Genomic DNA, 72,089 nt, shown 5'->3' with positions numbered 1-72,089 from the left:
GTAAGAAATAACCAGGATTACACCAGCATTATATAGATTGGTAAATTTATGTATACATTTCATAATTCCTAGAAGCATATGCTTCCTCATAATACATCTTTCACTGTGACAGAGGATGTGTTTACACACCCATAGACCTAAATATCTTTAGTTTCTCTATAATAAGAGGTCAAAACTAGGTAGATTTATGTTTAGCAATTTTCAGTATTAGTTTTATTTGGAAATAATTTAGATATTCAGTGAAATTTTATTATTTAACTTAGTAATACTCTAATAGTGGATGTTAACACAAGGTTTTGGAAGCTATTTGTAAGTATACAAAGCATGAAACATAATTATTGTTAGGAAAATTATCTTAAACTTTTGTTCTTACATCTAAGTAATTCACTTGTTTGACAATTATGTTTTGATTACTCAACATAATTTCATGAAATTTTTTTTTTTTAATTTCATGAAATGTTAGATAAAGTGTGTGTTCATCCTAGGTTATTATTCTTGCTGACAACTGCTTTGTGATAGAGCTAACATGAACTTATTTGACTACAACACCCAGGTGGAATATGTTTCATGTCTACATTTTATTTAATTCTGGTAATTCTCAAGACATGTCTACTTAATTAAACCAATGAAGTTAAACTAACTTTTATGTACTGAAAATTATCCCAGATCACATGAACTTGAAAAATATTTGGGTTGGTTTCTACATTTCAGGGAATAAAAATATTTAAGTTATATAAGCACTTTTTTGTAAAGCCAATTAAATAGAACTATTTTGCTTAATGATTTTTGCAATATTATCCAGAGTTTCTTAACAGGACAGTTCTGTTTCTAATGTCCTGATCTTTTACAGTTATCTACAAGTGTTTTGAGAGAAACAGGGGAGTTTGAGAGATTGGCAAAAAAAGATAGGACAGGTTTGAACGGCTTCTAAGAGCTTCACCTCTGGTTGTGAAAGATTTGCAAGACAAAGACAATTATTTTCAGTTCCTCCCAGAATTGGATTGTAGCCTGAATGATATCAAAGGACTTAATATCCACCCATCTAACTATAGTAACTTTAATTTGTTTCTTTATGTCAAGGAGAAGATTTCCATTCCAACCAAGATAAAAGATTCTCATGTTCTAGAGCTTCAGGTGTTAATGTTATCCATGTGCCTTTGAAAACTCTGTTATTAGCATTCAAATCCCCACCCCCACACACACACACACTCTGAGTCTATAGTTCACCTTTGGACCAATTCGTCTTAGAGGGGAAAAAACTTCACTATTGTTTCTACTATGTCATTAAGGAAGATGTTGGCCTTCAGGTGATTCATTTTCTGACCATGTGTGGGAAAGCTTGGAAGAAACTCTAGTCATCTGTTTCCATTGTGAAGGGGTTTTTCCAGGGGGATGTCTAGCTTATCTAGTTACAGTATAATCATGGATGAAAAAACACCCATTAGCAGCCAATCAAGGTCCCATGAGTGATGTTGTGAATGGCCACTGAACTTTCTAACTGCTCTCTGAATTTGTTAGGATCTTCTTAAAGTGGATGCAAAACGTATCTTTATAATTTCATCTTGTTAAGGGAGTCCCTGAGGCTAGATGACATACTCCTTTGTGATCTCTTTTCAACCCAATCTTTCTATAGGTACCAATAAGACAATTGTTTAAAATGAGATCTCTCTAAAAAAATTTCAAATACAGTTTTCCTGGTTCAAATGATCCATCATCTGGTTACTGACAAGTAGAAACTTATATGTCTTTCAACAGACACTCAAGCCAGTAAGCCTTTTTATGGCTTAACCATGAATACAAGAAGTGTCCAAAAGATTGTGCCAAACATAGTCCTGACAAGATCCAGAAAGTTTACTCTCAGAGTTTGCCTAAGAAAACAAAGACCTTTGTTAATACAGACAGTAAGAATGATGTACTAAACTGGTGTTTCCTGTTTCACACAAAAAATGTGAGATGCCTTGTCACAGACCCAGTAACCTGTGACACCAGTCAGGTGCTACTAGAATATGACTTTTGCATCACTAATGAGATAATGAAGGTTGAGATGACAAAGGCCCTTTATAGACCAAGACACCTATGGCAAACTCCTCTGAGAGCTGGTACAAAGAGAGTGCTGCCTCTCAGATCCACGACCTATTCAGATGGTCACCAAATGCATATGGGTACTTGCATCTTCTTACTGGCAGAGACCAGAGAGAATATTTTGTCATGCAGCCAAACTCTGAAGATAGAACAATATGAAAGGAAATCTCATCTGGCCTGTGGTTCTCCTCCTAATGACAAATGTTACAGAGATGAAAAAAAAAATCATAGTAATGGCCACCTCTGAAAGAAAAGGGGTCGATAGGAAAGCAATCATAAGAAAAATCTTTACCAGAATTATTACCCCCAAAGAACTAGTTCATATATTTTTCTCCCCTCTTGTTAATTTAAATTTGGAAAAAAGAGACAAGATGAATTTTTTTACCTTCCTCTCTTGACTGGGCACTACAGTGAGAGATCCAGGAGGGCTGACCTTGGTAAAAATTCTTACTCTTCACCAGTTTATGTCTGTTTTCCAGGATCACATCTGCAGTCTCTGGAACAAGTATGGTGTCTCAGTAGGTCCCACCGTAGATCACCAAACTGCAGGGAAGGAACAATATTTTTTTTTTCTAACTTCGTATGTCCATAGCTGAGACATCCCAGTAATAAAAAACAAAAACAAAACAAAAATAAAAGCAGATTAACAGGAAAAAAACAGAAGTATAATAACACGCATACCTTTTGTATACATGGAAGAAACCCAGAAAAACTGATCAACTCTTTGAAATGGCCCAAGCAGTCACCTCAGATACCATCTCCAGCTAAAGACAAAAGATGTGGGGGTAAGGGAAGTTATGGGAGATTATCAGACAAAGGTAAACAAAGTATGGTAAGTTATTGTACAGATTTAAGTCAGTTGTTGTCTTTGTTGATAAGGATTTCTAAAGATTTAGTTATCGTTTTCTTCTTGTTACAGAGAGGAAGAAACCGTTACAAATGGAAATAAACGGAAATGTCTCTAACAAAAAAGTAACTTCTACTCAGTTTCCTGCTCAGTAACCTCTTCTGTGTCTGCTGTTTCTTGAAAATAATCAGTTCAAGATAATCCTTATATCAAAGAGGCATGGTGCCAGTATAGCATGTGACTCTTAATCTTTGTTTCCTGAGTTCAAGCCTCATGCTGGGTATGAAGCCTACTTGAAAGAAAGGAAGAAAGAAAGAAAGGAAGAAAGAAAGAAAGAAAGAAAGAAAGAAAGAAAGAAAGAAAGAAAGAAAGAAAGAAAGAAAGACGAAAGAAAAGAAAGAGAAAGAAAGAAAGAAGAAAGAAAGAAAGAAAGAAAAAGAAAGAAAGAAAGAAAGAAAGAAAGAAAAAGAAAGAAAGAAAGAAAGAAAGAAAGAAAAAGAAAGAAAGAAAGAAAGAAAAAGAAAGAAAGAAAGAAAGAAAGAAAGAAAGAAAGAAAGAAAGAAAGAAAGAAAAGAAAGAAAGAAAAAGAGGCATGTTTTGAGTTGGCATTTTCTGGCTCCCCTTCAATTATATTCATATCAATCTGACACAAATTCCCAAAAAATAGTGGAGGAAAGAACACTGGCCAATATTGCCTTGAGACTTATAAAAATAAATACGAATCAAGAAAATAAAGAACACACTTCAGAAAAGAAATAAGTGAAATTAAGAACTATTTTGACCTAAATAAAAATGAAAGTCATCAAAACTTGTGAGATTCAGCTAAAACAGTATTTACAGAGAAATCGATTTCACTCAACAACTACATTAGAAAAAAAAAAGAACTAAAATCAGTGACCTTAATTGTCGATTTAAGAAAATATTTTAAAAAGAACAAGTAAAACACAAAGTAAATACAGGAAATAGCTCAATGCTTTATGATGCTTCAAAAAAGACTCAAGGGATCCCTGGGTGGCGCAGCGGTTTGGCGCCTGCCTTTGGCCCAGGGCGTGATCCTGGAGACCTGGGATCGAATCCCACGTCGGGCTCCCGGTGCATGGAGCCTGCTTCTCCCTCTGCCTATGTCTCTGCCTCTCTCTCTCTCTGTGACTATCATAAATAAATAAAAATTAAAAAAAAAAAGAAAAAAAAGACTCAAATTATTTTAGACCATGTAAAATTATAATGAGATCATACTTAGACAAGAAAATTTGGAAAACTAAACAGTTTTGAAGTTACTTTTGTTTTTGATTGCAATTCATCCCATTTATTCTGTTATAGGTGACAACATTTTACTTTCCTATTTGAAAGGATAAGAAATATTTACAAGTAAAACACATAGATTTAATTACTTTAGAAATAATAAATGGACAATCTGTAGTAATCCCGTTTGAGCTCACTAGAGCAAAGAGAAAGAAGAAAAACTATAGATGGAATTGCCCACAAGGCAAGGTCAGTCTAATATTACCCTTTCCTTTTAAATTAGCCATCTTTAGACTTATTCATTTGAGGTTTTATCCTCTAGATAATGGTTTATAAATGGCAAATTTGAATCTCTTCATTGTTGGCTAGAAAATTGGTGGAAAGGCATATTTTCCTTCTAGGTGTTTTTCTTACATACCCTTGCATACGTAGGCACAATTGTATGTATATACATGTTCATTATAGTAGTGTTTGTAATAGTCAAAGACTGGAAGTAATAGTACACATAGATATTGAGGATGGTTAAAGTTCAATTATCTAATTAGATACAGATGTTAAAAATAAAGAAGTATGTATTTAAATGGGAAGTTATCCTTAGGCTATTTTTCCAAGTATAAAAAGAAAGATGCAAAGCAATGTCTATAACATGTTTTTATTTTTAAACAAGGGGCATATATTTGTATATATAGACTATTTCTGAAAGGGTATATGAGAAATTGGTAATAACACTTTGTCTATTTTTTCATTTTCCCTTTCTCTGATATTTCCACAAGAATGAGTTGTTATTACAATAAAATGTAGTTAAAAATATACATAGCTGTTTATATAGAGAGAAAAGGGAAATGTAATAAGACGCTAACATTGGGGAATCTTGTTAAAGGCACAAATTGCCTTGTATAATTCTTGCAAATTTCCAGTAATTTGAAATTATTTCAAAATAAAAAGATAACAAAAAACTCCCACTAATTCCATGAACAGTTCTTTTATTTATTTATTTTTTGAATAGTTCTTTTATTTATTTAATTTTTTTACAGATTTTATTTATTTATTAATGAGAGACACACAGAGAGAGGCAGAGACACATACAGAGGGAGAAGCAGGCTCCATGCAGGGAGCCCGACGTGGGACTCGATCCTGGGACTCCAGGATCACGCCCTGGGCCGAAGGCAGGTGCTAAACTGCTAAGCCACCCAAGGATCCCCTGAATAGTTCTTTTAAATTCCAAATTTGGCCTACACAATTCTCTACACCCAGCCTAACTCATGTACATGACTCATGTATTAGCTGGTACATGTGACATAATAGCTCTGAGCCTTGGTTTCCTCACCTCAAGAATCGGACTGATGCTAACATTAACCTTGCAAGGTTGTGTTTTGTACATACTGAGCATCAGTAAATATTATTATATCTTCTCTTCTCTATTTCTGTCAACATGCCCTGATTTAGATTAAAAAGACAGTACTAGAAGGTAAGGAAGCCAAAGCACTTGGCGATTCCACAAACAGGGTGCAAAAAAATATGGATGAGACAGAGGTTGTCACTTTTGGTATCTCTGAATTCAGTCACTTCCTCCTTTTTGTACTTCAAGGTTTTAAAAACATACCTTTTGCTGTCAAGAAGCAGTTCCACATATTCTCAAATGCTCTTGGCTCTGAAAATTTTAAAACTGGGCTTAGAAATAAGAATTCTGAGCTAACTTAATACCTTCTTCAAATGTATACAAATTTTGATGTCGTGAGTTTTTTGTTCGTTTTCGTTTTTAATAGGTGTGTCCAGCTCAAGTGAGAAATAAACCAAAGGACGAGCATTTGACCTGCAATAGATTCAACTTCAACCAAAAATGTGGACTTTAGGAGCTTAGTAGAGATTATGCTTAGATTTAAGAATTAACAAATGGGTGAAACAAGTCACCAACTATCGTTAATTGTATGTGTCCACTTGACTGGGTCATGGGGTGCCCAGATATTTAGTTAAACATTCTTTTTCTGTGTGTCTGTGAGGGTGTTTCCAGATAGGATTAGTATTAGGATCAGTGGGCTGAGTAAGGCACATTGCCTTCCACGATATGGGTGGGCATCATCTAATTCACCAAGGGCCCGAATGAAACAAAAGGTGTAGGAAGAGAGAATTCAGCCTCTGTCTAATTGCATAAGCTGGGGCATCGGTCTTCTCATGCTTTCAGACTGAAACTGAAACGATTGTCCCTCCTGGTCCTCAGGCCGTAGTGTTCACACTGGAACTAGAGCGCCAGCAATCCTAGGTCTCCAGAGGACGCGTGGCCGGCTGTGACTTCTCAGCCTGCGTGAATGCAGGAGCCAATGCTTATCATTAGTCTCCTTATATCTATCTACCTATCTCTAGGTAGCTAAGCAGTTATCTATCTGTCTATCTTGTTATTTCTTTTCTCTGGTGAACCCTGGCTAATACACCATGTTCTGTCAGATTTTACGATAAATGATTAACTTTGTCCAATTCACTTTATTCAATACAATCTTTTCCAATGTGAGCCACCATTCTTCATTTCTTACCTGAGCTATTGTAACACCCTCTTCAATGTCTCCTGACTTTGATTTCACCTTCCTCAACTCCATCCTTCACCATAGCTACCATTATAATCTTCATAAAATAAAATTATTCCTCTGATTAAAGAAAACAAAACAACAAAACAAATTACAAAAACAATTTAGTCTATGCATTGGACTTTTTCCTGGCTCCCCAGTGCCTTCAGAATCACTTTGAGGATCACTAAGAGAATGCAGGGCTTTCAAAACCTAGGCTATTTCTATTTCTTCATCCCAGGCTTTCTGCCCACCATTGTTTCCTTCACTTTTATCAGCCCTTCCCTTATTTTACACGTACTCTTCATTTACCTTCAAATCAAAGTCTCCTCTGACTTTTTCTTCCCCCTGACTGAAACGCCTGCCTTCGTTCTCCACCAAGTGAATTCCAACTCACCCTTGAGGAAGAGCTCAACTGCACCTCTTGCATGAAGCTTTCCCTAACATCCCTGCAGATGTCCCATCCATGTTCCTACAGAGTAGCTTTTATCCCTTTTTTTTGAATCTCTTATTACAGGGCTGGACAATGTATTGTTTATGGGAGTATCTTCCCCACTAAACTTCAAAAGCCTCAATGACAGGTTGAATTAATCTGTGCTCCTGGCCTACACTACATCTTTTTTTTTTTTTAATTTTATTTATTTATTTGAGAGAGAGAGGGCATGAGGTGGGGAGGGGTAGAGGGAAAAGACTCCCTATTGAGCAGGGAGCTAGATATGGAACTGGAGCCCAGGACCACAAGATCACGACCTGAGCTGAAGGAAGACAATTGACTGAACCAGCCAGGCATCTATTCGTTTGCTTTTTCCTGTTCCTTATTGTTCTTTTTTGAGTACCTGCCATATTCTGAGTTCTGGGTTCTGGGGACACATGCTTGACTATGACAGCTAAGATCTTGCCCTCATGGAATTCACCAACTGGGGATGGGTAGCAACAAATGTATGTGTGTCAGTGGGGGGAATGACAGAGGAGAAAGAATTTCAAGTAGTGCTAAGTGTAATGAACAAACTAAAACACTGTGGTGGCATACAAAACTAGTGACTGGGGCTATAATCAAGAAGAAACCTCTGAGGAGGTGACATTGAGCACAGACGTGAGTGAGGAAAAGGACCCAGCCAGGTAAAGAGACCCAGAGAAGCAGAACTTTAGGCAGAGTGAACATCAAGTAAAAAGGCACTGTTGAAGAGAATCACTTTCTTCATAAGGTAAAGGGGAGCAGATCATACAAGGATATGTCAGCTATGTTGTCGTTTTCAATTCTAATAACCCTAATCCTAATCCTAGATCAACTGCCATAAAAGTGTTCTGAGCAAAAGGCTGACATGGTTAATTTTTTTTTAAAAGATCTCTTTGCCTAAGATGATGACAGTGAATGGAAGGGAGGAACTAAGGACGCCAGGCTCCATCCTGGGCTTCTCAAACACCAAAGAGAGGCCAGCCCCGACTTCCACCTTTAATGAATCACAACCAGATTAGCACACAATTATCAAAGCATTCAGAGCAAATGCTATTGATCAATGGAGCTTCTACGTGGAGATTTGTGAGGACAAGGAGACTAGCACTGACTGGACACCGAGCTGATGAGGGAGCCTTCTGGTGGGTAGAAGTGATAGTGCGATTTTGCTGGGAGGCAGCAGAGTGGGGCAGGAGGACTGGGTGGTAGTTGTTAGATGATGTTCTTGGGCTCCCATTTTCTCATCTTTATCATAAGGAATGTATGCTGAATCAGTGTGATTCCCAAATATGTGTCCACGGACCGGGGCTGAGCCAGGATATGGAACCACCTGGGGAGTTATTGGCAAATACAGACTTGCTTACCCTACTCTGGAAGATGAGGACGTAGTATAGATGCACTGGCCCAGGAATGTGCATGCACATGAGCATGCCTTGAGATCCTCCATAAGGTTAGATTCGGGGAGCAGTGCACTAGGAGACCCTAAGGTCCCTTCATGCTCTAACAACCTGACCTTCAGTTGTCTTCAGAGATGATGTGGGGTGATTTCTGAGTGTGCTTCATGCAAAAGGGCAGCTCAACACTGACTTTAAGATGAAGGATTTGATTCTTGGTGGTGTTCTAGTTTTCAGATGAAGCAAACAGGCCCAGAGAAGAAACATCACTTGCCCAATATTACACACCAGGAAGTAACAATTCTAGAAATAGTACCAATTTCCTGATCTCTTGGTATTTAAGACATTGCAGATAGAATATCCGTTCCTGTTCCTGACATCTAGCAAATTCCCACTTCTTGGTCATCTTCCCCCCAAATCCTACTCTGGCCTAGTCTTTCTTTCACAGGGAAACCCATTAGGTTTAGGATACTGTACTTTTAAGTTTTAAAAAGACTCAGCTTTGCCTCCATTAATATGAAGTTGAGTCATCCCTCCCAGTACATACAGAGAGGAGGGTAAGATTGTGGGGGGCTGTAGGAAGGACCTCGGAGCTTCTTGAGAGTTGAAGATAAAATAAATAGCAGGACGTGAAGAATGTGGCTGACTGGCTCACAGCACACTCACGTCCATGCCCCAAGGAGAAGCAGAGCCCAGAATTCCTGATTCCACACTGTCCCTCCCGCCCCCTCTCCAAAGGTTCAACTTTCTTCCAGGGATGACATATTACCAGAGAAGACCAGGACCTGAAGTCATTTTGATGGGGGGGTGGAGGAAGGAAGGAGTAGAGGCATTATTTCAATTAAAAGCCTCAAGGGAGTCTCTGCCTCAGGTCCTCCCTCCTCACCCACCATCCATTGACTGACCTTCTCCCTTCACCATCCATACTTCTTTGCTCTTCAGAGGCCTGGGAGATCATCTAGCACATGTTTTCTTCAGAGCAGACCTCACTGACAAGGTCTAGGCCTTGGTCACTTGATCTTTGCTGGCCTCAGCCTCTTAGGGCCGCTTGCTCCACTCTAGGCCTGCGATGGAGTTTAGAGCCTGCCTTGAGACCTACTCAAAATGCCCCCAGCCGTAGCCCAGGCCAGTGGCCTCTGGTTCTGGCTGAGGGTAGTAGAAATCAGCAAGATCCCCTGCCTGGTCACTGCCTTGATGAATATTTAGTTCAGGGCCTGCCCTGGGACCCCAGTCCAGCCTCATGGTACCTCCTGCACTCCAGTCCTGGAATTTCCCAGGTTCTCCCACTTCCAACCACCAGAAGCCCTTAGGCTAAAAGGCTACCTACCCATTTTTCTCAACTTTACCACCACTTCAGATCTTCCCTGCATAGCTCAGAGGAAAAATTGCTTCATAAACTCTTAAAAAACATTTTGGGAACCAGCAGCTTAATCATTATAATATATTATTCAATCAGTTAGAAGTGATTTGGGAGAGAAAAAATGAAGTATATCTTCATTTTAAGTACATCTGTTGTTTTTCAGATGCTATTATTTGTCAGTGAATCATCAATTTTATTTTTTTGTGTGGCTAAGACTATTTGTTCTAATTAAGGATCATGCATGCAGCTAAACTAATGTGCCTTATGTGTAAAATGGAAATTTCAGTCCTGCTAAGCGTAATGATCCTAAATGTGGTGGGTGAGTAATCTCCCCAGATGTTACAAGATACATCTGAGGGGAGTAGGATTGTGAGACCGTGGGATCAGAGCTGTTCTGGCAGGAACCCTGCAGCCCACCAGGACAACCAAGGCATCATATGCATAAGTCCAGCCACGCCATGTGTAAGCCCTCCCCTTCTGCCCAGTGCCACATTGATTCATCACCCTAGCAGACTAACTGCAGACCGAGAACCCCAGGCAGCTCATGGTCTCACTGCTGCTGGCTCAGGCTGGCCCAAAGAAAATGTAGGACCACCATGACAGGATCCTCACTTACTGGCCCAGGTGGGAAGCCAGAGCTTTGGAAATAAGGGCCAGGAAAGAGACAGTTCCTAAAACTGGGATTCCTCCCTGAGGCTTGTTTCCCTGAGAGATTTGTCCTCAATCCATGGGCTCATCTCCCAGGTTCCAAGGCACAGACAGAGGGGATGCGTGGTGGAGACAGTAGGGGTGGGGTGGGCTTAAGGGGGCAGGAAGGGAAGGGGAGTTGCCAGCATTTATTAAAAGCCACTGCATTAGGAGGTCTGTAATGAGACAGGAGCCCTTCAGATGAATTGAGAAAGAGGACTTGCCAACTGAGGGTTTATGGTTTTGTGGCTGCATCAAGCGCAAATGGTGGGAAATAAAAACTGAAATGGATTTGTCCTTAACACACGGTGACTACGGAACTTAATTTTTCATATAAGTGTCTTGACCCTGGTCTGTCTCCTCTCAAACTCAAGGCTCCTTTATGACTTTTATGGTTTCTTGTCCCTAAGTGACTGCCTACTTCTCAGGGCTGTGAGCTGACACCCCCACCCCATCCCCTTCACACCCCCAGGCCATTTCCTCCTCTTTGGAATTCATCCCAGGGCCTTTACTCCTTTAATTCCAGTGTAAGCAGCCGTGTTAATCAGATATTCTTTTACTCACTAATTACTCACCCTTTTCAGACAGTCCTGGACATTCGATGGCACAAGAGTTCAGGAAATTAAGGAACCTATTAAAGCAAAAGGCAGGTTCTAAAATTTGCAATGATTTAGCAATGGTTTATATTTTAGTTCAAAAGAATTGCCAGCTCTTGCAAGGGTGTGTGTGTGTGTGTGTGTGTGTGTGTGTGTGTGTGTGAGAGAGAGAGAGAGAGAAGGACAGAGACAGAGATTCTATCCTTGGGTAATAAAAACCCAGTGGCATGACCTTGGGCATATAGCTCATTCATAAAATGGAAATATTGAGAGTAATACCACTCTCATAAGGTTGTTACGAAGATGGCAGTAAATACTGTGTGCACAATTTCTAACCGAGTGCCTTGCACTTAATTTTGCATATTTTCTTTCTTTCTTTCTTTCTTTCTTTCTTTCTTTCTTTCTTTCTTTCTTTCTTTCTTTCTTCCTTCCTTCCTTCCTTCCTTCCTTCCTTCCTTCCTTCCTTCCTTCTTTCTTTCTTTCTTTCTTTCTTTCTTTCTTTCTTTCTTTCTTTCTTCTTTCTTTTTCTTTCTTTTTTTTGGTACTGGGAGTCGGAGGAACTTGTTAGGGACACAAAATAAGTCTGAGTTAAGATTGTGCAGTTCTAATTGCTTATCTGTAGCCTAATTGCAAACAAGGTACAGAAGATATGAGTAAGTGTCAACCAATAGCTGACAAATCTTTTTGTATCCATCCCGCAGGTCCAAGCAATCCCTGGCATTCTGACCAGAGTTCCCCTAGCAATGATCTATGCTTTCCTGTGATCCCGGGGCCAGGCTGCAGCTGATCCCGCAGACAAGGAGGCCAAGCACAGCACAACTGGCTTCAGAGGGTTTGGTTTCTCCTGTGTGGTCTCAAAAGCAGGGTGATGCACTACAAACGGGTGAGCTGCTAATACTCCCTGAAGTGAGCATTGACCAGCGAGGGACAGAGAACCAGAGAAGGCCAGCATTTAGGTTCCTTTCTTTTTTCACTCAACTGTCCTGACTTGCAGAAATCTGCGTTAATGAAATGTGCTACCAAGCAGTAGCTGGCTAAATACCACATCTGCTCATGCTGCTTCTCTGTCTCACCGCACTTTTGTTCATTATTCCTGTTTATCTGAGATTGCATTCATTGCAATATGCTGCAATACACCAATGCATATGCTACATTGGTAGCATATAAGATTTTCCTTTAGCACTGTTTTTCAAGGATTTGGATGAAGATGCAACCTAAAGCAGTGAGTAGCCTGCCAGGAGGAAACAGAGATCCATCAGGGAAGGAGGTGAGAGGAGCTGTCACTGCATGGGGCTGGGCCAGCAAGGTGCTGTGTCAGGGAGGGCTGGCATGGACTCTGAGGCCTGAACATCCAGGAAGGAGAGATGGAAAGAACAGTCTCAACACCAGGAGGAGCCAGAGCTGCTGAAAAAAGCATGTCTGAGAACAGTGGTGAGTGTTGAGGGTGGAGAGCTAGCTTTTGGTTGCTAGAGGAGGCATTGAAAGCCATGCTGGGGACTTCAGGCAGAAGCAGGTCTGTGGACAGTAGGAGCTGAGGGCAGTGTAGAGCCTGGGCATGCTCTTCATTAGACTCCATCATCTTGCAATCAGTTCACACTCCACTCAACTCTTCCACGCTCCCCTCATCAGACAGAACTGGTCTCCCAGGGGTCCTGGACTTCTAGTGACCCATCCCCCTAGAGGAAAGCTTTAAAATAAAATAACATATTACCATTGTGGTTTCCCTCATTTGTTAGTTAAATGTTTCTGAGCAAAACTCAAGATTAGCAAAGCAAACACCTTTGTCTTCTTGGCATCTTTGGGGGGAAATGCACTCTGTTTTGGCTGCTGTTCTAAATTATTGCTGTATTTTAATGTTCTTTTGGATCCTTGACCATAGAAGTGACTTCATCTGGTCAGAACAGCCTCCTCCTCATTGGCTGCTGAGAAGCCTCTGTGGCTGGAATTCCAATGAATATGTGGTTAAGGCTGCAGTTGACAGGGACTCATGTTCATGGGGCTGTGACAAAAGCTAAACACGGCTCTCCCAGCCTCCCTGCCAGGCCTGTAATGCCCTGTGTTACCTCTGCCCTCCTAATGTCCTCATACTCTCCTGCCCTGGATTTAAATTTTGTCCTCTATGTGAAGAGGGGTCTTCATAAAGATTTGAGGAATCTGAAAACATGATTTTGTATGCCCAGAATAGGAGTAAATGGGTAACTCACCTCTCTGCTCCATCAAGGGTCTGGTATGAATATGTGGATGTTTGTATGTGGATGTGTACACAGGTATGTTTCTCTGTGTAAATGTATATGCATATGTGACTATGTGTGTGTGCCCGTGCATCACTTCTTCTAGACCTCTAATTTATTTATTTTTCCTCTTTAAATGTCATTGTGATTTGCTCCTGTTTGGTCCACCTACCTTCAATCCAGTCCCCACCCCTGAAATGACACCATGAGACCACTGGACCTAAGTTCACATTCTCACAGATTCTTCAGTGCAGATGCCCTTGTATCCTATCCAATTTTTACTCTTGTGTATGGACCCTACCCTGTGGAGACCGAGAAAATTAAGGCCATTCCACTTTAAGTTCAGCGTTAGCACAAGTCCAACCATCCCAGACCCCTGGGAATAAGAGCTGAACTTTACATTACTTCAGTTACAGGAAGAAAACAGCTTACAGCTTAATGCCCCAGAAAGCCCCATATTAGAATAAGAACAGAGCCCAAGCCAGTGGCAGGAAGCCCCATATTAGAATAAGAACAGAGCTCAAAGCCCTTGAAAGCCCTATATCAGAATGTAAACAGAACTTGAAAAATTCCTCCACCCCTTCTGGAGGTTCCCTAGACCAGCCCTTAAAACTAAGCTGAATCCCACCTCCGGGTCCAAGTCCCTGCTCCTCTGTGTCAGGTATACTTGGACCCAAGCTTGTAAATGAACCCTAATGTGTTTGCATGGGTGTCAGCATCTTGGTGGTTTCTCGGATTCACAATCTTGAGCACAACAACCCAAGGTTAGTCAAGCTTCATTCTGACGGGATAGTCCCCAGAAGACTACTTACACTTCTGACATGGATTGCAAGTTTGAGAGCTTCCCCAAACCACCCTCAATTTTGATAATTTCTAGAAGGACTCATGGAACTCAGTGAAAATTGCTATACTCACAGAGTCAGATTAATATTTTTAAAGATTTCTTTATTATTATTATTTTTTAGACTGGAGGAAGAGGAAGAGGGAGAAAGAAAATCTTAAGCAGACTCCTCACTGAGTGTAGAGCCCAATGTGGGGCTTGATCTCACAACACTGAGATCATGCCAAAATCAAGAATTAGACACTTCACTGACTGAGCCACACAGGCACTCTTCAGAGACATATTTTATTGCAGGGTTAGGGTTTAAATTTTAAGCAGACAAGGGAAGAGCCACATAGGGTGTTGTACAGGAGCAGTTTCAATATTTCTTTCTCTGTGGAGTCTTTGCTAGCAAGCCAAGCATCATCTGGCCATGGTGCATAACAATATGCACAGAATGGTGCTGACCAGGGAAAGTCACCAGAGCCTTTGTGTTCAGAGTTTTGTTGGGGCTCAGCCACATGCTGCCTATGTGGCTGACCTTTAGTCTTTTGTCCTCCCAGAGGTCAGGTTGACACCATTAGTCTCTAGATTCTCTGAAAGGGGACAGAAATGCCATGTGTCCAAATCATAATCATGCTGTGTGAACATTACCATCACAAATCACATCACTAGACTGTCAGTGGCCAAAGCCTCTGGATAAACACAATGTCCTATCAAGCAGGACAATCCAGGGGCCTGAGATCCCCTCCCACTGGCTGAGAACAAAGGCCAGACCCCTCTTTGGTAAAGTTAATTCTCTATACATACCCCTGCCAACAGTCCCTGTCTTTGAAATTTGAGGATTGGGAGGAGTAAACAGCATCTCTTCAAATGCTAGGTGACTAAATGTTGCCTCTCAGGGCTGAGTGGCCCCTCCTAATCAAGCAGGAGGACTCTGGTCCTCTCTGCAGGGAATTTCTGCTATGAAATAACCATCTTTTTCTAAAAAGAGCCCTTGACAATACCTGCTTGTTTAGGGACCACAGAATTATAAAAAATGAAGCAGCTTACCCACTAAGAACCTTCTGCTACCTCTAAGAAATAGATATGGAGGGACCAGGGAAGATAGTGGCAGAGTAGGAAGACTGCAGGCTTGCCTTGACCCATGAATACAACTAGATAACTATCAAACCATCATAAATACATCAGAAATAGACCTGAAGAGTAGCAGACAAACTCCACAACTAAAAGGTAGAGAAGAAGCCACATTGAAGAAGGTAGGAAGTGGGGAGACATCATTTAAGAGAGAAAAGGATCATGACTGATGCAGTGGGGAGGGAGCTGTGGTCACGGAGACGGGTGAAGAGACAGATTAGCACAGAGGGAAGATGAATCCTCATAGCAATTATCTTGGAAAGCAAGAGGGGCCAAATTTTGAGATTTCTTGTAACCAGAAAGGTCTTAAAGCCTAGAGTTTTAAAAGTCAATGGGCTAGGCTCCAGGAGACTGCAGAGGCATTGGTGCTAATCTTGGAGAGAAGGCAGGGCAAACAGGTTGCAGACATACAGTGTGGAAATAGCAATTGAAAGAGTGCCTAGGGCACACAGTAGAGAGGTTATTTGCTCTTCTTGGAGCATGTCCCAGAGAGGCAGTATTCCCAGAGAAACACCTCTAGGAACAAAGGAACTGATCAGAACCTTATCCCTCCCCCTGCTCCTTAGTATTAACACAGAGATACCTATGGCAACCAGCACAGTGCCAACACTACTACCTAACTTTCTTCTACTAAGTCCCACCCTACCATACTCTGGGGAAATTGTCCTTCCCAGTCACCTTCCCCTCAGTCCCAGGGCAGTGGGTACCTCCTTCAGAAGACTAGGCCAAACCCCTGTCAACAACATCTCCAACCTTGGAGTTTTTGTTCATAAAGTTATTTCCCTAAGAATATAAGTAGCTGACTTTCCTAATACAGAGAAATAGGCATAGACTTAGACAAAATAAGAAGACAGAGGAATTTGTCCCAAATGAAAGAACAGAACAAGACTACTGCCAGAGAACTAAATGAAACAGTTATAAGTAGCATGCCTGATAGAGAATTTAAAGTAATGGTCATAAAGATTCTCACTGGACTTGAGAAAAGAGTAAAGGACATGAGTGAGAATCTTAACAGGGGGATAAGGAATAACATAGCAGAGATACAGAGAACAAACATCATAAGAAATATGCATGATGGATTACATAGCAGGCTGAAAGAAGCAGAGGGACAAATTAATGACTTGGAAAACTGAATAATGGAAAGCAATTAAGTTGAACAAAAGAGACAAAAAGAATTATGCAAAACAAGAATAGACTTAAGGATTCAGTAATTCCACCAAACATAATAACATTCACATTATAGAAGTTCCAGAAGAAGAGAGAGAAAAAGGAGCAGAAAATTTATTTGAAGAAATAATAGCTGAAAGTTTTCCTTACCTGGGAAAGGAAACAGATATCCAGATGCAAGAAGCACAGAGGACTACCAACAAAATGAATAAAAGCAGATTCACACCAAGACACATTACAATAAAAATGGCAAAATATGGGATCCCTGGGTGGCACAGCGGTTTGGCGCCTGCCTTTGGCCCAGGGCGCAATCCTGAAGACCCGGGATCGAATCCCACGTCAGGCTCCTGGTGCATGGAGCCTGCTTCTCCCTCTGCCTGTGTCTCTCTCTCTCTGTGTGACTATCATAAATAAATATAAATTTTTAAAAAATGGCAAAATATAGTGATAAAGAACAAAAAATTTCAAAAGCAGAGGACAAAATAAGAAAGTTACATAAGGCTATTATGGTGTTTTCTTTTGTTTTTGTTTTTGTTTTTTGTTTTTTGTTTTCAGAGACATTCCAAGTCAGAAGGGAGTGGTATGATATATTCAAAGTGCTGAATGGGAAAAGTCTGCAGCCAAAATTACCATCCAGCAAGACTATTATTCATAATAGGAGAGATAAAGTGTTTCCCAGAATAACAAAAATCAAGAGTTCATGACTACTAAACCAGTCCTGCAAGAAATACTAAAGAGGACTCTTTGAGTGGAAAAGAAAGAACAAAAATGACAGTATGAAGATAGGAAACACAGAAGCAGTAAAAATGAATATTTTTGTAAAATATCAGCCAAGAACTCACAAAATAAAAGGATGTAAAATATGACAAGATATAACTTAAACAAGGGGAGGAGTAAGGAATTGGTTGATGATCATCAATTTTTAAAATTAGTTCATTTATTTATTTGGGAGAGAAAGAGAGAGTGAGCATGAATGGGGAGAGGAGCAGAAGGAGAGGGAGAAGCAGACTTCCTGCTGAGCAGAGAAGCTTATGATGGGCTCAATCCCAGGACCCTGAGATCATGACCTGAGCCAAAGGCAGGCAGATGCTTAACCAACTGAGCCACCCAGGCACCCCTGATGATCATCAATTTAATATACACTGTTATATGCAGATGTTAATTACAAACCTAAAGGTAATCGCAAATAAAAACAGTAATATAGGTATGCAAAAAATAAAGAGAAGGATATCTAAGTAAAGAAAGCCAGAAAAATGGAAGTAAACCAAAAGAAGAAAGGATTAGAGAGCAATAAAAAAACTATGAAACAACTAAATGGAAATAAGTACATTTCTATCAATAATTGCTTTGAATATAAATGTGTTAAATGCTCCAATCAAAAGACATAAGGTGACAGAATGGATTAAAAAAAAAAATCAAGATCCATCTATATGCTGCCTACAAGACTCATTTTAGACCAAAAGACACCTGCAGATTGAAAGTAAGGGGATGGAGAAATATCTCTCATGCAAATGGGTGTCAAAAGAAAGCCAGAATGCCACTACTTATATTAGACCAAATAGACTTTATAACAAGGACTATAATAGAAGACAAAGAAGAGCACTATATAATAATAAAGGGGACAATCCAACAAGAAGATACAGCAATTATAAATATTTATGTATCCCAAATGAGAGCACCCAAATACGTAAAACAGTTCATAACAAAACATAAAGAAATGAATTTACAATAATACAATAATAGTAGGGTATTATATCATCACCTCGTTTACATGAATGGACAGATCATTTAAACAGTAAATCAACAAGCTAACAATGACTTGGAGAGACACACTGGAACAGATGGATTTAACTAATTCAGAATATTCCACCTTAAGACAACAGAATACACATTTTTTTCAATTGCATATGGGATATCCTCCAGAATAGATCAGATATTAGGCCACAAAACCAGCTCCAAGAAATTCAAGGAGATGAAAGTCACACTATGCATCTTTTCTGACCACAATGTTAAAAGGAGCTAAAAGTCAACCGCAAGAAAAAAATCCATACACTACAACAAATACCTGGAGGTTAAATAAGATGCTATTAAACAATGAATGAGTCAACCGGGAAATAAAAGAATAAATTTTAAAAATACTTGAAACAAGTGAAAATGAAAACACAATAGTCCAAAACCTTTGGGATGCAGCAAAATTGCTCCTAAGAGGGAACAATATAGCAATAAAAGCCTACATCAGGAAGCAAGAAAAATTTCAAATAAACAACCTAACCTTTCATTTAAAAGAGCTAGGAAAAGAGTAATAAATGAAAGCTAAAACAAGCAGAAGGAAGGAAATAATAGAGTATAGCAGAAATAAACGATATAAAAACTAAACAAAATAAAAAAGCCAAAAAGCACACAGAACACACACACCCCATAGAACAGATCAATGAAACCAGCAGCTTATTATTGAAAAAATCAATAAAATTGATAAACTTCTAGCTGGATGTATCAGGAAAAAAGATAAAGGACTCAAGTAATTAAAATTACAAGTGAGAGAGGAGAAATAACTAACACCATAGAAATATAAAGGATTATAAGAGAACATTATGAAAAACTACATGCCAATAGGACAACCTAGAAGAAATGGATAACATGGCACTATATACAGAAAAACCCAGAAAACTCCAAAAATGAACAAAAAAAGTTAGAACTATTAAACGAATTCAATAAAGTCACAGGATGCATAATTGATGTATAGAATTCTGTTGTATTCCTGTACGTCAGTAATAAAGTAGCAAAAAGAGAAATTAAGAAATTAATAGCAAGGGAAGTCCGGGTGGCTCAGCAGTTTATCACTGCTTTCAGCCCAGGATGTGATCCTAGAGACCCAGGATCGAGTCCCACGTCAGGCTCCCTGCGTGGAGTCTGCTTCTCCCTCTGCCTGTGTCTTTGCCTCTGTCTGTGTCTCTCATGAGTAAATAAATAAAATCTTTTTAAAAAAGAAATTAATAACAATACAATTTATAATTAAACAAAAATAATAAGATACTTAAGAATAAACCTAAGGAAACAGTTTTAAGACCCATACTCTGAAAACAATGATGAAAGAAATTGAAGATGATACAAAGATATGGAAAATATTCCATGCTCATGTATTGGAGGAATATTAAGTGTCTTTACTACTCAAAGCAACCTACACATTTAATATAATCCCTATGAAAATGCCACATGAGTATTTCTCACAAAGCTAAAACAAACAATCCTAGACTTTGTATGGAACCACAAAAGACTCTAAATAGCCAAAGCAACCTTGAAAAAGAAAAACAAAGTAGGAAGCTTCACATTTCTAGATTTCAAGTTACATTGCAATATATTACAAATATATTACAAAACTATTCAAGTATATTACAAAACCTGTGATGAAAACACTATGGTACTGCCATGAAAAACAGACACATAGACCAAAAGAACAAAATAGACATCCCAGAAATTAATCCACAACTATATGGTCATTTAATCTTTGACTAAGCAGGAAAGAATATCCAGTGGGAAAAAGATAGTCTTTTCAACAAATGGTGTCGAACTGGATAGACACATGCTGAAGAATGAAATTTCTAGTTTTTGAATTTACTTTTGTGTATGGATTAATTCCTAGAAATATATAACCTATCAAAACTGAAACATAAAGAAAAAGAAAATTTGAATAGACCAATTCCCAGCAAAGCTGTTGAGTCAGTAATAAAAAAATTCCCCCCCCAAAAAAAGTTCAGGACCAGATGGCTTCATGAGTGAATTCTAGCACACATTTAAAGAAGTGTTAAAGTCTAGAAAGAGCTTTATGCTAATCAAAATAAGCCAGTAAGAGAAAGACAAATACCAAACGATTTCACTCATTTGTGGGATTTAAGAAATAAAACCAACAATCAAAGGGGAAAGAGAGAGAGAAAGGGTGAGAGATGGGCTAATAGGTGATGGGAATTAAGGAGTGCACTTGTGGTGAGCACCAGCAATGCATGGAAGTATTGCGTCCCTTGTGCACTTGAAACTAATATTATACTATACGTTAACTAAATAGAATTAAACATCAAAAATTTTAAAAGAATACATAAAAACTAAATACTTAATAAAAGGAAAAGAAATAGATATCTGGAAAAGGAGGCATAGAAATGGATGAGAAAGAGAAAAAGGAGGAAAGAGTAGAGACATAGACATGGCCTCAACCTTGTTAAGAAACATTTAAAAATTGTACAGATACCCAATTTGGGTCTTTCTGTTAGAAGATAATTCTTCCCGGGCAAGAAAGATAGGATGCACAAGCTGCTTGCCTGGTGTGCAACCCACTCTAGTGCTTTCACAAACCTCCTGGCATTAGAGACGCAGCAAGACTGCGCAGAACAGCAGATGCCAGAGCGATTCTGTTGACGTGGCCGTCTCAGCTCCCAGAGAAGACAACGTGGTGAAACCTAACAGACTGACAGGCATCGAAGGTTGGTAGACGTCCATCATGTTAGCTCTGTGGGAAAGGACAAGATGCCCTTATAAGGGACAGTGGCTACCGAATCGGTGCTCTGCATTGATTTATTGAGTACCTACTGTGGGGAAGGCAGGAATCTGAGCCCGGGGAAGATTAGCAGAAATGGACAGGGAAACATCCAGCCCCTCAGAATTTCACAATTTACAATCACAATGATGAGTGAGGCCTTCCATTTGAGGCAGTTGAGGATGCTGTGGTATGGCACAAAGCAAGCAATATTCTTTGGCATCTAGGTGAGGGATAGTCAGGGACAATTTTTAGGGGAGACGGGATGACCTCGGAAGTCAAGGAATGGTTACACTTTGGTAGGTGAAAAGGGTGGGGGTTCAGGGTAAGGCAATACAGAGGCAGTAAAACTTGAAGGTGAAGGCCTGAAGGTACAAGGCCCGAGGCATGCTAGAGCAGCAGTACGTGGCCTGGTGTCATTGCGTTGGCAGCATTACAACATCTCGTCTCAAAGAATCAGATTTTAAAAGTATAGCCACTTTCATGGCCTGGAATGGCGTCTTGGAAAAGGACCCAAAGGAAAATTCATTAAATAGAGGCAGGTATAGGGTAACAGCCACAGCTCTCTCAGCTGAAAAAGTCCTTTTTCCTCATTTACGTACTTGAGCTTTCAATTTGATTCACTTTCTAATGTTTGTTTTTGTTTGTTTGTTTCCATAACTAAGTTGACCCGCAGCAGAGAGAGCACTGGGCATTTGCGGCAACTGGTACAGGAGGCCGTTGTCCACGGATCTTCCACTGGTCCTTGAAGAAGAGTTATCCTGAGGTAAAAAACAAAATTACAGCAGCAGCCAAAAATGGAGTCACATCCTGAGACACTTTCTTCATGGTGTGCGTGACCCTGCAGGCTATGGCCAACTGGAACGTTCCAATGTTCCACAGGGGCTCTTCCATGAGAGTGATGAGGATAAGTGCAATTCCTAGTTCAGCTAACATTTCTTTCTAGTTCTTCCAAGGAGGTGTATGTTTGTGTGCATGTCCTCTCATTCTACCCTCCCTGCAACCTCTTTCATATATTTTAGTTTTTAACTTTAATATAGTTAACATAGATTGCAATATTAGTATCAGGTGTTCCGTGTATTCAAAGACTCTATACGTCACTCAGCACTCATTATGACAAGAGCAATCCTTAAATTTTATTTATTTATTTATTTATTTATTTATTTATTTATTTATTTATTTATTATTTTATTTATTTATTAATGAGACACACACACACACACACACACACACACACACACACACACAGAGGGAGGCACAGACAAAAGCAGAGGGAGAAGCAGGCTCCATGCAGGGAGCCTGATGTGGGACTCCATCCGGGTCTCCAGGATCAGGCCCTGGGCTGAAGGATGCACTAAACCGCTGAGCCACCAGGGGTCCCCCTCACCACCTATTTACCACATCCCCCCCACCCCTTCCCCTTTGGTAACCACCAGTTTGTTCTCTATAATTGTCTGGTTCTTGGTTCGTCCATCTCTCCTTTTTTCCCCTTTGTTCTTTGCTTTGTTTGCTAAATTCCACATGTGAGTGAAATCCTATGGTATTTGTCTTCCTCTTACTGGCTTATTTTGATGAATGTCATAGTCTCCAGCTCAATCTATGATGTTGCAAATGGCAAGATTTCATTCACTTTATGGCTGAATAATATTCCATTGATATATATATATCACTCGTTCTTTATCCATTTATCTATTGACAAACCCCTGGGCTGCTTCCATAGCTTAGCTATTGTAAATAATGCTGCTATAAACGTAAGAATGCATATATCACTTAGAATTAGCATGTTTGCATTTTTTGTGTGAATATCCAGTAGTATGATTACTAGATCATACGGTTGTTCCATTTTTAACTTTTTGAGGAAGCTCCATACTGTTCTCCACAGTGGCTGTACCAGTTTGTATTCCCACCAATAGTGCACGAGAGTTCCTATTTCTCCACATCCTCTATAACATTTGCTATTCCTTGTGCTTTGATTTTGATCTATCTGACAAGTGTGAGGTGGTATCTCACTGTATTTTTGATTTGCATTTTCTAGATGATGAGTGAAGTTGAACATCTTTTTATGTGTCTGTCTGTGGATATCTTTATGGAGAAACATCTGTTCATGTCTTCTGCCCATTTTTTAAATTGGATTATTTTTATGGAATGTTAAGCTGTTTAGGTTCTTTATATGTTTTGGATACTAACCCTTCCTTTATCAGGTCTGCAATTTGCAAATATCTTCTCCCCTTCAGCAGGTTGTCTTTTAGTTTGGTTGATTATTTCCTTCACTGTGTAGAAGCTTTTTATTTTGGTGTAATCTCAAAAGTTTAATTTTGCTTTCCTCTCCCAATTCTTTAGGTTGCTTTTTGTAGTTCCTCTCTGTTCCTTCTCTTGCTTTCTTCTTTCATTATTAGTTAGCTTTCTTTAGTGAAATATTTGAATTCGTCCTATGCTCTTTATTTTTTGCATATCTATTACTGTTTTTTTCCCAAAGATTTTATTTATGTATTCATGAGAGACACAGAGACAGAGGCAGAGACACAGGCAGAGAGAGAAGCAGGCTCCCTGCAGGGAGCCCAATGTAGGACTCGATCCCAGGACCCCAGGATCACACCCTGGACCGAGGGCAGACATTCACCTGCTGAGCCACCCGGGAGTCCCTCTATGACTGTTTTTTAATTGGTAGTTACCATTTGGTTTATATGTAATATCTGCATACAGCAGTCTGTACTAAGCCAACGGTCACTTAATTGTGAACCTCTCCCCTCCTCCCCCCAATGTTTCTGATTTAGGTATCATATTTTACATCATGTTATTTTGTGCTTCTTTTGACTGATTTTTCCAGGTATGCTTAGTTAGTTAGCTATTTTTGCTTCTGTGCTTCCTATTTTTCTTTCTCTTATTTCTGTTTTTCCCCCCACTCTGCCGCAGAGTTCCCCTTAACATTTCTCATATTGCTGGTTTAGTGTCATGAATTCCTTTAACTTCTGTCTGGGAATCTCCTTATCTCTCCTTCTGTTCTGAATGATAGCCTCGGTTGTAGAGTATTCTTGGCTGGAGATTTTCCCTTTCAGGACTTTGAATATATTGTGCCACTGTCTTCTGACATGTAACGTTTCTGTTGAAAATATCAGCTGATAGCCTTATGAGGTGTTCTTTGTATATAACTGTCTTCTTTTCTTCTTGCAACATTTAAAATTTTTTCTTTTCATTATTTTTTGCCATTTTAATTACCATGTGTCTAGGTGTGGACCTCCTTGGGTTGAATTTATTGGAGGACCTCTATACATTCTGGATCTGAATTCATTTACCTTCCCCCATCAGGGAAGTTTTCAGCTATTATCTTACCAAATACATTTTCTGTCCCTCTTTCTCTCTATAGTGCTTCTGAGATCCCTATAATATGAATGTTATTACATTTGATGATGTCACTTTCTCTATGCTTATTCTCCTTACACAGTATTTGTCTCTTATCTGTTCAGCTGGATTGCTTTTCCTCCAGGTCACTTATACATGCCTGCTTCCAGTAGACTACTATTTATTCCTTCTATTGTATTTGTAGTTTTGTTTATTGAGTTCTTTATCTCTGACATGTTATTTTTTATCTCTTTGCCAAAGGCCTCACTGATGTCCTCCACCCTTTTCTGAAATCCAGTGAGTATCTTTATAATAATTACTTTAAATTCTCTGTCAGGTGTTTTACTTATTTCTGTTTCATTTAGATCTCCTGTTGTGATTTTGTCCTATTCCTTTATTTGACATATATTCCTCTGTCTGCTCGTTTGGTCTATTTCTCAGTGTCTTTTCATGTGTGTTATCAAAATCAGCCATGTCTTCTGGCTTTATGAAGAAAGCCAGTGTCCCCTGTTCACCAGAACCTAGCACTTCAGAGAAGTTTCCTACATGTGTGGCTTGCATCCTGCTATTGTGTATGAGTCACTTTTTATTTCAGTCTGGATGTCTGCACCAATTTTCTGCCTATTGTGGGCTGTACTTGCTTTCTGTGGTATTAGTGAGACCCAGGCGAGCTGGCTCTAAGGTGGTATGATTGTAGGAGGGCCAGGGAGCAGAGTGGGAGTGTTAACAATGTTCATGCCTAGCTGCAGGTCCTAGGCCCAATCCCCCAAGCATGGTGGCCACTAGTGCATGGTGTACAACAGTGGTGGTGGCTGGGGTGCAGCATGCAGCAATGGTGGCAGTGGATGGGGGCCACAGATGCTGGGCAAGGTTCATGGAGCATTAACAAAAAGGCTTCTCTGCCACAATATCTGTGGGAGAAACTTGTGGTGAGGTTTTGGTCTGTTTGCTTACTTGTTTTTTCTTCTTTGCCTTAAAACTTGAAGAGTTTTGTGATTGAGATCCTATGGTGTGTAAAATTGCAATTCTCAGATTCAGTAATAATCTGTGTTTAAGCCAGTTGTTTACTGGACCACATAACTCCATAACATCCGCATCAATCTGGGGACTTCTTTGGGTTAACATTTCATCATGTGACTTCCCTGTGCCTCTGTGTCCCTTCAGTGAACTGCAGACTACTGGAACTTGACTCTAATGGGTGTGGACTATGGTGTGGAGTGAACTGATGGGAAAGAAATCAATGCTGAATGTACCGGTTGTGACTTTGGGGTCTTGAAACTGTGATGAGCAGGGAACGAGAGTGAGCCAGTAGCTTGTGCTAGTTCTGGGGTAGTCCTTATTTCCTCATGAAGATGATGCTGACTTGGGTGCAGTTAGAGAGTCAAGTACCAGAGATTCCATAAATTTGGCAAGAGCAGAGGGTATGGAAGGTTAAAGTAGCTGCAGCAGCAGCAGCACGTGTTGTTATAAAGCATGAAAAAAATAACTTTATATAAGCCCTTATAGTCCTTTCTAGTCCCCAAATGAGCATAAAAGTGACAAGGATGAAATGGCAAACTGGAAAGTGTGTGATACAGCCATGAGGTTTCTTTCCCTGACACTCCCTGAGATATTGTTTGCTGTCGGTAATGGACATGATCTAAAGCACTCTTTTGCCCCTTCAGGTATTATCAGTTATCATTTCACAAAGAAATAAATCTGCCAGCACAGAGAATCCCCAATGGTCTTAATAGAATAAACCCATTGACACTCTTCCCTAACCTTCTCTTACCCTTGAAGCATTTCAAATGCTTTTAGTTTTTCTCACTTGTCTCAAATACAGAGATGTAGCATGAGGAAAAGGAACCATCATGGCCTCTTTCTTATATGTTTACAGAAATTGGTAGAGTGTGGGCAAGAAAGTGGGATAGCCAGAAACTGAAGGCAGGGGAAACAGGAGGAGGAAAGAGGGGAAAGGTGGAAGGGAGAGAGGTGAGTGAAGGGGGAGAAAGAAGAGATAGTGTTGGAGAGAGGAAGGATGAGGAGAAAAGAGAGACGAGGAGAGAAAAAAATGGAAAGGAGAGAAATTTTTTGTGAAAGGCACATAATACCCTCAAAAAAATGGGGATGAAGATAAAAGCAATTTTAGTGATATTCAAGATTAAAACCTCTACAAGAATGCATAATAAAAGCATTAACAATTCCAGACCCCCCACACCCCCATAGAGGAGCACAGCCCCTCCAGGCCAGCACTAGTCCCTGCCTGCTTGTTCCCCGGCCCGAGACCCACCCCCAGTGCACTTGTATGCAGCACATTCATGGTGTGACTGAGTCTCTGGGACAGAAATCCTTCACTCTTCACAAAAGAACATCTTACATCGATGGAGCTTCCATTCCTTGGCATTTGTTTGGAGTTTTATTCAATAAGGGGGTCACTCTAGGAAAAAGCAGTCTCACCCCACGTGCCCAACTTACCTTCATAAAGCTATTTCATGAAATGATGTGATTCACAAAAGATGTTTAAATTGTTTTGAGACTGAATTTACCAAAATGTTCAATGATGTCATGTGGTCTTTCATAGGCTTAAGAGTAGTTGTCTCTCTCATAGCCACAAGTGCCTGGAAGATGTGCAGACCTGCATCCCTCCACGGTGACTCAGTGTACATTCTGAGCCCGTATCCTTTGGTTGATTTTTTTCTGAGAGACCACGAGAAAACCTGTCCAGGTTAAGATTTATCTAATCTTAATCATATCCACCTCCATATGAATCTGGGTAGCAGTAGACTAGGAAACTCCAGAAAGCTGAGGACAAGAGGCAAATGTCCCAGGTGAGAAATGAGTGAAGAGGAGAGTGGAAGGAAGGCAGTTTCCATGGAGGGTGACCATGCAGTCCCACCTGCAATGTCATCAGTCTGCTAGTGCATAATTTACCCCCCCGCCCCCATGCTGGCTGCATCGAGGTGCCCGGAATCTCTGCGTGGGCAGGGAGCCAAAGGTGAAAAATTGATACTTGCTCCTCATCTTCTAACTGACAGGAAGGATCTGAACAGGGGTAAAATGGTTTCAGGACGTTCTTTACTCACCTTGCCTAAATTTCTATCAATAGCCAACCAAATCCCTAGAAGTGCCCTATCTTCAATTATCCACTGAGAGTCTGGGGTCTCCAGCAGAGTAACTCTCCACAAGAGCTCAGAGTAAGCTAATCTTGTCCCCAAGTGGGGAAATCATGGGGCAGACTGTTAGAAGGTTTTCTAAGAAGACTCCAGAGCCATGTTTAGGATAGGTGGATGGAGGTGAAGACTGAATATAGGAAAACAAGATATCAACAGGAAACCTTGTCTGCTGTAACCGGAGTGGGGCCATCTTTCCAACAATTACATCGTTCCCCGGTGTCATGCTGCAAAGCACTGTCCAGGGCTTCAGATTACCAGTTCTATTTCTTCCTTTTCTAGTTCCTACGCCCACTTCTCACCTTCCCAGAAAGAGGGAAGGGCAGAGGTCATCTCACAGATGGCTGGGTGATTGCCTGACTGTACCTGGTACAGTTTCATAAAAGCTCCTGGGCCCTGAAGTGTTCCTTTCATGAGGCCAGCTGGAGGGAAGTGCCTGGATGTCCATCTCACAGACAGGCAGCTGTCAGAGAAATTGTGCAGCCCTGCTCCACAGCTTTCTCCAGTCTCATCCAGCCACATCTGCTATCTAACCAAGACTAGTAGGAAACTTCAGAAGGTGAGGGACTCACTGTTCTCCTCTTTCCTTGACATCCTCATCCCATTTAGCCTGTGCTAGGCTGAAGATCACCTTTCAGAATCACTGAGAGACCGTCCACTCTCCTTGATGAGGCATTTTCCTCCACAAGTGAAACAAAGACCAATTTCCTTCAGAAACTTGGAGGACTGTGCCGAGTCTCAGCCAAGTGTGTGAATTTAGGCCGCGCTTATTGACCTCATCTGAGTCCAATGGGCCCAAGCTACTACAGGGGAGCTCCCCTCTCCGAATGCCAGGAGACTAGTCCCTTAATCAGCACCCGGTCACTAGAACTGCTCACTGACATGAGCTCAGACTCTAGCACCTCCCAGGAGGGAGCCAGGTCCCTTGCCTTACCTGAGTGTTATCCCTTCCACTGCCAGCAGACTTCTTCCTCTCCATTAACTCCACTCCAGGGATGTTAATTATTACCATAGAAATTGTATAGAGGAGTAACAAAAACAACACAAAACTAGAATGTATATGGAAGTCAAGTGAGAGACATGCGTTGCTATTTAAAAAGAAAAAAACGTGTACATAAAACTACCAACTTGAACAGTTACTTACGTCTCCTAGAATTCTACTTCTCTGGTCCCTAAGTGTGAACATATGATGCGGTTCTGAAATGTAAATGGGCTTCTGAGAGGGATTTTGTTTTTCTTACTAAAGCAGTTGACATTTTTGCTCCTGTCTGCTCTTCTTCATGCTTTAAGAACAGATAAAATGTTGCAGGTACAGCTACAAACCTAAGAACAAAATTTATGGGACTTTAGTTTGATGTCATGGAACTAACTCCAAGATGACAACCTGACACTGGTTGTTATAATTCCAAAAGTATAATGATGCAGGGGAAAATGATTTTTAAGCTACGATGTGCTAAGTGTGGGGTGTGACAGTTCATGATGTTATTAGTATGATTCTATTCTAAATTATTTTAAGGATATCACATGATGTTTAGTGTGGTTGGTAGAGATAGATCTAATTCTTCCGATTATATCTCAATTGGTATCTGTGATCAAATCAGCCCTAAGACCTACATCTATTAACTCCCCGTGTAGTGTGATTTTCCTGGGGAAAGAAATTAGGTGGTTAAGATTGTAGCAGGCAGATATAAAATACAAAATTATCTATGAGAGAATATAATTTTAAAGAATAATGTGCATAGCTTTAGAAACAAGCCAGTAAAATCAAAGTGGAGTTTTAAGAAAAGAAGGGAATTTGTCACCTGAAGACTCAAACTTTCCTTCTCCATTACCTCCGTCACCCCGACACTGCCTCCCGCCCTTTCTTTTCACCACCCCCAAACACACAAGGCTTCCATCTCCACGTCTCCATGTCTCCACGTCTCAACCACCTCAATCACCCCGACCCTGACAAACACTGCCTCACTTCCAAAACCGCCATCAACACAGCCCCATCTCCCATGTCCAATCTCTCCCACTATCACCACCAACTGACCCACCATCTCCTCTGTTCCTCCAAACCATCACATCAAAATCACCTCCTCCCCTCCAACACCTCCATCTACCATGATTCTGACCTCTTTCCATGCAACACCTCCATCATGCCAACTACTCCCTCACCTCTGCCACTTCACCACCTTTAACAGGCCAGCCCACCTCTCACTACATCTATTACAACCCTGTATTCACATCTTCCCCTTCATAACTGCAATCACAATACCACAGCTTCCTGCCTTCATCCCAGCAGTGCCATCACACCAACTTAGACTCCCATTTCCTTCCCTTGAGTAGCACCATCCATGAATACTCCCCTCCTCCCCTCCACCACTTCCGTCCTACCAACACACCTCTCATTGCTGCACCTTCATCACTGGAAGCACTCAACTCTTAATTTCATATGCTTCCCTCCATCAGACCAAGACTAATTCCCACTACCTCTTCTGCATGACCATTACCACACCACCACATCTCTACATTCTCTTTTCCTCCACCTCCAATATTCCAAAGCTACCTCCTACTGCCTCATCTCCACCGAATCCACCACACAAAACTGATTCACATCTTCTCCCCTCCACAACCTCCATCATAGCAGCCTGCTTCCTATTTCTTCCCCTCTACCATGGCCATCATGCCTAACCAGATTCTCACCTCCTTTCCTCTACCTCCATTATCACAGCAACCCTGACTCCTACCTCCTCCCTCCGGGGGGGGTGGGGGGGAGGATCATACATAGAAATTCTATCTAGAGGTACATGATGATACCAATCTTGTATCCCCTCTCCTTCTTTCTACCACATCCATCACACCAAACCAGGCTTTCATTTCTTACCCTCTACCTCCATCACCAAATCTAGGTCGAATCATCTCATCTCTACCTCCTCTATCATATTAAACCACTTCCTTTCCTCTTCCTTCCAATATCCAACATACTGGATTTTTGTAAAGTCATCTCTACACCCAGTGTGGGGCTTGAACTTATGACCCTGTGATCAAAAGTCACATGCTCTACCACCTGGGCCAGCCAGGTGCTCCACATCCATGTACTAATCTCACCCTTCTACCACTCCCATCATACCAACACTGACATTCATCTACTCTCTTCTATAAATCCAACCAAACCACCTACTACCTCATCCCCTCCACCAGCTCCATAATAACAGCACTGTTGCCCATTGCTTCTCCTCCTGTCCTCCATCCCACAAACACCATTTCTCTACTCCTGCATTATACCACTGCTATCATTCTAAACATGGATTAGGAGGTGTGAATCAGAGTGGGTATGATAGAGGTGGACTCCATAAGAGATGGGGGATTGCTGGGGATCCCTGGGTGGCTCAGCAGTTTGGGGCCTATCTTTGTCCCAGAGCGTGACCCCAGGATCCAGGGATCAAGTCCCCCATTGGGCTCCCTGCATGGAGCCTGCTTCTCCCTCTGCCTGTGTCTCTGCCTCTCTCTCCCCCTCTGTGTCTTTCATGAATAAATAAATAAATATTTTTAAAAAAGAAATGGGGGATTTCTGATGTGTTGGAAGTCATGGGAGGGGTGGGAGTCAGAATTGATGTGATGGAGTGGTGGGATGATAATCTGTGGCATGTAGAATTTGTGTAATGAAGGCCATTTAGGGGAAAAGGTGGCCTTTAGAGTTGGAGTAATGAAGGTATGGAATAAGGGGGTTGGAATCTGATTTAGCATCTTGGTGTTGTGGAGGAGACGACATGGCAGGCAGGTTGATATGAGTGTAGGTAGTAGAGGGCTTACAGGATTGGTAAGATGGAGATCATAGTGGAAAGAAGTCATGTTTGAGGTTATGACATTGATAGAGGGGAGGTGGTAAGAAGTGGATCATCTTATGAAAGCAGTGGGAGAAAGGGAGAGGCAGTATTGATATGAGATGGCTTGGAGGGCAGGGGGTGGGGTTCTGGGTTGTTGGGATGGCAGTCATGGAGGGCAAAGGTAGGATCACAGTTGGCATGATGGTGCTAGTAGAGGTGGCCTGTAGGAAGGCACTGGGTGAGAAGGAGTTTGTGGACAGGAAAGAGGTAGCAGACAGGACTTATGACCTCTTTATCTCCAGGTATATATGTGGCAGACGTATAAAACTGAACGTACCCAAACAGAACTGACCCCACGAAATCTATCCTTCCCTGCTCTTCCTCATCTCTCTAAAAGAACTGAGCCAGAAAGGGCTAGAAGCATCTAAGACCAAAATTCTGAGTCAGACTTGATTCTTCATTTTATTTCATATCCCACATTTAGTTCATTACAGATTTTCTTCACAGTTTTTCTACAGTCCGTCACGAATCCATCCATTTCCCCTCCATCTTTACTACCACCAACTCAAGCTGATCAACCATTATCTCTGACCTAGATGAGACCTTGGCCCCATCAACCTTTGCCACCCCTCTTTTCCTCCTCCAGAAGAAAAAAAAAATATCACTCAATGGTAGAATGATCTTTGTAAAGTATAGGTCAGGTCATAGCACTTCACTACTTATAAGCTTCAAAGGCATTCCCCATAGAATACAGCGTGGGATTCTCTATGACCTGCTCTTGACCCACCTCCTAACTCCCTCACTCTGTTTTAGCAGTTCTGACCCTCTTGATGCGTTTGTACTTGCCAAGCTGTGTCCAGTCTCAGGAACCTGGACTTGCTGTTCCTCTGCCTGGAGTCCTCTTCCCTGTTATTGCAAGGCTGACCCACCAGTTGGACTTTGACTGAGATATGCCCTATTAAATAATGGCACTTAGAAGGTGCTTCATATTCTCTCACTTGCTTTATATATTTTTTTGGTAATTTTTATAACACTTGTCATTATCTCAAATTATTTTATTCACTGAATTGCTTACTACTATAAACTGAATTGTGTCCCTTCAACATTCATAGATTGAAGCTCTAATAGTCTACAGTTGGAAATAAGGTTTTTCAGTGCATTTAAGGTTAAATGAGGTCGTCATAAGCATGGGATCCTAATCAATAGGATTGATGGATTTATAAGAAAAGTAAGAGAGACAGGGATCTCTCCCTTTCCCTGCACACATGCACCAAGTAAAGGCCTTGGTGAGGACATAGTGAGAAAGTAGCTGTCTATAAGCTAAGAAGAGAGCTCTTGCCAGGAGCTTAGACTTCTAATCTCCAGATCTGTGAGAAGTAAATGTCTGCTGTTTAAGCCTCCCACTCCATAGTATTTTTTTAAGATTATTTATTTATTCATGGGAGAGAGAGAGAGACAGACAGACAGAGAGGCAGAGACACAGGCAGAGGGAGAAGCAAGCTCCATGCAGGGAGCCTGACATGGGACTCGATCCCAGGACCTCAGGATCACGCCCTGGCCCGAAGGCAGGTGTTTAAACCACTGAGCCACCCAGGCTGCCCCTCCATAGTATTTTGTTATGGCATCCCAAGGAGACCAGTACACTTATGTATTTACTATCTGTCTCCTCCCCACTGAAAATAAATGACATAAGGTCAGTGGCTTTAAGCACTCAATGCTGAGCCCCAGTGCCTAGAACAGTAGCTGGTACAGAATCCATGCTCAACATATGCTTAGTGAATAAGAGAAATAATGCCTGAATGGACACTGCAGGAGCTGTTTGTGATCTACCCATTTTTAAAAGTTTTATTTAAATTCCAGTTAGTTAACAGAGTGTAATATTAGTTTCAAGTGTAGGATATAGTGATTCGACGCTCCCATACTACACCTGGTGCTCATCACAATAAAGGTCCTGCTCAATACCCATCACCTATTTAATCCACTCCTCTCCTCTACCTCCTCTCCAGTAACCATCAGTTTGTTCTTTATAGTTAAGAGTCTGTTTCTTGGTTTCCACCTCTTTCCCCCACATTTTTATTGGTTTTATTTCTTAAATTTCACATGAGTGAAATCATATAGTTTTGGTCTTTTTCTGATGGATTTATTTCTCTTAGCATAATACTCTCTAGCTCTCGCCAAGTCATTGCAAATGGCAAGTTTACATTCTTTTTATGGCTGAGTCATATTCCATTTCCATTCATCAGTCAATGGACATTTGGGCTTTTTCCATAATTTGGCGATTGAAGATGATGCTGCGAAAATATCAGGGTCCATGTATCCCTTCAAATTAGTATTTTTGTATTTTGGGGATAAATACCTAGTAGTTGCTGGATCATAAGGTAGTTCTATTTCTAACTTTCTGAGGAAACTCCATACTGTTTTCCAGAGAAAAACGTACCAGTTTTCAGTCCCACCTGTTGTTAAGAGGCTCCCCTTTCTCTGAAGCCTCATCAACACCTGTTGTTTCTCGTGGTGTTGATTTTAGCCATTCTGACAGGTGTGAGGTGATATCTCATTGTAGTTTTGATTTGTATTTTCCTAATGATGAATCATGTTGAACATCTTTTCATGTGTCTGTTGGCCATCTTGACCTATACATTTTTAAGATAAAGAATCTAAAGTCCAAATCAGCTGGTAAGTAGCATTGCTGGGCTCAAATCTCTGAGCCCCCGCATAGCGCTCAAATCAGCTACAACCACCACTTCCTCTAAAAGAAATTGATGCAAATGTAAATTCAAATACTACTTTTAACAGTATGACCATTTTTTTTTTTTTTAGTTTATTTGATCCTCAGAACTCCAGGGTTGCCAGAAGAATATTATATTTAATTTAAATAATAAAGAAACCTAGGCTCTAAGCAGTTCTGATGTTACCAAGACTATTCAAGTCAGGCAAGCCAAATCTCAGTCTTTCATAGCCATGAACATTCTGTCTTTGCTTCTTGAAAGTAATTGAAAGAGAGTCAGGGAGGAGCAGGAAGGCAGGTGTTGCCTTCCCACTTAAAAACTGATGAAAATATACTTTGAAATGTATAATGACATAGAGGAGGGTGAAGTGCTCATCCTGGAGGGAGGCAGGCCATGGTCTATGAGCAGTTCCTGATGTAGGAGATAGAGTTTTCAGGAATATCAGCAGCCTGGATTCCAGGATCTATCTGTGACCAAAGCAAACCCAGCCTTTCTGGACCTTTGCTTCCCAATACTAAAAAGGAAATCTTGACACTATTTCCTGCCCAAGCTACTATTTGGCCCTATCCCTCTTTCATACCTCCCTTCAGGGACAGCTGGAAGGTTGCCCTGAACTTGAGTCCAGCCCCCTGGCCAGGACTCCCCTATGCCTACCTCCCCAGAGGTAGAGCCTTTCCTGGCCTCTGGCCTGGATGAGGGACATGGGCCTGCAGGAGAAGAGAGATTGATCATGGCTTCAGCTTTTCTTCTCTTTGATCGGAAGCCTGCCCTGGGACATTTTATCAGGACTTTTGACCCCAGACATCCATCTTTCTACAAACCCAGCTGCTCCCTGCACCCTATCCCTAGCCTACCCTGGCACAACCCTAGAGAAATATCCTACAGGATCTGAAATTGCAGAATGGCATGCAGTGAGGAAAGCACACAGCATGACCTCTACAGCGCCCTGGCACACAGGAAACACAGAAGACCCACGGCCACTTCCCAGTTTTGCTGAAGCAGAGCAAAGAAGTCTATGGATATTCTTGGAGGTGTCGAATCTGCAAAGTGAGGGGCTGTTACCAGGGGATAGTATTCCCTTTGAACTGGAAGGTAGAGCTTCAGAGTATGTAGCACACACTCCCCACAAAAATTTCTTTTTTCTACAAGCATAAGTAATCATTTAAAGTGGAAGAATAATTCTTCTCTGATTATTAATTATAAGGAAGCTGATATACAACTTAGATTAGATTTTTTAAAAGATGTACAATATCCTTGTTCAATGTTTATTTCTCAGAGTCTTGAAACGCCACCAGCTAGTGTCCGGTGTGCATGGTAGGATAAGGTGCATGTTCACCTGCAATGTTATCTTGCAGGTGGATGCTTCCCGAGAGTGCATATGCAGCTCCTGAACGGAGTGATGTGAGGTTCAAGAGCTTGGTGCAGAGCCTTAGGAGCAACTTCCTATAGACCTTTAAGAAGTTACTTTTCATGGTGATCTGGGCTGTCAGCAGCCTCCAGGTACATGCTCATCTCCTCCGATTAGCTCTTGCACAACATGCCCCACTCTCTGCACATCTTCCACTTTTATTTGTAAAATAGAAAACTAGATTTCTGTCTCATGAGGTTTCAAACCCAAAAGACAAAAAGGATTGTTAATGCCCAGCCTCACTTCATTACATGTCCCACACCCTGGGGCAAACAGAGAAGAAATCCAATGACTTCCCAGTTAGTCTTGTTCAGTCAGGGTAGAGTGTTCTTCCTCAAAATAGTCTTTTCTCTTCTATCCTTTATACAAAATTAAAATGACATTATGTATTTTTTTAAGATTTTATTTATTCATCACACACACACACACACACACACACGAGAGAGAGAGAGAGAGAGAGAGAGAGACAGAAAGGCAGAGGGAGAAGCAGGCTCCCTGTAGGGAACCGGATGCGGGACTTGATTCCAGAACTCCAGGATCACGCCCTGAGCCGAAGGCAGATGCTCAACTGCTGAGCCATCCAGGCATCCCCGCATTCTTTTATTTTGTAAAGGATTTTTATTTCTTTATTTGAGAAAGAAAGAGCAAAAGCATGAGCAAGGAAGGGACACAGGGAGAAGCAGACTACCCAAGGAGCAGGGAGCCAGAGATGGGACTCAGTCCCAGGACTCCTGGATCATGATCTGAGCCAAAGGAAGATGCTTAACTGACTGGGCCACCCAGGCACCCTGTAGTCTTTCAAATTCTGTTTGTTGAATCAAGTTGAATTCAAGACTGTTCTGAGAGTATCTATCCTTTTTTTCCCCTAGAAGACATATAGTTTGAAAATAAAATGGGCAAGCCTTGGAGATACACTTAAAGTGCGTGATAAGACGAAGGGAGTGGTGAGCAAGAAATTCTACATGTCTGCCTCAAGGAACTGGTTGGATAACGGAAACATTTACTGAGATAACAAAGACTATGTAAGAACAGGTTGATGAGAGAAGAATAGCATTTGGAACATTTGTTTTTGGATCCCAGTGGGCCATTGCAGTGAAGCTGTCATGGTAACAGTCTGTTGCTCCCAAGAGAGGTCTGGGCTGGAGGTGGGGATCTGCATATTGTGTTGGCACATGGACGGTCTAGATGCCACGGTGGGGGTGAGCTCGCCAGGGAGAGAGGTTGGCTGCGTAGCTGTCCTCCTGAGAATGTTTTGCAGAGCTCAAGATGCCCTTAGGGAGGCTGACGTCCCCTCTAACCCTCGAATAAAAGTATGCATTGTTTTAACATACCTTTCACTCCAGCTTGTAGGGTTATGTGGGTAATAATGGCTTCCTTGTTTCAAATTGATTTGTGAGAAATAAGAGGTAGATTTATGTAAAGAAACCATTTTCTTTTAAGATTTTATGTATTTATTCATGAGAGACATAGACAGAGAGAGGCAGAGACACAAGCAGAGGGAGAAGCAAGCTCCGTGAAAGGAACCTGATGTGGGACCCACCCCAGGACTCCAGGATCACACCCTGAGCTGAAGGCAGACACAATCACCGAGCCACCCAGGCATCCTGAAACCAATTGTTTTTAAAGCTGATGGTCCACACCTAGCTGCAACATCATTTTATTGATTTATTTATTTTTAAATCTCATTTAAAGGGCAGTTTAAAGCTTACTATATAATCACATCTGCATACAGTGTTCTATTTCAGATCGTGTGAATTTGGTAACTCAGAACAATCTATATGCATTATATAAAAATCACTAACTAGATAATTGCAAATTTAAGTAACTCTGCTTTCTTGATTATAGAAACATTTTTAGATTATCTCTTCTAAACGTAGTGGGAATAATAAAATTATTAGTAGTATTGGGTAGAGTTAGATTTGGTATTTGTATAAAGACTCCCATCCTCAAGTACTCTGCTGCTTGGTCACTCACACACTGTCATTAGCCAGGCAAACACAGTCGCTCTTGCCTGCTTTGTCCAAAACACTCTTGGTGACAGGCAGTCTCCATATCTCCTTCCTCTTCTATCTCTCCTTCTTTGTGCGTTTTCCCTTACAGAGTCCAAATCTCATTCATTTTGGTTTGTTCAAAACTAACTAGCAACTCTCCACCTCAGCTGTTCCCCCACCTAACACAGCATCCCATTTTCATGTTCAACTTTATAAATAATAAGTGAAAAAAAGATTTCTAATTTCTAACCATACCAAAATCCGAAGTTATGCATCCTATGGTATGGTTAGTCATTACAATGGCCTTACTTTTGTCATCCTTGTCATAGACTAATGTGGCTGTATCAACTGTCTAAATGGAAATATTTGCATCTCCAGCCTCATTCTTTTACATCCTCCAGAGTCAAAAAAGAAACAGATATTAAAACACAGAATATATAAATATATTAATTCAGCACAACAAGTGTAAGTGGTGAGCATCCAGCCCACCATAGAACCCATCAGATGTGTCTGAACAAATGCTATAGCTTCCACTGTTCTCTCAGGAATCATCCTGCTCAACAGTCTCTTCCTTCAAGCTCAGGAGACTCTAAGAGACACAGCTCAAAAACTACATAACAGGGGATCCCTGGGTGGCGCAGCGGTTTGGCGCCTGCCTTTGGCCCGGGGCGCGATCCTGGAGACCCGGGATCGAATCCCACGTCGGGTTCCCGGTGCATGGAGCCTGCTTCTCCCTCTGCCTGTGTCTCTGCCTCTCTCTCTCTCTCTCTCTGACTATCATAAATAAATAAAAATTAAAAACAAAACAAAACAAAACAAAAAAAAACTACATAACAGGAAAACAAACAGAACTAGGTCTGTTTGATGAGAGAAGGTATGTCATCTCCCTGAGCCTCAATGTCTTCATCAGTGATGACCTGTGCAGTTGGCACCAGCGTCCTGGCGCTACCACGGGGAGCTCTGTTTGGTAGGTCTAGAGCAAGCTTCAGCAGCTGCATATTGAAAATCTCCACAGTGATTGCAATGCCCCCTAGATCGATAAACATTGGTTTGATTCAGTACTTCTCAAATGTTATTGTGCAGATTCTAATCCGGTATTTCTAACATAGAATCTAAATTCCACATTTCTAACAAGCTCTAAGAAGTGCTGACGCTGCTGGTACATGGATCGAAATTTGAGCATCAAGGTTCTAGATGTTTCTAAACGTTGCATATCAGAACCATTCAAGTCTTCCTGTGTTCAATAAGATCCATGGGACTATAAGTAGAACCTCCGTCCTAGCCAAGTTACATTAGTGTGACCCACGCTGGCTCATTATTCAGGTGGTGTTCCTATGCGATATGATTAATGACCCAAACACTGTAAAAGGTTAGAGTTCATTAATTCAAATTACAGTGACACTGGTGAGACTGTCATTGGTTCCTGGGACTCAGTTTCCCAGAGCTACTATAGTTCTTTAACCTGATGATCCTTGTTTTCAACTTATTTTTTTTTTTAATGTTCAATCTTATTCCAAATAAATCTATTTTTTATTTGTCAAAGTATCTTTCTCTCACCTACAACTAAAGAGGCTTAACTGATATTTCTGTATGTAAATATATAACTTCCCAGAATTACACACAACCTACATTTTAGTATAGTTTTCTTGCAGTGATATGGTGGTAAACTTCCTACCTTATCTCACATCTCTGTTCCAACCTGGAATTCCAAGTCTTAGAGAACATACCTGTCATTTACTTCTGTTTATATATTTCTATTTGATTCTGCATAAAGAAGTTCTCTAAGTCAGGATGTTGATTAAATGATTCTACAGAAAAGGTAAAAACTTCTGCCCAAGCTGACTCTTACTTCTTAGAAGGATTGGCTGAAGTTAAACTGTGAAGCAAGCAATGTGTGATTAACATTTTCTTCTTCCTCTTCAAGCTCTTTGTTCACCTGTTTTTATCTCTAGTCTCCTCAACATTCACCCTGTGGGGACATATAGATCAAGTATATTCCAAAGACTTTCACCAAAGAACCACTTTCCTGTCTGACTCTCAGCCCTCCTATCTGCTTTGTAATATAACAATAGACAATGAAGAGCCGAAAGTTGACATCAATGGCAAATTATAGTTCAATAAATACTTGAGGCTTTTGTTCTATACTAGAGATGGAAACCAACAGTGGGTTTTATGCACATGTGCCAGTATTGGTTAATGTGCAGGACAAATGCAAGACTTGCTTCTCTCTTCCCTCCCATCTTGCTTCAACATCTCTCTCACCCACCCCCACACACATACACTAATTACTCCCTACGGATGAGTCAGTGTGGCAACAATGGCTACTACATCTTCTATCTCACATGCTCTCCTTACCAGGAGATCTTGGCATCCTAACCATGGAATGATGATGCTCCTTTTCCTCCCTCAAATGTGACTGGGTCTTGGTGACCACCTTGACCAATGGAGTGCAGTGAAAGTGACACAATTTGACTTCCAAGACTAGCACATAAAAGTGATACAGCTTTATCCTGGTTCCCCTGGAATGTTTGTGCTTGGAAACCAGACACTATGATGTGAAGGAACCAAGAAGCCACATGAAGAGGCCACATAAAAGTGACCTGGCCAATTATCCCATCTGGGGTCCCACACGACAATCAACGTCATTGAATGTGAGCAAGGAAGCCTTCAGATGGTTTCAGACCCCAGCTGTCAAAATGTCTCCAGCTTTCAAGTCTTCCAAGCTGAGGATGAAGGCATTGTGTAGACAGAAGCCAGTCTATTTGCATAATCCAAGAGCACAAGGAAATAGGTGCTGGTTCACATTGGCAAATTTGGGGCATCTGTTAGGCAACATGATAACTGGACAGTTGGAATCAAGGACAGGAAATTCCAAGTTCTGGGTCAAGGCTTAGCTACACTGCCCAGGGTTAGTTTTCAGAGGAAGCACACGAGGGCATGGCCCCTGTTCTTTCTTACTTAGTCGTGCGGGTGTAGTGGTGAGTACCCAGAGGCCAGATAGTTTTTCTCTCTGAATGTCTCACTTCTTCTTATTTTAAAAAAAAGTGTAATTAAATAAACAAACAAACAAATGAAATTCAACTGAGTGAATTTTAAAGATCTTCCTGGCTTATTCAATAATCAGTGAATCAGGTAGCAGCCAGTATAATAGACAGAAAGGATCCCTAGGGGCTGTGCAATAGGAAAGACTTGCAGGCAGAAGGGAGCCAGAACAAGGAAGTTATATTAAACAAACAAACAAAAAAGCAGATTGGTTATGTCAAGGCCACTTTTCTTTAAGGATGGAAGGGACTACTACATTACCTAACTAGTGCCCATTAGGCAATTCCTGATTGGTTGACTATTCTATTTCTGCGAGAGGTGAAACTGTAATTAAGTCAGTTTTGTGACATTAGGTTTTTAGCATGAGCAACTCCATTTAGCACCTGTTGTCCTGTTCTTAACGATTTCCCTCTTTCGATCAGACTCTGTGAATCAGTGTTGTATGTAAGTGATGAATCATTAAATTGTGCCTCTGAAACTAATTAACTGTGGTAACTAACTGGAATTTAAATAAAAACTTAAAACACTTGAGAAAAAAATCACAGATTATTGTGCAATAATCATTATGTATTTAACCAAAGTGATTATAGAAAACATTAAAGTCAAAATATAAAAGTATTACATAGTTGTAAAAAAAAAAAAACTTAGTATTTTTTAACACCAAGAAAACTGGGCAGCCCGGGGGGCTCAGTGGTTTAGCACCGCCGTCAGCCCGGGGTGTGATCCTGGAGACCCCAGATCGAGTCCTGCCTCAGGCTCCCTGGATGAAGCCTGCTTGAGTCTCTCTCTCTCTCTCTCTCTCCCTCTCCCCGTCTCATATGAATAAATAAATAAAATCTTAAAAAAACACTTATTTTTAAAACTCTTATAATAGCAACTCAATTGTAGCCAGATTGATTATATACAAGGTAAAATCCTCTGTTTCTCTCTCTTCTCAATCTTTTGTGCCATTTGTCCTTTATCTCTTTCCCACTCTGACATAGCCAGTTTTACTTATGACAAATTTACTTTATTTCCTTTAACAGAAATGCATCTGTGTAACTCATATCTTTGCTTAACTAAAAACATCCTATTTTCATGTATACAGAGGTGTTTCCATTATTTGTAGTAGTTTTAATTATATTTATTAATTAAAATTCTTACCTCCTAGAAACCTCAATTTCTATTGAAAACTAAGAATCATGCAATTATGAACTTTGTTACATAAACATTCTTTAGATTGTCAAATTTATGAATACATTTTAGAATTTTGAAAACACACTGTCTCATAGTACAATTTTTCGTTGTGGCACAAAATGTTTACTACCAGACCCAAATATATTTTGTTCCTGTTGTATGAGGTTGAAGACAAGTAAACCTATGCTCAATAATTCATGTTTCACTAATTTATGTTATTTGGAAATGCTCTATATAGTCAGTGAGTTATCATTTAACTAACTTAGCAGAACTCTAAAGTCTCAAGTTACCAAAAAAGATTTAGAAAACTATTTAAGTAGACATACCATAAAACATAATCATGGCTAAAAAACTTTACTAAGAATTCTTATCCCACTTACACTATCTAGATCCCTTGTTTTTAACACATTTATATTACTCTTGAAAATTTCACAAGACAGTAAACCAAATTAGTCATCATGTCAAGTTATTTTTCTTGCTGACAAATTTTGTGGCAGAGGTAACATGAACTTACTTGACTAGCAAACACAAGTAGAATAAAAAAGATGTAGGTCTATATTTAATGCTGATTACTCCAAACATGCTTATTTTAACCAAAAAAAAAAAAAAAAAAAAAGAAACTTAACTAGAATTTATTTACCAAAGATTACTTTAGATTATTGCATAAGTTTGAAAAACATTTGGGTTAGTTTCTATATTTTTTAGAGTTTTAGGTATACTTTATTTGATAAGCACTTATTTTTAAGCCAATTAAATAGAGCTCATTTACAAATTAATTTTGGTAATACCATCTGGAGATAGAAAAATATCACACATCTCCAACATTCATATATACACATAAGCAAAGAGACACAAATAGAGATCTTATAGATTTTATTTTAAAATCTTAGCCATAAGACAGGTATGATAATGCAAAACTCATTCAGTTAAAAAAAAAAAGTTGGATCCAAATTGTGTTTTTGGCATATGGAATATGTTAAGTTTACCTGCTCAGATGACTTCAACTTTTACTGAGATTTGTGGGGAAGGCTTTTAAATTTTTTCATAGGCCTAGTTTTCAAATAGCCTTCCTTCCTGCTTCATTCCCTCTGATAAGAATTATCAGATTCATGGATACTAGATAGGACAATCACATTTCAAAGACATGGGGAAAGAATACAAGTTCCCCCAAGAAGGACTTTTATTTCCTAAAGCCAGAAATCTTACAATCTCTATAATCTTTTTGAAATGAAAAGGGGAACTTTGAGGATTAGTAAAAAAAAGATAGATGGGCTCTGAGTTCCTTCCAGAGTTGTATTTTGCTCTTGTAAAGGCTCAGTTTGTAAGGCACAGGCCATTGTGTTTAATTCCTCAAAGAATTGGGCGGTGACCTAAGCAAAGGGGTTGGCTACCTATCCAACTATGTTATCTTTAATTTGCTTCATTATATCAGAAGGTCTTTAAGATGGAAATCAAAAGATTCCTATATTCTAGATTTAGACTTTGTCTTTGGAATGCTTTTCTTTCCTTCTGGGTACATAGTTTCATTTTAGCTTAGAAGAGAAGGCCTTAAAAAAAAAAAAAAAAAAAGAGAAAACCTAAAAACAAAAGTCTTATCAGGCTCTATCAGCCACCAATTTGGCCAACTTCTGACCCTAAAGCTACTTTAAAAAATCTTTTCAAATATCTTATCTTGTTAGGTTTCAGCCAGGACAAATGGTAAATGTTCCTGGTAGTACTGAACACCCCCATGGACCCAAAGCCTTCCCAAAGAGGGTACAAAAGGTATTACTCTCCCAAGATCCAGAGCCAGTCTCCAAATAACTTAAATAAAGATTTAGACAATTCTCCTGAGAACTGAAAATGGCAGGGCCCGAGATATAAATGGGGTGCAATTACTTTTCTGCCTGGCCTATTTTGAGAAAGGCTGAGAGAGAAAGGCTCAATAACCAGTGGGTCTGGATTTGGAAAGGAAGGGGCAGGTGAAATTTTACCTCCTTCTCTCAAATGGGAATTGTAGGCAGAGATCCAGAAGAGGGACTGTGGTACGCATTCTTACTGTTCACCGGCTTCTGCCTGTGTCTCTAGGGTCCCATCTGCAGACTCAGAGTTGGGAGGTAAAGTTAAGAGTGTAGCTCCAATATCTAAGAATTTAGCAAGATTTTCCATTAAATTTAATGTTAGTTTCCCTTTGGTTGTTTAAGGGAATAACTGGTAGCAGTTTGTGGAGAACCTCCTGAAGTCGTGTCCGACCTTTAAGGGGCCCGTTTGGGGGCTTCCTTTGAAGGCAGATGAGGAGAGATCTGTGATGCCACTAACTTTTCGAGGCTTTGTGTGTGGTCTTCTAGTCTCCTCAGAGAGGAAGAGCGATTGAGATAGAGGAGTGACAGACTGTAAGTACTCAGGTAAAGGACAACGGGGGAGAGGTAGGAGTCACATCAGTCCTGTCTTTTGCTTTGTAGCTTTCTTTTTCTTTTTCTTTTTCTTTTTTTAGCTTTTTGCAATAAATCTTTCAATAAAGGCACTTTGAAATCCTAAGCCTTATGCCTACCAACTAAAATAGGCATCCCATTTGGGATTGGGATACTTATTTTAGGTTTGATTTGGGAACTCTTTCTTTCAAGTGCACTTCTTAAATGAATTGATCTTAACAGGTTGGAACATTCCTTATAATGGCCATTCTAATTCTAGGTTGTCTGAGTAAGATTTTGCTATCTTGGTAGATATCTACAGTTTCTAGGACCAAAATTCTTTGATACAAAAATACGCTGTTGCATTGGAAGGTGGAATGTTGAATTTTTGGGGACTTGAGGATTATTTATTTGTTTATTTAGTAAGCCTTAGGTCTCTCAAAGACAAATTAATATCTAAGAGAGAATACCACTGAGTTGGGGACTATGTAGTGTTTTACCGTGTTCTTCATTGCACAGAAATTTCTTGAGGTTGATGTGTGACCTAGTGTTGATTTAATCCATTCCATAATCAACTTATTCTAACACAATAGTCAGAGCTAGGTGGTAAGTGCTCTAATGTCTTTTAAGTGTTCAACCTGTGCCCACAAATTTTGTGGCTTTAGATTCTGAGATTCTCATTAACAATGAATGTATCATTTCTTTATCTCATATGCACATTTTTTATTTAAATTAAATTAATTAACATATAGTATATTATTAGTTTCAGAGGTAGAGTTCAGCGATTCATCAGTCGTATACAACACCTAGTGTTCATTACATCACGTGCCCTCCTTAATGCCCATCACCCTGTTACCCCAACCTCCCACCTCCCTCCCCTCTAGCAACCCTCTGTTTTCTTAAATTCCACATACAAGTGAAATTGTGTGATAATTATCTTTCTCCAATTAACTTATTTTGCTTAACATAATACCCTCTAGTTCCATTCACATTGTTGCAAATGACAAGATTTCATTTTTTGATGGCTGAGTGATATTCCATTGTGTGTATAGACACACACACACACACACGCACACACACATCTTTGTCCATTCATCTGTTGATAGATATTTGGGCTCTTTCCATAAGTTGGCTATTGTGGACATTGCTGCTATAAACATTGGGGTGCAAGTGTCCCTTCAGATCACTACATTTATATCTTTTGGGTATATACCTTGTAGTGCGATTGCTGGGTAATAGAGTAGCTCTATTTTTAACTTTTTGTGGAACATTCCATACTGTTTTTCCAGGCTTGCATTCCCACCAGCAGTGTAAGAGGGTCCCCGTTCTCTGCATCCTCACCAACATTTGTTGTTTCCTGACTTGTTTATTTTAGCCATTCTCACTAGTGTAAGGTGATATGTCATTGTGGATTTTTTTTTAAGATTTTATTTATTTATTCATGAGAGGGAGAGGCAAAGACATAGGCAAAGGGAGAAGCAGATTCCCTATGAGAAGCCAGATGCGAGACTCGATCCCAGGACCCTGGGATCAGGACCACAGCCAAAGGCAGACACTCAACCACTAAGCCACCCAGGCACCTCCTCATTGTGGTTTTGATCTGTATTTCCCTGATGAGTGATGTTGAGCATTTTTTCATGTGTCTATCGGCCATTTGTATGTCTTCTTTGGAGAAATGTCTGTTCATGTCTTCATGTACACATTAATAGAAACCAGCAATAATCAAGGAAACAGAAGTATGGATACCAGCAATAACCAAAGACATGGTACTGTGGGCTGGCCAAGAGAAGGCTTTAGTTGAGTACCACCAGCAGTTCCCAAAGTGGTGCTATGAACTAATCCAACAGACTCCAACAAATAGGAACTGCAGATTAACAAACAGGAACTATCAACTAATCCAGCAGATCCCAACCAATAGGACTTGGGTTCTAGGTAGAATTATCTGCCAGCTGAAGCTGACCTGCTAAGCTCTGACTGGAAAGCCAATTAGATCAGGAGCTCAACACAAAGAGGGCAGAGCTCAAACCCAAGAGGAACTTACCCATTGCCCTCAGAAATGGTAAGAAAGGCAGAGAACTCAAAAGTTTCACGGGTACCCATGCTGTGGTTTCTTGTTCCCCTAAAGCTGTCAGAGTCTTCTTTAGATCCCACTTCCACTTTAGTTTAGCTTCCACTAAACTATTAAAAACACAAAACTCAAATGAGTAAAGTTTAAAGATCCTATTGGTTTTATTCAACAATTCATGAATTGGGTGGCATCCAATCCAGCACATAGAAAGGTGTTAGAAGGTGGGGAAGGAACTTAAGTATCTCCCAAACTGACAGCATTAGAGAATTAGAGATTAGAAAATGAAGCAGGTTGCTCCATATAATTCACATAGTTTATTCAGGATAAATTACTAATGGGAGGATACGTCGGAGGACAATCTACAGCTACATAGAGCTACATAGTCTCATGACTTAGTCCCATGACTATAGAGCAAGGAGAAGTGCAGATGGGCATTGCAGTGAAATCAAATGGTTCTCACATACCTCAAAGGGCTTGCATGCACCTCATGGTCAGCTAGGCTTTAATTAGATCTTTTGGAACTACCTGTACTTCAAGAAGGGAAAAGACTGTGTTATCTCTAACAGATTCAGGGGAGGCCAAAGCAAGCCCCTCCTGCCCCCACCTTGGAGGGTATTTCTTAGATATGTATATTAACCTCCACGGGGCCTGGAACACATAATCCCAAGAGAGATCATTGAGTAAACAGCAACAAGATGGAGGGCAAAAGACGCTGATCCCGGGACTCCAGGATCAGTATCATCAACACTCCTACAAAAAGAGCTGTAGGGAGCTATACAATATGAAAGACTTTTTTTTTTTTTTTTTTTTTTTTAATAGGCAGAAAGGAGTGAGAACAAGGAACTTATTTGGATTGGTTATGGTGAGGTCACTTTCCTTTAGCCGGGTGGAGGAGGCCTATCAGGCCGATTACTTCACTTCTGCTGATTAGGCAATTCCTGACTGTGGCTTAAAATTTCCTTTCTGGGAGAGCTGAAACTAGAATTGAGTTGTCTCAGTTTTGGTGATGTGGGGCTCAGCATAAGTGATTCCATTCTGGGCCCATTGTCTTTTTTTTTTTTTTTTTTAGTAATAACCAAGTTTGACCTGTTTTGCACTGGACATTGCAAACCTGTCTTGTGACTCCATTTCCTCTGGCCATAGTGGAGATTCTCTGGGTCGTGGTGGTTGTGAGCTCTAAAGACCAACTGCGCGGGTATGGAACCCAGCAGCATTTGTTCTAAGATCTAGCTGCTTCTATGCTGTCTACTCATGAAGAATTCCCCATTGGGTACAACCTAGTTTACTGGACTTCTATTTTGAGGCTTGGAAACAAAGTCTCAATTAATAATAAAATATTACTTTCGTCTCCTTTGGTAGTTTAACCTATGCATTTATTTTCCTTAGGGATCTCATGTGGAGGAGAGAGAGGTGAGTTGAACAAGAAGAGCTTTGTGTACGACTGCATTTCCGAGCCAAATGCAATTATAATAGCATGTCATGAGAACTCTCTAAGAGCATCAGGAGAAGAGATGATTTTGAGAGAGAGATTCCCTACGTTTCTTGAATCATACACCAAAGTCCCATATGGGGACTTCCTATAAGCGAACCCAGTTCCATATTATAAAGCCCTGAACAATTTCCTTGCGAAGACAGCAGGTGAACTATGCTATCTGGTTGAAAGTTATTAGGTGGCTTGATAAATTAGCTGACCAGAGCTCCAAGGTGTCTCTTTCAGGTGTGTATCTCAGGTTTGTAAGAAAATTTAAATAAAATTCAGACAGTCTCCTTGCATCTTACGTCACATTTATTTAATTTTTTAAAGATTTTATTTATTTATTCATGAGAGACCCAGAGAGAGAGAGAGAGAGAGAGAGAGGAAGAGACACAGGCAGAGGGAGAAGTAGGCTCCCTGCAGGGAGCCCGACGTAGGACTGGATCCCAGGGCCCCAAGGTCATGCCCTGGGCTGAAGGCGGCACTAACCGCTGAGCCACCCGGGCTGCCCCTTACATCACATTTAAAAGGGTGATCCTTCTCCTCTAAGAAAACTGTGCCCAGACATTGGCAAGGACATTGATGTCGTGAAGCCAAGAGGCAGTAATCAGGAAGACAGACCCAGAGACCAGGCAGCGTAGCCACAGCAGTGCGAGCCCTTCAGGAAGGATGTTCTCCGCCTCCACAGGGGCTGTCAGGACCCCAACCTGCCAGGGGCAGCATTTGGGGTCAGCTGCAAGAAATAAGCAGGATCTGCCTCAGAATTTCTCAAAGTATATCTCATAGAATAGGTTTCATTAAAACTTTCACACGAGTCAGCTAAGTTTTGGATCGAGGGAAATCCGGTTTCTTTACTGCAGGGATCTTCAGCATATGGATTTCACAAAATTATTTGACCACAGGACTTTTATTCCCCAGGAAACTTAAAAAATGCTAATAATTTCAAAGTGTTAAGAAGTATTTTCCCTGAATGGTAGGAGTATGGCTGATTTATATTTCTACTGTTTGCTTGTCTGTGTGTCATTTATCTTTTATAGTGTCTACATCTTGTTTTTATGGTGAAGGAACATATTTTAATACAGTGAAAACTCTCTGCCTCAGGTGAGGCTAAATCCTGAGAGCAGTGCACTGCGTCCAAGGATGGGAAGGAGTGCTTCCTGCGGAGGAGGAGGGGTGCTGAGGCTGGAGCTGGGCGTCCTGCTGATGCTCTGGGTGGAGACCCAGGGCTGGGGCCTGAGCACAGCTCACGGGGCCCTGCCTCGCTCTCGTCCTCGGCCTCCCCGCAACGTCCAGATTCCTCTGGGACAGGGGTGGCCAAGGGACAGCTATGACCTCTGCCCCCATGATCCCTCTTAGCCAAGAGGCTTTTCCTGAGCTCAGGAGCGGAACTCTCGGACCTATTCCTGCAGCCAGTGGTGGTGCGTTGGAAGTGTTGATCCGTTGCTGAAGGCAGCTAATCCCTAACTGAATTTATATAAACAAACAGGAATAGAAACTTTAATTTTTCTGAATGCTTACTAGCATTCATTTTTTTCCTCTCTAATTTTGAAAAACATAATTAAAAGAAACAGAGGATCGTGTGGCAAAGACACTTTACAGGAACATTTATTATGCAAATAACCAAATTAATTACACGCATTTGCATCTTATTAAGTATTGAGGGAAAAAAGCAGCTTAAATAGAAAGGAATTTATTTCTACCAAAATGATATTAGCCTGAGAGGAAGGGTCAGAACACAATTAATTTGGATTGGGGTTTTAAATCCTGCTTAGGAATTCTATGGTTTTACAGAGAAAGAAGTTTTTCTTGCTTTGACAATGATTGTTTTAAATCATAAAAATCAAAGAAGTGTTTCAAAGAATCCCACAGTTCCTGCCTCCACCTTTGACACCTTAATGCGCTCATGCTGTTATGTCCAATGCCCTCTACGACTGGGAATTTGCGCAGCTTTGACCAGCGCACTCCTTCGTCGAGGCATTATTCAGACAGCATTGCTTGCTCAGGGGCAAGGCCTCGAGATGTCCTTCGGTTTGAGAGGCGGCCTTCCTGCAGTTACCCCACACTCACTGCCTCGGTGACGTCCACTGGCCGCCCTCAGAGCTCCTGCCTCGGTCTGACCCCAGGTGCAGGATTCGCTCTGGCAGCTGCTGGGCCCAGCCCAAGGTACAGGTGACACCCTCCCTCAAGAAGGCTCTGGGAGGCCCCTCCCCCTCCACATCCACATCTCCTCTCAGGTCACTTTTCACCCCCAAACACACCTTTCTTTCCTACTCACTACTCCCCTCAGCTTCCTGTTCCTTCCATTGGCAATTCTCACCTTTGTCTTTTCCTGAAAATGTTTCAATGGCTTTTAGCAAACAACAAGCAAACAAACAAACAAAAACCCTTGGTATTTTAAATTTGAATTCTGGCTCTAAGTTACTTGCAGCAGAAAGAAAAATATTTTTAATCTATTTTTCCAAATGGTGGGTTTTTTTTTTTTTGGTTGTTTTTGTTCTGTGTTATGTTTTGTTTTCTTTATGGCAGCACCGTTCAGATTTGCTGGCTTTGGAGGAAAGAACCTGGGTTTCAATTGTAATCCTGCTTCGCTCTGCTCAGTGACCGTGGCCAAGGTACATGGGCTCCCGGAGTCCCAGAGTCTTCACTGGGGAAAAGAACAATGACCCCTTCAGGTCTGAATCAGCCCAACATGTTTCCATGAACAAATCTCAGCAAGCAAAGAGGGTCTTCTAGATTAAAAGTTCCCTTTACACAAAATAATACTTAGCTAAAACATGACAAATACTGAAAAGCAGAACGAGATATCAGAAAAGGGAATATATGAATAGAGCACAGCACATGGCAAATGTCTGTATGTTAGATAATAGTATTTTGTTTATTTTTTTAATGGCATTCTTTTGAAAGAGTAAGCTGAGAGGTTACAACAAAAACAAGTAGATAAGATTTTTTTCCTGCCTCTTCAGGGATCCAAGGGCTTGGTGTGAAAGCAGGCCTATCTGAGCAAAGGCTCCAGGAGTTTGGACGCGGCCAAAGCCCAGCCGTGCTGTGGGGTCAGTGGTCGGCTGAGGACAAGCATGCATCCGGGTGGCAAGGTTTTGCCAGAGTGAATGGGTGCAAAACAGTGCTCAGCCCAGCAAAAGAAGGCCCACGGCTGTGTTCGGTAGCACCGGACGGTGCACCGAGCTGTATCACCTTGGGACCTGACCTGTAAAAGCAGGGAAATGGGGTCAGAGAGCTGAGGAATCCCAGAGCCAAGCCCATAACAGGAGGAGGGCTTGAGAGGACCAGACGTCTGAGTTGTGAAGGACCGAGCCCGGCTGCTTTCGCCTCTCCCATCGGTGAACGCCAGGTGGGCGCCAGGTGAGCGCCAGGTGAGTGAAAGTCAGGTGCGGAGAGGGCCACTCGCCTGCAGCTGAGACATTGCAACTGACGGACACTCGACAGGGTCCTCACCACAGTCTCTCTCCTTGGTTTCTTGTGATTCTTGCCAAGTTTACGGAAAAAGCTGAAAAATCAGCTGAAAGTGGTGGCTCCTTCCCAAAGTTGGTGTCACCTATCCTTTGGCTCTTTCCCTTTTTCTCTAGTTTCCTATTTTTTCTTCATTGCTCTGGTTCCTTCTTCCTTTCCAGCTTTCTCTCCACTGCAGCTGCCTTTTGTTTTCTTCTTGCTTTTACTTCCTCCACCTCCTCTGCTGCAGAGAAGGAACCTGTGCTGTTTGCAGCCCAGCCTCCAGCCACGCTTCCTCCTCTGACCACCCACTTGAGCCCATGATGGGAGTGGGTAACCCCACTATCTGTGGCCTCCCCCGAGGACCTGGCTGCTGTCCGAGCCCTGACTTCTCCCCCGAGTCAATAAATGCCCACTATTTCCTCGAAGCTCCTTGTACTCCAGCTTCTGTCACTAGGGAAAAGACTTCCCAGACCCCAGCACTGGCCACTGACTACATTTCCAAGATGTGACTTCGCCCTCATTCTCCTAAAGTCCACATCCCAGCCGGACGGAAGCGCGCCACACCAAGCTGGTTTTCTTCCCCCAACCAGGTCAGAGCCCTCCTAGTTACCCCTTGGCACCCTTTGTCCCTTAGTCGCTGCCTTTGTCCTCTTGCAAGACATCGGCATGCTCCCTGTTTCCTCTGCCCCCACCCCCCCCCACCCTACCCCCGCGCTCTGCTGTGAGCCCCAGAGGCCAGGGCTGCTCCCCGCTCCCAGCAGCCTTCCTGCTACTGGCTTGGATGACTTCCTCTTCTCTCCTTTCCTGCAGCCTCCCTCGCCCTTGCTCTTCCCCACTCGCACTGATGCTTGATTAGGGAACAACCACCCTAAGGGTTTCACTCATTCACTCCCCTTCTGATGGATCCTTTTAAGACTCAGGGATCCTCAGAGCTCTAGGCAGCTTCATATGTAAATGAGGCCTCAAAGCCTTGTGCTCAGGGCTGAAATGTGTTTTATAAGATAAGAGTAATTTTTCACAAACCAGAATAAATCAGTGTAATGGACAATAGAAGTAGAAAGGTCACACTTTACACAAGGGAGTGTCCAGCCTCTCTGTGGCTGGGTGCTCGGAGGGGCCTGTACATCACGATGCTCATTGGAGATACTCTTAACTTTCAGGTGAAGACGTTCTTCTCTGAGAAGCCCTTTGTGACTATGGGATAGTGAAGCCCTCTGAGGACCCAGAAAGGGGCACACACTCCCGCCTTGTCACCCGGCCGCCACCTTCTCCATTCACCGAGGAGACAGCGATGAAGTCACTCACTTCAGTTTCTCTTGCTGTGAACAATCTGCATTGTGTGCATATAAAACACTTCCAAAACATGTGTTTGGGGTTAATCACACCAAGATTTCTATAAAAGGGTGTGTAATTGTGTCTAAAAGACTCGGATAATTTAGAAAAAAAAAAATCATTTTCTTCCAAAAGCTTCACTAAGTAAAACCATTTGTTTTCCTACTATAGCATCTGAAATTCTTGCTCTCTACTCATTTAAGGCAAATATTTATTTTTGAGGTGAAGCAAAAAAAAATTGCTAAAACAATTATGAAATAATTGTCAATAAACACAAGATTTCCATGGCATGTTAAGAGGAAGACTGAGCAATTGTCCAGGAAATAACCAAAAATATCCAGATGACCAAAGCACTAGGTTTTTAAAATTTTATTTTATTCTTTAAATTAACATGTTATTTAATTTTTAAAAATTAATTAATTTAGTAATCAAGGGCCGAGCGGCAGAGGGAGAGAGAGAATCCTCAAGCAGACTCCAGACTGAGCCCTGAGCCTGATGTGGGGCTCAATCTCATGACCCTGAAATCATGACCTGAGCTGAAATGAAGAGTCAGACACTTAATCAAATGACCTACCCAGGTGTCTGAAAGCAGTAGGGTTTTTATTTTATTTTTTAAAGATTTTATTTATTTATTCATGAGAGACACAGAGAGAGGCAGAGACACTGGCAGAGGGAGCAGCAGGTTCCATGCGGGGAGCCCTATAAGGAACTCGATCCAGGACCCCCGGGTCACGCCCTGAGCCGGAGGCAGATGCTCAACTGCTGAACCACCCAGGCATCCCATAAAGCAGTAGTGTTTTTAGAGTTAATCCCAGCATAATTGCCTCAATCTCATTTATTGTTTTTAGTGTAGACTAATCATTTTCCTGCCTGCTAAGTGAGGCCACACCAAGCCCAGGAAGCTACAGACTCTGCCCTTCAGAGCTGATATATTTGTGGAAAGAAAGGAATGGATAATGCAATGTCTGTGAGTAAATGATGCTAGCGAGAGCTTCCTCCTAGATGCCCTCCTTGCAGCCATGCACACTCCTGGCTGGTGGGGGCTTCCTCCATGTCCTGGAACTGACTGTTTTCCACTGTAGAACTGAAGCAGAGGACACGACAAAAGGCCCTCTGGGACTGAGTTACCTAAGTCTTTGTCCTCCTCCCTAAGATCTTCTGGGCCAGTGCTTTCTGTCCAGTGACCTTGCAGCACACTGACCCCAGCACGTGTCTGCTGCTTGGTTCAGTGGACAGTTCCTATAAGTCTCTCACGTCTTTCCTACCACCACCTTGCCTCCATCTCTTCTCTCCTCTCCTCCCCTCCCCTCCCCTCTGCTCCCCGCCCTTCCTCTCTGCTCCCCTTCCTTCCCCTCTTCTTCCCTTCCCTCCCCTCCCCTTCCTTTCTCTTCCCTTCTCCTCTCCTCTCCTCTTCTTTCTCTTTTCTTCTCCTTTCCTTTCCCTTGGTGTCCCTAATCTTTCCTCATCCCTCCTCTCTCCCCCTGCCCAATGTTTCTATCCAGTTTTTCTACTGGACAATAGTCCCAATTTCCTGTGCTAATCCTTCCAAAAATACAAACCCAAACTCATAATTATTTCCTTGCTCCTTTTGATCACAAACCTTAGCTTGGAAGAACTCATGGCTCTTCAACTCTGGTGCTGACCCTTCTGGTTTTTCATTCTTCTGTCTCAACTGCGGGGGCCCTGAACCTCTCCATTCTCAGAGGTTGGAGGAACAGGAGGAAAAAGAATGGGGCCAGTATAAAGAAACCAAATAAAGACACTGGCATACACGAGAGTCTTTAAATAATAAACAACAACAACCAGAAAAGCCAAACTCTCTGGGAGATTATAACAAGGGCATCAAGATGATAAGAACGGTCAAGCTTGTGTGTACAAGAAGCACAACCTGACCGATACTCACTGTATGTGTTTGGGGAACATAATCATTCTGAACAAGAAATTCTGACCTACTCATCAATTCCCACTTTGGAAAAGATTAATTTGCTGATTTACAGATTTAAACAAGCTCCTTATTGGAGGCAGCCTTTTCCTTTGTTAATTGAACCCAGGTTCCATATGGATCCTAGATATGTTCCTAATTACACAGTCTCCTGGATGGAGAAAGAATAGTTTCAGAAAGTTCATCTTTTTTTTTTAATTTTTATTTATTTATGATAGTCACACAGAGAGAGAGAGAGAGGCAGAGACACAGGCAGAGGGAGAAGCAGGCTCCATGCACCAGGAGCCCGATGTGGGATTCAATTCCGGGTCTCCAGGATCGCGCCCTGGGCCAAAGGCAGGTGCCAAACCGCTGCGCCACCCAGGGATCCCCAAAAGTTCATCTTTAAATAGGCTCAGGACAGAGGTCCAAGCTGGATACCCATTTAGGAGTTATCTGCAACAAAGCTCAAAATTACCAGAATTCCCCAAATATTTTATTTTATTTTTTTAAAGATTTTATTTATTTATTTATGAGAGACACAGAGAGAAGCAGAGACATAGAGGGAGAAGCAGGCCCCGTGCTGGAAGCCCAATATGGGACTTGATCCCGGGACTCTGGGATCATCCTCTGAGCCAAAGGCAGACACTCAACTGCTGAGCCACCTGAGTGTCCCAATATTTTATTTTTTAAGTATTATTTTAATTAATTAATTAATTAATTGATTACTTGATTGGGCTCTGATCTTTCCAAAGTGAATGGCCATGGTTCCAGCAGGCAGATGTGAGGCTGGCATTCAGAACTTCTCCATGCCTGAAGCCCCTAAGACCCATTCCCCAACCCCTGCATGGTTTTTATGCAAAGGAGTTTTCTTAAAAGATGTGCAGACTAAGGGCAAGGGAAGTACCTACAGTCCAGGTGTCTTCAGGATAAAGGTTAGGATGAGCACAGGCGAAATAATGTTCTCCAGTGCACTTGGTGTTAGATGGATTTGGCCTAAGAAAGGTCAGTGTGGCCAAGTGGCAGTGGGAAGAATCAGAGTAAGGGAAGCCATGAGCAACATTACAGAGCCCTGGCTGAGCCATTCTCTTATCCAGTGACTGAGAAGCCCCATGCTTGCAGCTTAGCAACCTGATTGTTTGGCAGAGAGAAGAGGTGGCAGAGTCTAGTGAAGAGCTTTTTTAAAGGCTGTAGCAGGTCAGACGGAGCACCTCTCCATGCCAGAAGTGTGGGTTTACCTCAATATCCTTGACTCCACCCTCCAGGACAGCTGCCGAGGGGACCCCACACATTCTTATCCCATAGCTAGTGAGGCGTCAAGTAGGGGGTATGAGACTATGTGTTTTCCTTTTTGCTTTAACGCTTCCGTCTGTTTGGATACCTCAGAGAGTACTCTTATTTTCCCAAATGAAGGACTGTTTAGAATTCTGGGGTTCCCTCTCCCCTCCTGCCCATTTGCCAAATCCCTTGCTCAAATGAGACTCCAGGATCTCTGGCTTATGATCATCTGTCAGCTGGGTTTCAGGGTTTAGTCTCTTCTCCCACATGGGCAGCACCTCCTCATTTGTGTTTCTATCCCTTCCGTCAGTGTTAGTCAACGTGGCTTCCCTGGTTAGGGGGATGCTAGGATGTTCAAGAGGATGGATATGGAACCCCTGGGGAGAAGGAAGAGGCTGACAGGAGTAATCAACAAAGTGTCCTTACTGGGCTATTGAGGTCTCTCCAGCTTCCCTCCCTGCTCTGTAGGAAGAGGTCGCTGATATTATGGGAGAAGTAGGGCACAGGCAGGAGACTGGAGAGGGAAAAAGAAACAAACACTCTTGGAAGGATTTTTCAAAAACTTCTTAATAACTGATTGCCTCTATAAAAAAATACTCATATTTTAACTAGCTGGAAACAGTCCTAGTGGGAAGACATATTTTCTTAAGCATTTAAAAAAAATTCATTTATTTATTCATGAGAGACACAGAGAGAGAGAGGCAGAGACACAGGCAGAGGGAGAAGCAGGTTCCATGCAGGGAGCCTGACGTGGGACTCGATCCCGGGTCTCCAGGACCATGACCTGGGCTGAAGGCAGCGCTAGACCACTGAACTCCCCCCGGGCTGCCCAAGAAGACATATGTTGAGGTCTCTCTGCAGCCTCTAGACAGCACAACATAGGGTTAATGGCTTTCCCAGTCACAGTCCTATATCTCCATTCACTGGATGCTGCAGCTCTAAATGTAGACCCTAGTTTTCTTCTCTTTTAAATGGGATGAACAATACTGCTTACAGCCAAGGGCCATTGGAGTAAGAAACAAGATTATGTATGGAAATATCCTAAGTTCCATTAGTTACTTTTAAACAAAAGAATTTGTTAAGTTTTATTATTTTCCTTTTAGTTAGTTCCCAAATAATTAACTGAGCATCTAGAATAATGATTGGAAAGTAGTAGTCACACATTACGTATTGGTAGGATAGACCTCTGAATGAATGAATACCAAAGTACTGCGAAAATGTTTAGATCAAAGAGAGACCTGCTGAGAAGTCTATCCCTATCCTCTGCCCTGGGAAGCAGCCAACAAGAGGGATTTCTGATCCATTAGACGCCGAGTGGAGCTTGTTAAGGTCGGTCTGCATATATCCTTGGAGATTGTGTGCTTTGTGGGGAGCACCGAGGGAACGAAGGCATCAGAATGGGAAAGAAGGTCATAGGTGTTTTCCAACCTCAGAGAGCGGGAATGGAAGAGGAGAATGAGAATGGGCTGGCAAGCGGGGACAGAAAGAGCCTCCTAAGGACACCCTGCAACACCCAATAGTATATCTGGCTAGAGATATGGAATCAAAGTATTCAATTTTAAAGTCACTTTAATAGTTCGTCATATTGTGGGAAAAGTCAGAGCAGAAAGCTGCTTCCTCGAACAAATAGCACCTAAACCAAAGACATCCTGGACATAAAGTGCTGCGCATTATTGATAGCAATTCGTTTTTCCAAAGCCATGAAACAACTGGAATCAAATAAACAGTGATTCCAGGATTCACAGGGCTTCCCACTGGGGGCTGGATAATAAGTGTAGCGTATTGGATCATTACATCTGTGGATTTGTTCCTTGTAAGATATTAATAAGTGATAAAATAGTAAGACAATGCAAATTGAACTTGATCATTTGGCTTGTCAGAAGATTTCTCTCCAGTATTCAAAACGTAGATGATCCACACTAAAGCCATGACTAATTTTTTAATTAAATTTTACTAACAAGATAACAAAATTAAAATTAATCTATTAATTATAATTTATTGCTTTTTAGTAAGTTTTTATTGAAATGTATTAAATTTTATACATCTAAAATAAATGTAACACTGTGTATATCAGGCATACTTCAATAAAAAATGAAAAAAGATTCATTAATTTTTTAAATCATTAAAAAATATATATGTATATGCCTCTTTATTTGCTAGCATAATTCCAGGAGAGCTAAGTGATTCATGTTTCACATTTGAAGAAAGGAATTGTTAGGGATTTGATGAATTGGTTTGAAAACACAAATTTTGACCCATTGCCATTCTTTCCAGAAACAACTGCTATTATTCTTCCTCCTGAGTGACCTCAATCATTATTGTTGATGTAGTTGCTATTATTATTATCATTAGTAGTACTATCATTCATCATTACATACCCAAGGTATGTTGTCCTAAGCATTTGGAAAAGGATCAATGTGAGAGCACAGAGGGTTTGCAACTGTAAGGGAATCAAAGCATCAGTGAAGGGCCGTCCGCTCGGCTCACCACCTCCATGCACAAGTGATGTACTGTGGCATGCCCACCGTGGGGTTTTGCCAGAAGCAGAATTCTCTTTGCACTGAGCGTCATCCACTTCCTTTCTTTGCATTATTTCTTTTTGTGTGTAAGGGAGGCAAGGGTGGGGTTGTTGATAGGGTGTGAAATGGTCTAAAGGAAAGATCATCAACCATATATGATCACTGAGTAAGGCTTAAGATATTTTCTTAGTTGCCTTTGTACTTACAGTGTATCTGGCTAGAGATATGGAATCAAAGTATTCGTTTTTTTTTTTTTAATATTTTTTTTTCAATTTTTATTTATTTATGATAGTCACAGAGAGAGAGAGAGAGGCAGAGACACAGGCCGAGGGAGAAGCAGGCTCCATGCACCGGGAGCCCGACGTGGGATTCGATCCCGGGTCTTCAGGATCGCGCCCTGGGCCAAAGGCAGGTGCCAAACCGCTGCGCCACCCAGGGATCCCAAAGTATTCGGTTTTAAAGTCACTTTAAGGGATCCCTGGGTGGCTCAGCGGTTTGGCGCCTGCCTTTGGCCCAGGGCATGATCCTGGAGACCCGGGATCGAGTCCCACATCGGGCTCCCTGCATGGAGCCTGCTTCTCCCTCTGCCTGTGTCTCTGCCCCCCCCCCTCTCTCCCTATCATGAATAAATAAATAAAATCTTTTTTTTTAAAAAAAAGTCACTTTAATAGTTTGTCATATTGTGGCTATGCCATAATTAGATCCAAATTCAGGTTCGTATTTCAACAACTTATTTTGGTTTTGAAGGCTTGGAGTTGCATTTTAAGTTTAAATTTGTCATACAAGCATATAAAATATTTACATTATTTCAAAAGCACATGTTTAAAAAATAGGTATAATTAGAGAAGTCTAGCTTCTAGCTTCTATCTCTGCTCCTTTCAATCTGTTCTCTTATCTTCTTAGATGTAGAAATTTAAAAAGTACAGTTGATCTTTCTAAGTTTTAATATAAGAAAAATACATTTAGATATTCACACCCTCTTTTGAGATAAATGGCAACCTACTATATATAGGTGTTGAACATTTAGATCAATTTGAGGAAAGCTGATGTTTTAACGATATGGAACTTCTGCACCAGACAGAGAACTGGTTCCAAACGTTGGTTCAGCTGCTCACAGCTGGAAAATCAATACTCTGAAAGACAAAGGATGGTGAAAAGAAGCCAGCAACCTGGGAAGATTGTAGACTAACTTCCCAAAACCATCTTCCCCATCCAGGTGAAGCTGGAGGATTTTAAAGGGGAAAGCATAGGAAATGCAGGGGCAACATGCCAAAGAGGCTGGTGTTCAGGCAGTTAATCATATGTCAACATGAGCCGAACAGACTTGCTGGATTCAGTGGCAGCTGTTTTCCAACATGGCCAGACCGTATCTGCTGGAAATTCGGGTCCTTCATGCCTCAAGGCCAATGGTCTGTAAAACCTCAAGGAAAGTCGATTAGTTCTGGGGACTGAGGTCAGCAGGTAAGAAGTGTGTAAGCTTGCAGTCAGTTAGCCCTTAAGATCAACTTGAGTACTGTTCTGCTTCTAAACCATGAATATGGTATATCTCTCCATTCCCTTTGTTCTTCTTTCATGTTCATCGGGCACAGCCTACAAATTTAAATGTCTGTGGCACATATGATATTTGTTACGTTTGTGTATTTCACTTTTAGTATTAAATAAATGTCTAATGAATTTTTAACTTTAAATGAATTGTTAATTTTTTTAAGACTCTTAAAAGATTTTTAAAGATTAATTTTTAAACTTTTTTATAGATTTGTTTTATTTTAGAGAGAAGGATAAGTGGGAACAAATGGACAGGCAGAGAGAGGGAGAGAATCTCAAGCAGTCTCTGCTTATCATGGAGCCCTACATGGGACTTGATCCCATGACCCCAACACCATGACCTGCTACTTAACTGAGTCACCCAGGTGCCCCCTGAATTTTTCATTTTTAACTTTTAATGAATTTTGAACTTTCAACTCTAAGTGAACTTTTTAAATTTAACTTTCCAATTTTCTGCTACTAGTATATACAAATCCAATAGATTTTTGTAAATTAATATGTGCTGGGATCTTTCTAAATTCAATGCCTGTTCTCTATTTAACAGTAGTCCCAAAACATATCATGGGAAGACTAAGGAAAGCTTCTGACTTTGTTTCCTGAAAACAATCCCAAGTTGAAAAACAGACCTCTGTTGTTTCTTAGAACATCAATACCCAGTTAATGAAACAAGAATTGCCATTTGACAAATTTCAATTGGATTTGCTTTATGTCTTCAAATTTTGCTGCTTATTACTAGCAAGGGACAGTCTATTATGACTGCCTAGAGCTCACATCCTTGCATATACAATAGTGTGTATGTGTATGTATATATACACATATTTACATACACGCATCTATACACATATGTACGTATATATATATATATGTGTGTGTGTGAACACACACATTTACTAATAATTATAACACAGAAACAAGTTGGAGAAATGAGAATGGAGGGTACACAGATGCCCTTACCCTCAGACGTTTACAGCTCCCCTCCTTCCACAGAGGTCTCACTTCTTGTGAGCCCAGTGTCTCTTTTTCCCATTCCAGCCATTCCTTACTATTGTTACAATTGAACAATCTTTAGAAATTTACAGAAAAACAAAACAAAATATGCAGCTTGTGCCTTACTGAAGTTTAGTTTCAGTAACCAAGATGAAGCAATGGAGTCCAGGAGTCTGTCTTTCAGGCACCATGGCCTTTCCGATCCCTAAGTCAGTTCTGTAGGGTGAGTGCCAGAGCCTGCCCTCTTTCTGAGAACCATTAATTTGTTCTCCCTCAGTTTCCTGTGCCCTCAAACTGCATCCTACAGTATATGAATCCCACTCTGCTGTTCCTACTTCTAGATTCACCCTCTCCAATCACAGACTCCAGACTTGTCTCCCACACCTGCAGCAAATACGTCTGATCCATTCACCTTGCAGGGAACCAAAGTAATTAACAAGCTACTTAAGAACAAAATAAAACAAACAGAAACCACACCCCAATAATGGCTCAATAGCATCCTGATTACCTTGCAGTTCAATTGCTATGTAGGTGTCAGGATAGTCATCTTCGTAAGAGATTAGAAGGGAAGATTTCTAAGGTGTATGGATGGAAGGCTCCCTCTTGTCCATAAAATATTCCTTCCAACTGTGCCTCACATTTTTCTTCTTTCAGTAAATGGCACCATCTTCTTCCTGTTTGCTGAGGTCAAACACATCCCTGGTTTTGTTTTCTTTTTCTGCCTTGAAGCCCATATTCAGTCCATAAATCTTAGTTTCTGCTCCAAAGACAACCTCAGTCTATTTTTTATATTTACTTTGCTATGCCCTAGTCCAAGCAATCATCTGTCTCCTGAAGTGCTGCAGCATCACCCCCACTTGTCTCCCATGGAGAGGATGTCCTTGCCAAGGATCCATTCTCCACAAAGCATCCAGAGACAGACCATTAAGACATAGATCAAACTACACTGCATTACTATTAAATCTCTCAGTATCTTTCGAGTGAACACATTCCTTGTCCCGACATGAGCTCTATGGCCCTAAATGGTGTGGCCTCGTTATCTCTCTCAACTTACCTCCTACTGTTCTCCCCTCCCTTACCATACTCCAGCCTCCCTAGGTTTGTGACTCCTCAGACACATCAACACTTTCACATCTTGGGCTTTTGCATTTACCTCTGCTCTGCTAGATTTTTATAGAATTTGACCTTTCTCATCCATTATATCTAAGTTCAAATATAACCTCAGACATTCGCTTCAAAGAATTTCATGCTTTGTAAAGGAATACCCCCTTGAAGAGTACCTCTATCTTATCATATTCCTATCATTTATTCCAGCTAGTATTATTATTTTTGTTTCCTTGTTTTTCTATTATCTCTAACTATTGGAATAGAGTTTAGTGAAGGCAGGGACTGAGCCACTTTGGTTCCTTACTAGATCCTCTTCCCATGAGAGTCCAGAACTTCTAGTGTCTGGCACATAAGAAGCAAGACCTATTTATTGAATACATGGATGAAGAAGGGGAGGGACTTTGGGGAGGATGGTATTTGAGTCATGTTTGAAAGCACAGATAAAATGTGAGTGGGAACTAAGGAGAGAAGGATAACAATCAACAAACAAGGTACAGGATTAGTTACGTAAGGAGGTAGGATAGGCTACTGGGCAGAGTGTAGAAGTGCATTTGTAGGAAGGTGGCAGAAGTGTGTCTAGTAAAAGTATCATGTGATATTTCTACCTTTAGTTTCTGTTTTGGGTTGAATTGTATTCAATAAAATTCACATGTTGAAGCTCTAACCTCTAGTACTGCAGAATGTGTCTGTGAATAAGTTAAAATGATGTTATTAGGATAGGCTCTAATCCAATCTAACTGGTGTCCTGATAAGGAGAGGAAATTTGGGTGCCTGAAGAGATATGAGGGGCGTGTGTGCACAGAGGAAAGAACATGTGAAGAGACAGCAAAACAGGGACCACGTGTAAGCCACAGAGAGAGGCCTCAAGGGAACCCAGCACTGCTGGCACTTTGATCTTGGGCTTCCAGCTTTCAAGGGAAAACTTTATAAGAAAATTAATGTTTGTTGTCTAAGCCACCCAGTCTGCGGTATTTCATATGGCGGTCCAAGCAAATTAGTATAGTATCCTTTCCATTGAGATATCCTAAATCCCTTTTGCATGTAACTAAAAGACAAATACCTAGTCCTGCCTGTGGCCGAGCTTTGTCAGGCAGCCCCTGTTTGGCCAAAGAAAGTGCTCCCTCCCCAGGATACGGTGAAAGGCTTAGTATGAGCATGTGAACCAAGTAGGGAAGTCTCTTAGGAGATAGACTATAGGACACAGGAAAACAGAAGTCTTTCTTCTACTGACTTGAAATATGAGTTTTGAGGGACCATGTGAGCCTGGTCCTGCTGGCTTTTCTGTCTCAGGAAGAATAAGGTTAACACAGAGCACAGCAGAACAAGAGATACAGAGGAATAAGGGGGATGGTTTTGATTAGTCTTTGGTCAAAATCTGCTTAGTTAACTTTATCTCTGGGATTTTTAGTTTCTTAAGCCAATAAAATTCCATTTTTGCTTACTTTAACTAAAATGGAGTCCTGAAAAATGATCTAGTTTCATCACATCATTGATTGTACAATTTTCTAGCATGACCCCATGCTAGGTCTGTTAATGTTTGGTATTTATCTTTCCAGATTTTTCCTATAAATATACAAATATAGGTACATAATTAAATAGAGGCATCAAATAAAATATAGGTATAGATAGATATAGATCATGTAGATATAGATATAGGTATAGGTATAGATATAGAAACAAATGTAGTCTTTTTTTACCAGTAAATGCCATGGGACCCATCCATATCACTACACTGAGATCCATATCATGAACTCAGAGATGCAATTCAGAGGGCAGACTTTGCCAGATTGCCTAGATTTCTATCCAGTCTACCTTCAGATAGGACTTTAAGCAAGACATTTACCTTTCTGATCCTTAGTTTCTTCACCTTTAAATGGAAACCATGGTAGTACCTACTTCTCGGGATTGTGTGAGCATCAAATGAAATTATGCAAGAAAAAAAATATCCTTATCTTCTAGTGAGCATTGCCTATATTTCTTAGTTATTGTAATTATAGGGATTTTTTTTTTTTTATTCACAGAGCAGCATCGGAGATTAGAAAAGTCATTTGGCTCAGGCATTACTAGTAGGTTAGAAGTGGCAAGAAATGGAGGCCACTGCTGTTCTCTACTAGGTGAGTACCTGCACCCAGGACCACTCCTGGGGAGGAGTAGAGGGAGCAGTGGAATTGGAAGGTGACCAGGGAATGCAGGTGTCTCATGGTCAGACCAGGTACCTCTGAGAAAGACATGCAAACTACCCTTCAGGAATATGGGGGGTATTCTGATAGTGAAGAGAACATTGTCCAGAAGGGAGAGAGCTGTGTTCCATGGGACCAAAGAAGGGTTTCATGCTAAAACACAGTAGACATAAAGGGACAGAGAAAGCAGATGGTCTTGAGAGATCCCTTCCACTGAGAATCTCATTACAATGTGAGATTCACTCAAGCTTGGGGATCACTTCTGTTATTTCAGGAGGAAACACAGACCTCCTTATCTCCCTTAATAGGGGAATCCATTAACTCCCTGTTTTAAGCTGGGGTCAGACTCTTCATAAAATTCAGTGCCTGATGCATGTTGTATTCTCAGCCAAACACAATTCTCTTTTATTGCCTTATAAAAGACCAGAGTGAAAATATTGATCAAAACAGGGCCCCAAGAGATCCTCTCAATATTGGAGGGATCAGCTAGATGCAATAAACTGATTCCTTTGAGGCAGTGTGGAATAAAAAAATCTGAGAAATTAACTTGTCAGAATTGGGATGGGCTCACCGCTAAGAGATAGACCTGAATCCTCTGTGAATCAACCAAGTCACAGGCCTCAAGAAATTGTTTTCTCCTGCCAAGAGGATTGTCCCTAAGCCAACAGGCTGAGGAAAGGACACCGCAAGTGTCATTGTGTCTTTATTTTTCTTCAATTCTTTCAAATCTTTAGTTGGCTTTTGATTACCCTTAAACGTAGACCAGAAAGATTAGCAGTTTTCAGGCTTGTAGGCCTAGCACCAGCCCATGCTATCTCTGTTAACATCTGGTACTTATCTTTCCAGATTTTTCCTATAAATATGCAAATTTAGGTACATAATCAAATACAGGCATCGAATCAAATGTAGGTATAGATATAGATACAGAAACAAATGTAGTTTTTTCTACATTCCAGCGATAGCTTCTCCATTTCTGAAGTCAGACAATTATATTCAAATCCTGGTGCTGACACTTTGACTGTATCTGTGAGCAGATTTGTTAACTTCAACATACCTCAATAATCTGTATTTCTAAAGGAAGGACAACTCTAATACCTCCCATAGAAGATGATTATTGTAGATTAACTATGAATACAGTTAAATGCTTAACCAATGCCTTTCACTTGACAAATAGTCAATTAACTTTATCTACTATTATAATTACTACACCATATACACCTGAGATGCAAAGATTAAAAACAATCACTATCCATTTCCTTCTGGGAGCTTGCAGGTTAGTGCTACATAGCAGTGCATAAAAGCAGAATATGGCACTCAGGCTGGGGCTTTAATCCAATGTGGTTGTTTATTTTCAGACTTCATATGTTAGACCATGACCAGGGGCTAGTCCACACACTTCAGTCTAGTGAGATAGTGTCAGTGTGGCTGTAAAACAAAGATCAGGAGAACTGTACGTGGGTTCCTAAAAATTTTTGCAGCGGAAAACAACATTTTCCTTGATTGATTTTGCAAACTGCACCCTGGAACTCATGTGTTATAAGGAACACACGGGTCTTTAAAATATCACCACTATTCCTTCTACTTTAAAAGGATTTTGAGCTGGAAAAATTCTGATCCTTTGTTAATTGGAAGTTTGCTTCCAAACAATAAAAAGAAAGTTATAAAGTTCAAGTCTATTCAGCAAATTAGTTGGCCATGCCTAGAAAAGTTAACAAGGAATATTTGAGATAGTAATATCTTTTTAACTTTGTAAAAATATAAAACAAAGTGAAGATCAGTGGGAAATGTGTGTGTAAATGAGACACCAAGTTGTATGCATTTTCATTTTATTAATGGAAATTGCTTCCAGAAATTACTATGAAACTTGAATATTAAGTGTAATAATCATGTAGTCAAAACAGCAGCTGCCTGAGAAAGGCAGTGGCTAGAGGAGAGGGGATGGTTGTAATTCCTTTAGTAGGATAATTGTTTCCCTTCTATCCAGTATTAATTTCAGTCTGGGCGTGAGCCAACTGAGCCGGTCTGTACTAGGTACAGTATTTAGGCTTAAATTCAATGCATGAGACAACCGATTAAGTAGAAATAAAGACTTCTAATGTATCCATAGGTTGCTTTTATTCTAGTCTATGTTTGATTGTGTGTAAAAATGTCTGTACTAATTCATTAATTCATTCATTTTTTTCCAAAAGATGTCGTTACTCAATATATAACACTTCCACTCTCCTCTCTTGGCATTATTCTTAGGGGTTCACTGTCCACGTGACCACTCAACACCTGGATTCACAGCACTTTAACTGCCACATCACTAATATCTTTTCCTTTATTGAACAGTAGTCAGTATTTACCCACCTCCAGGCTCATGGCCAGGGCCTTGTCATTACCAATAACTCACTGCCCTAATGAATTCTAATTGCCCATTCTCATGACAAACTTTCATGCTTTCAGCCTACTTATTTTTGTTGCTTCATCAAACTCATCAAGACCTTGTATCATTGATCTTATAACTTTCTAATTACCTATATCTATATTATAGGTACTTAATTTGTTATAAATATAGATGATTTCCGCATAGTTGATCTTAAATCAATGATCTATCTTTACAATTACTTAATTTAAATTAATCTCAAATTTCTGGTCCAACTTTCACTCTGCTGTAGTTATTGGTCCTTTGCCATGGAAAATCTGAGACAAACTTTCTTCATCTTGACACAGATGCATTGCTGAAGAAAGAAATCAGGCAAAGGGATTGACTAGTTCCACTGTAAATTTATGAGTAACCCCCCCTAACACTAGTTAACAATCTTGTTTCTCAGATCCGCTCACTCATCCATTTTCCTTAAGTAACTCTTATATTCTCCATTTATCTTCAATATCTACTTTGCTATTCCTGTTCTGAGCACCACTACTGTCTTAGTACTACTTACTTGAGCAATTGGCAGATGCGAGAAGGTTGTCTCGTTATTAGAGTAGGACATAGAGATAAGCAAGTGGAGGAGGCTAGATTGATTTGTGTGGTACTGAACTAGAACTGGAGACATCAATATGAACTAATGTTTAGTTTAACATACATAGAACTAGTCGCATATAGAAGTATTTATAGTTATGTGTATACACACAAGTTGTTATACATTTAGATGTTTCCTTGTTCTATCAGCCAAGAAGGCCTACCAGCAATGATATTCCAGTAGCAAGAAGCAACCAAGAACCTATATCTTGGTTCCTAATACTCTTCCGCAATAAAAGAAACCAGGACTTCTTGTAAAAATAGTGGGTTGTATAATACAAGAAATATAAAAGAAGAACTTGAAGCATATTATTGTACTTTAAGAACAAAGTAAGAAAGTGCTACACATATGAATACACACACACACATATCAAAGGGACATGTGAGTTAACTGAAAGAGTTACCAGTGGCTAAAGGATTATATTATATATATAGATTATATTAGGAACTATAAAATCTTGAGTCCATACTGATACAAATAAATGACTGAATAAATAAATAAGGAGGGAAGAGGAGCGGACTATGCCATGCAGAAGAATTCCAAATATTTTATGAAGATACTTTGTTCTCAATGAGATAGAATATAATTTCTCAATCTTTAAATTTGAGCTGCTCGTAGTGACTTTGTTCCAAAGAGTACAGTATAGAAGGGGGGGTAGGCACCTTCAGCAGAGGAAACGGACAGGCTGTCGTTCAGCTAAGTAATCAGGGGCAATAGCTACAAAGAAGAGTCAAGGTGATAGTATGTAGAGACACCTTACTTCTGTGGTTTTCCTCCTTAACACCTATAACTCCAGTCTATCAGAAAAAAGTCAGAAAAAATCCAGTAAAGGAACATTCTACAAAATTCCTAGCTAGCACTCCTCAAAACTGTAAAGGCCATCAAGAGCAAGGAAAGTCAGACAAATTATCACAACCAAGAGAAGTCTAATGAGATGACTAGTGACAGCTAAATGTGATGTGGTGCAGAAAAAGGGCATTAGGCAAAAACTAAAGATATCAGAATAAAGCATGGATTAAAGCATGGAAAAAAAAGGGCAGGGGATCCCTGGGTGGCGCAGCGGTTTGGCGCCTGCCTTTGGCCCAGGGCGCGATCCTGGGGACCCGGGATCGAGTCCCACATCGGGCTCCCGGTGCATGGAGCCTGCTTCTCCCTCTGCCTGTGTCTCTGCCTCTCTCTCTCTCACTGTGTGCCTATCATAAATAAAAATTAAAAAAAAAAATAAGTAATTAAAAAAAAAGGGCAGAGAAATTATTCTTAATTAATTATTATTAATAATAATAATGAACCAATATTGGTCTATTAATTGTAACCTTTGATACTGATTTAAGATATTAATAATAAAGGAAACGGGGAGGGTTATATAAGAACTCTGTATTATCTTCATATCTTTTTTACAAATGAAAAACTATTCTAAAAAATTTTTATTTTAAAAATAGCAAACTTCTTAAGTTTTTGCTATGGCCTTATCATCATTCTAAGCCCTAAATATTCACAACTTTGTTAAGATACTATAGTAAATTTCTATTTTTTTTTATGAATTTGTCACAGGGAGGTTAAATAATTATCCAAGACTATAAAGTTGATAAGCACTAGAGTTGTAATTTAAAACCAAGATATCTTATTCCAGAGTTCATTTTCTTAATCACTATGCTGTATCGCTAGCCTTATCAATCTTTTTATTTGTCTTAAAAATTTTGTTTCTTGAATGATTATCCCTTCTCCTGTGCCTTTCCTCCTTCTCTTTTTCATGGATCATTTCCATGAGCAATTTTTAATTTAAAATAAATTATAAATTTACTTTTAATAACTTGATGTATATTTCCCCCACTGGACTAACATCCCTATGAGGACAGTGTCTTAGTCCGGGTTGCTTACAAACAACAAACATTTATTTTTCACAATTCTGAAGACTAGAAATCTTAGATCAGAGTTCCAGCATGGTGGTGAGGGTCACAGACTTCTCATTACATCCTCACATGGTAGAAGGGGCAAGGGAGCTCTGAGGCTTCTTTTGTAAGGACATTAATCTCATTCATGAGAGGCTTCACCTTCATGACTTAATCACCTTCTAGAGACCCCATCTCTTCATATCATTTGTTGGGATTAGGATTTAACATACAGATTTTGAGGAGACACGAACATTCAGACCACAGCAGGCAGGATCAGATCTGTTTTGTGTTTGTTTTTTGTTTGTTTTGTTTAATTTTCAATTACATATCTCGCATGTCTTAGCATGGTGCTTGGCACATAGACAAATACCTGTGGAACAAATAAATATCTCAATAAATCTCTGTAGAACAAAATAAGGTAAAAAAATGAGAGAGGAAAGAACAAAGAACGTGAGAAAATTCATTAGAGAAGAAAAGAGAACATCCCTTTCGTACATGCCCAGTGACCCTGCATACTCCAGTAAACGTTCCCTGGTCTTTGACCAATCAGATCAGCATCTCTTCCTCTTAGAAAAGTTCAGGCGGGGGGGGAGGGAAGAAAAGTTCAGGGAGAAAAAAAAAAAGGCAGAGAAATTATTCCCACCTTCAAACAGATCAGACAACAGGATGGAGATTTAGCCAGAACCAGGTTTAGTTATAAGCGGAAGAACAAGAATGTAGTCCCCGGAGGGGACAGCATCATCATGTCAGCCTCAACATACAGTCTCAGGCAAAGAACAGAACAGGGAAATGGAGAGAATCAGAACCTGGAATATGAAGCATCAACACTAATAATGTTAACAAGCATTAATACTCCTTTTTCACTTATCAGTTTTTTAAATTAAGAATCTTTTTTTTTTTTTTAATTAAGAATCTTATTTTTGTTTTGTACCAGGTAGGCATCGGGAGATAGAATGATCAAGAAGCCATCAAGAACAGCTTTCTGCTAAGCTAAAGCAACTGAACTGGGGTAAAATGTAACTTCAGGATACTGGTGCTCTGATACGTATAACTCTTCATGGTTTTCTTGGCTGAATTACCTGTAGGTAATTAGAAGAGACTTATCCTATAGGCTGCATTTTCTGACCCCTGCTTGTTCCAGCTATCACTGCTACACCTGCACATCTACCTGATTTCTCACTTGACATTTTCCCTTGATCTGTTGATCCAGCGCATGCTTAATTTACTGCCTGCCTGCCAGGATGACTGCCACCCCACCTAACACCCCTAATTTGGGGTTCACTCAACCCTCCAGGGCCCAGTTGACTCCTGCATCCTTATATTCCACCAGAAACAGACCAAACTTTACTATCCTCTTGTCAGAAGGGAAAGAAGCCTCACACTGCTTTCTTCCACATTCAGTGAATATTATTAAGTTCTCAACTAAAAATAATTTAGGAAAGCCCCTATTTAGTCAATAGCTCCAAAAATGGGTCTCCCATTCTCATCTAGCTCTTTCATTTTGTTACAAAGATAATCGAGGAGGAGGGTGCTAAGAACAGCACAAATCCATCTGTAGTTCAGAAACACAAGATTAAAAAGTGTTTTTCAGGGAAAAAGCTCTCTGTGGGCACACAGGTTCCCTCTAAAAATTGGGGCATAGAAATAAGACAGATAAGAAAGAACTATTTCATTTCACCGTATCTGTCCCGTGAAAGGAATTATTATTTCTTTGTTCACAGAGGTTTCCACAACCTCCCAAAGCCTAAAAGAAACAAAGATTATATTTAAAATAAAGGACATAGAATAATGGGCGTTGACTGAAAATCCCAAACCTTCTCATAATCTACAAATCCCCTTTCTCACTGAGCCTGAGGTCACAGTCATTCCAGGAGCCAAGAGAGGAATTAAATGTCCCCTCTTGTCCGGCCCTATCCAACTTCTAAACTGCTACTGATCAAAGTGGCGATCAGAGCAGTTCAGGGATGTTAGAGGAAGAAAAACAGGGAGCTTCAATGACTGATGGACTAAAATTAGAAACACCCCCGGAGGTCAGAAACTCTGTCCCCTCATTTCAACATCAAGGAAACAAGTCCAGAGAAGTCACGGGATTGCCTCTGGCTCCAACCGTGGTCCTTGTTATCCTCGTCAGGCTCCCTGATGTGCCTTCAATTCGATTTTTTCTGAAACAAGCTGTACTTCTAGAGTATGAAAACCAGACTTGTTACATAGGAAGGGAGATGCTGATTTTGTGAACTCCTGCTTTGTTGCTGTTGCATATACTGAAAAATTAGTTTCCTCTGAATAAAGGTTAATAACCGATCTCAGGGATTGGGACATTTTCTTCCACCTTCTCTGAATACAGTCTGCATTAGCTGAGAGAGTCACTGAAACCCTGACAAGGATTTAGGCTGTTCTGGAGTCGTTGGGACCCATTTTCACAGAGTCAGAGAGAATATTTTTGCTTAGAATTTTTATTGAAACTGGAAAACCTAATTTGACTCCCGCCCCTGCCAGGAGAATCCAGGTATTGAAGGCAAAGGGATCCATTCACCAAAGCCTGAGAGCCATTTCGTATCTGGTATCTGAAGGGAGAGCCACTGAGGCAAGCTGGAGGTTCTGCTCTGGGAGATGCAGCAGCTGTTGCCCATCTCTGCAGCTGCACACAGACCTCTCTTCCTCTTTTCCATCTGATCTCCACCCCCAGCACCTGCCAATCACCCTGACTCCCGGGGACCAGGTGATCACAAAGTAGAAATTGATTTCCAATGAAAGGTTTATGGTCTTGTTGAGCCAGCTGCCCTCGGACCATGTGCATTATTTCTCCCTGGCCCAGTGACAAGGGCATCTAATTATTCTCTCTCCCTCCGCCCTGGTGACAGGCCACAAATCTGGGCAGGCTCATTAAAGTGTCTCCACATCGAGGAGCATCTCGTTAGGAGGATTCATTGGTATTCAGGCCTCTCTGCTGTCTCCACTGGAGAGGTGACTGACATAGTACAGGGGTTCCTGGTCTCTAGCCTACTTAGTTGCCATCCTCAGAGAACTCTGGGAGCAGATCACGCCAAGGACTTGATCTGGCTCTGACAGCTTGAGGGGTGGGAGAGGGAGAGGAGAAAGAGTCGGAGAGAGGAATGCAAGGGGGATGGACATTGCATACCAAAGTCCTGTCTGTGTCTTCTCTTTTCACACTCACCACACTTGGGCTGCTGTTCAGGC

The 72,089-nt window shown here is 40.9% G+C and overlaps 1 long non-coding RNA gene across 1 annotated transcript; it reads left to right on the top strand.

Moving 5' to 3' along the window:
• Positions 1–20,914: 20,914 nt before the first annotated feature.
• On the top strand, positions 20,915–52,602 carry LOC144306129 (uncharacterized). The gene is made up of 8 exons (XR_013373162.1): positions 20,915–21,047; positions 21,766–21,866; positions 24,701–24,736; positions 47,588–47,611; positions 48,713–48,776; positions 50,202–50,287; positions 50,639–51,715; positions 52,286–52,602. It is a non-coding gene; the product is annotated as an uncharacterized LOC144306129 (long non-coding RNA).
• Positions 52,603–72,089: the final 19,487 nt, after the last annotated feature.

Source organism: Canis aureus, chromosome 3 (assembly GCF_053574225.1).
Source record: "Canis aureus isolate CA01 chromosome 3, VMU_Caureus_v.1.0, whole genome shotgun sequence".
Taxonomy (NCBI): Eukaryota; Metazoa; Chordata; class Mammalia; order Carnivora; family Canidae; genus Canis; species Canis aureus.
Note: the sequence above shows the minus strand (reverse complement) of the source record. Positions and strands in the feature narration are given on the sequence as shown.